The sequence below is a fragment of the Eleutherodactylus coqui genome, chromosome 12 (assembly GCF_035609145.1).
Source record: "Eleutherodactylus coqui strain aEleCoq1 chromosome 12, aEleCoq1.hap1, whole genome shotgun sequence".
NCBI classification, from domain to species: Eukaryota; Metazoa; Chordata; class Amphibia; order Anura; family Eleutherodactylidae; genus Eleutherodactylus; species Eleutherodactylus coqui.
This window is the reverse complement of record NC_089848.1, coordinates 25,380,452-25,452,540: the sequence shown is the minus strand read 5'-3', so window position 1 is coordinate 25,452,540 and position 72,089 is coordinate 25,380,452.

Below are 72,089 nucleotides of genomic sequence, written 5' to 3'. Positions count from 1 at the left end.
TGCATTCTTCTTTCTGCATGTCAGTGGAGGTCTCGTCCCTGTGACGTAGCATTCACTGGCTAGGAAAGAATGCTGATCCATTGTGGAGACAGTAACATGCTCAGCCTCTGCAATAGCTCGGCACTCCGTGCTAGGCTGCGAACTAGTGATGTAGCGTACATTTCCAGGCAGGAAGAAGAATGCCTGTGAATGTACGTAATGTCACGGGAAGCAAAAGAAACAGTCAGCTGGAGGTGAAGTGACCTCATGGGACTGCAGGAAAGAAGAGAAGATCAGCAAGAAGAAGATCTGGTAAGAAGACTGCCTGGGAAGAAATAGGTAAGTATAGAATTCTTTTTTAAATGACAGAACCTCTTTAAAGGCTCATGGGCCCGGATGCAAAAGCTTAGAATGGGACACTTCCACAATTGCTCTCTGCATTGCTGGGTCTCTTAAGAAGGCCATCAATACAGCACTAGCAAGTAGGGCATTGCTAGGATCTTAAAATATTAGGCAAAGGCTAAATGTATGGGGCCCCAGTGCAAAATCTGTAGCATGGCCCCTCAACCATCCATGTGCCATTTATAATACAGTTTTTTTTTATATGATAGAAGGGCCTTTGGGCTCCCTAAGGCTCCAGGCCCTAGTAGCAAATACTACCTCTCACCCCCTATAGCTACGCCCCTGCTTGTCTACTTTTGAGAAGGGACATGAAGGTAAGTTTAAGAAGTGATATCTATGTATTAACTGGTAGATGAAGTTTGGCATACAATTTTTTGTTTATATATGTCATGCCCATTTTATAGAGAAAGTCCATTTCAATCACAAATTGTACATATGGCTTCCTTAGTCAGAGCCCAAAATTAATATAAACACCAGACAACCTAAACAAATACAGACCTCAGATCAAACTCCCTAAGCAAATACAGCCCCCAAACAAGTCCCCTTAACCCTTAAGAACCAAAGCGCTGCGGTCCTAAAGGATCAGACAGTTTTTAGCATTTTTACACATGTGGGAGTTTTATGGCCTATGTTTTTGTTGTTCAACTGACAATATTATTTTTGTTTTTGTTTTTTTTTGTCATATAAAGCTATTTTTCAACATCTTTTTTACTAAAAATGTTAATGTTTTTTTTTTTGCTTCATTAGGAGTAGAGATGAGCGAACGTGCTCGGTCCCGCCCCTTTTTCGCCCGAATACCGCGATTTTCGAGTACTTCCGTACTCGGGCGAAAAAATTCGGGGGGCGCCGTGGCGGCGCGGGGGGTTGCAGCGGGTAGTGGGGGGGAGAGAGAGAGAGAGAGGGCTCCCCCCTGTTCCCCGCTGCTACCCCCCGCACCGCCGCGCCTCTCCCTGCCCCCCGGCGCCCCCCGAATCTATACGCGCGAGTACTGAAGTACTCGAAAATGGCGGTACTCGGGTGCGTAAGTACTCATTACGAGTACGTTCGCTCATCTCTAATTAGGAGTAATGTGTATAATGTGTATAAAAAGTTAGGAAAATAAGAATTTTTTAAAAAATTGATAGTTCTTTATTTTTGCAATTAATATATTTACACTAAAATAAAGTACAGGACTGGGTTCCCCATTTTTTTGTTTTGGACATTTTGATATACAATTTGTATAGTCTCAGATTACAGGGTTGCTACAGTGTCATTTTCTTTTTCTCATATAATTGTATTTTATTTTGTATTTTTTTAAACATGTATGTCCCCCATCACTTTGTATAAGACCTCTAAGGAACATTCACAATGTCTTTTTTTCTATTTAACAGCTTTCCACTGTAATTTGGGGAATCCATAGGAGCCCTAGTTACAGGAGAAAATACCAGCACACCCCAACTGCTCATATTTTCAGGATATCCCACAGTAAGAACATCTATGGCAATGTCTGAGGCACTGACAATAATTGCATCACTTGAGTAATACTGATGATATCCTGAAAACATGACCTGTTAGGGATCTCTGAGGGCTAGAGTTAGGAAATACTGCCCCAAAATGACAGTAATCAGTGGTAGTGCTGATCTGGGTCTGGTAAGACCCAGCTGCTCTGCCAAGCTAGGTGATACCCAGTGATCACGTTATCGCTAGATTCAATGGAGGAAATGTCACTGATTCTTCATAGTGATCATTGGGCACTGTGCAGTCTGCAAAAGAGAATGTAGAAGCGGTTATAAAATGCTTCTGTCTCCTCCTCCGGGTCCTCTGCTATCTGTGACAGCCGAGCACCCAACCTGCTCCTACTAGATTGCAAGAGCAGGAGCTCTAAACCTGTGCCGTATTTTTACTATTGGACAGGATTAAAGCCCAAACACTTTGTTCTAAAAAAGTAAAACTAATTCGGACCCTAGACCAAACTGCACCTCCGCAACCACGGCATCAGGATGCTGTCCTTGGTGATGCCTGGTAGTGAAGAAGACTTTATAAAAGAAAAGAGGCAAGTATCTATTACTTTAGTAATTACAAGCAGGAGACGCCTCTTTTTTACTCTTCCAGAACCTCTCCCAGATAATTTAGTAGAGTAGGCATATATGTTGATTAGTGCTGCAAATAAAATAATACTGTATGAAGTACATATCCATGTGCATTATAATTGCTGAAATGCATATTAGCTAAACCTGAGAGTAATTACAGTCAAAACGGCACTTGCTACAAAGAGCCAGGAGATTTCAGCATCTGTAGGACAGTAAATCACTCACTATTATCAGCAACATGTCTGTGTGAGTCTCTCTCCCTCTTCCTTCTCCCCCTCTCCTCCCCATAGCCTTATACAGGCAGCATACGTTATCTTCTTCATTTCCTGGTCTCCATCTCGTTATCTCAGGCACTGGACAGCAAATTAGAAGAAAGGGATTCCCCCACTTTAGAGTGATTTTTCAGCACAAAAACATAATTTTAGGGAAATAAAGTCAGCTGCACTTTTGCTAGTAATCACATTGGCTGTCATGTCTCAAAGTGCAGTGACCATTTAAGTGGAGTGTTTATGTGGCCTGTCTGATTATATGCAGGAAGACAAGGATGCACCCCACAAAAGCTCAAATGGAAATATGGCTTCTGTACTAAATGACTGTTGGTTTCATAGAAGGAGTCATTATGTTGGGATAGTACAGGTAATATAATTTAAGATGAGACTTCTTTCTTATGTATGACTTGAGAGCAAGCATCAGAGAAGGGGGCCAGGCTGCAAAACCAGCTATATAAGACTCTCCGGGTCCAGGTGGGAGGTCAACATTTAAGATGCAGAGTAGACACCACTCTTCTTCCTTGGACTCCAATGATATACAGATCTACTCTATGAAGTTATAAGAACTAGTAGAGGATTAAGCTTCATCCTCCAAGGAGGAATGTAAGAGATATTTCTTCCCTTAAGAGAATGTGGATACAATTTTGAAAGCCATCAAAAGTACAGTGAAACTGGAAGAACTCAAGGAACCTTGTACTTTTCAGAATAAAATGTTTGAAGACCTAAGGACAAGGCAAAAGAAAGGATTCCCATTTCATGAAAATGTTATTAAAATGATCGACAAGTAATGGGCGGCACCAGAAGAAATAGTCCTAAGGCATCTAAAAAGACAGTTTCATTTGATGAGGAAAATACTGAAAATTGAGAAACTATCCTGAAGATTGATACAGCTGTTACTAAGGTGGCCAAAAAGATGGCGATAGTTTTTTAGGCTGCTTCTCAGTCAAATGGATAGAAAAGTAGAAGAGATTCTGAAGAGAACTCTGCAATCTGCAGCCAGTATGATGAGACGGAATGCAGCATCCACACTGTGTAGCCAGATCCAGTCATTCCTGTCATGTATGGTTAAACCAGCTGGAAAATATGGGCAGATAAAAGCTTTCCTGGCCTGAAAATGTTTAGTAAGAGAAAGAAAATAATTGTGTAGATATGATATCCTTTAATGGCTATCAAAAAGAATTTTTGTTAATAGCGCAAGCTTTCGAGACTACTTAGGTCTCTTCATCAGGCATGTCATAACAAAATATATAATACTAGCTGATTACCCGGCATTGCCCATGTATTTTATTTTTAGACACGAAAAGAATTTAAATATGTGTGTGTGTGTATATATATATATATATATATATATATATATATTTATTTATGTGTGTACTGATTTAATATGAGTATATTAGTATATGAGGAGGAAGAGGTCATCTGTGTAATATATTGGTATATGAGGAGGAGGTCGTCTGTGTAATATCTATATATATAAAGGTGAAAGCGCTCACTCACTGACTGACTCGGCACTAATTCTCTAACTTCCCGATGTCATACAAACATGAAATTTGGCAGGAAAAGGTGCTAAACAGGAAAAGTAAAGGTGTCACAACTCGAAAATTCAATGCTAAGTGCAAAAGTATTGGCACCCCTGTGTAATATACCTAATCCAATTCTCTAACTTCCCGCTGTCGTGCAAACATGAACTTTGGAACAACCATTCTTTAGGTCCTAAATAGGAAAAGAAAGGGGGTCACAACTCAATTTTTCAATGCTAAGGGTAAAGGTAAGTGCAGCCCTATGTTATGTAACTTTTAGGTGTCGTACAAGCGTGAAATTTGGCGTGAGCATTCTTTAGATCATAAATGAGGAGAGTGGAAGGGGTGGCACACTCTGCAGAGGGACATCTGTACATGCAGCTTGAGGAGAATCTAACGTTCCTCTATGTGTATACATATTTTATTCCTCGGTTACTCTAAAGTAACCTTGACTTCATAAAATTTTCTGTGCAAACAACATGTAAACACCTGTATCAAATTAACTCATTTTTTATAGTATATCAGCTAGTATTGGTATATGAGGAGGAGGTCATCTGTGTAATATTAGTATTCGAGGAGGAGGAAGTTGTCTGTATAAGGTATTATTATCTAAGGAGCAGGAGGTCTGTGTAATACTGGCATAATTAAAAATCAAAAACTCACCAACTTCCCCTGTAATTTTTGTTGCCAATAGCAACCAATCACAGCTTAGCTTTCACTTGTTATACTGCTGAGGTAAAATGAAAGCTGCGCTGTGATTGGTTGATAAGGGCAATTCTCCGCTCGCGGGTGGCAAATCGCAGCATGCTGCGATTTGTCACGATTCTCCACTGTGAGCCTATCTGTCAGATAGGTTCAGTGCGGAGAACCGTCAGCTCTCTCCTGCTCCCGCGGCGGAGATCCGCCGTGGGATATCGCTATGCTCGTGGACAGGCAGTTTAATATGAAGAGAGATCCTTGTGTCTACAAAATCTGGTGCTTAAATCAATTATACAGTAAAGCTTTTTTTATCCCTAGCTACTCCCACCAGCTCAGAGGCATCACTAACCTCAGTAGATGGCTAATTTTTGACAGGCTACTGACTCTGAGGAACTCCCACCCTGTCAGGGCCACAAAAGCATCAGACCCAACTACGATTACATAGGATCAAAGTAGTGAAGAGGAGGCCATACCCGCTTGACTCATTTTAAACAATTTTGAACCAACTCCAAAGAACCTGCACCAGCCAACAGCAGCCATGATAACATAAAACCCCACCACAAACCAACATTTGATTCAATGTTCTTTGAAAAACTCCTCTGCTCTATCCTTTCCAAAATGGCATTCTCCGTAGTCTAGCCCCGACCCTAACCACCCTCTTCTTATCTTTAATTCCTTAGCTCCCTCACTCCCTGCTAACTATGTCAAGTGGGCCTTCTCCCATGGCCCCATAGTCCTCATTTCAGCCTCTTCTGTCCACTGATTCTCTTACCAGAGAGCTCCAGGAAATTGAGTTACCATTAGGGCTCAGTCGCACGGGTGCATGGGCATCCGTACACTGGCGCCGATGTGCCCGTGTGACTGCAGGAAGGAGACGGACGGACGTACCTGCAGACAGCCGTCTCTCTGCAGCGCCGGAGGAAAGAACATGTGGCCGTCTTCAGGTACGTCCGTCTCCTTCCTGCAGTCACACGGGCGCATTGGCGCCGGTGTACGGATGCCGATGCGCCCGTGTGACTGAGCCCTTAAGTAGTATTTCTTTATTTTTTGTTGTAGTGTGAAGATGGCAATGACTAATAAAACAGCATTTCAAAAATGTCCACAATTCTAGCACATTCCTGTAAGGGCTATATAGTTTTTTAGAATAGTCTGAAAAGTCAGAACATTTATGTTAAGGCTACACAGCAACTTTGGCTGCGACTGATGAAAGATCACTGTGTAGCCCTGTGACCTCACACTCTCATTGAAGTTAAATGGGTCACAGTGTAACTTGCAAGCTGCCTTGACCCAGAGATCACAGAAAGTTTTACAAGGTTGTAACATAGTAAAATAGTATGTAAGGCTGAAAAAAGTCATATGCCCATCCAGTTCAGCTTATTATCTTGCAATGTTGAACTCAGAGGAAGAAAATAAACCCATTACGTACAAAACAGTCTTTCTCATTTTAGAGAGAATAAATCCTTCCCAACTCCAAATGTGGCAATTAGTCAATAATCTGGCAATAATCCCTGGAATAGCGACCCTTCTACAGTAATCACTGACTACAACATGTAATATTGCTGCTCTCAAGAAAGACGTCCATGCCACTCTTGCACTCTTTTATTGAGTTTACCATCACCACATCCTCAGGCAGAGAGCTCAATAGTCTCACTGCTCTTACAGTAAAGAACCCCCTTCTATGTCGGTACAGAAACCTTCTTTCCTTTGGATGAAGAGGAGGCCCCCTTGTTACAGTCACAGTCCTGTGTATAAACAGATAATGGGAGAGATCTCTGTATTGTCCCCTGATATGTTTATACATAGTTATTAGAGAGCCCCTTGTTACAGTCCTGTGTATATATAGATGATAGGAGAGATCTCTGTATTATCCCCTGATATATTTATACATAGTTATTAGGTTACAGCAGCTGCCTGACACTGGTTGCTTCAGTTAAGCCTACAGTTAACTAAAATCCCCAAGTCCTAGTCAATGTTAGTGTTAATCAGCGGTTTCCTGTTTAGTATGTCATTGTTACGATCGTGTGGGCAAACCAAGCATGGGGCCCACACGATTGTGACCAAGAGGATGGATACACACGAATATTCTGACAGCTGGCCCTGTGCTACAGGCGGGGATGATGACATGGCCCTACCTAAGCAGGGACGTCGCCCCAATAAAGGGCAGCCCAGCAGTCTCCGGAACTGGGCCCTAGCTGATCTTAGGAACCATGCACCAGAACAGGATACACACACATGCCACATGACAGGGACAGAACAACGGAACACACAGAGCCAGAAAACACAGCATACAGCAGGCAAATGCAACCACTAGTAACAGATGATAAGCTGAATATAAATACCAGCTATTAGTTGACATTTTGTACAAAACATGGAAGCTAGCGGGCCACTTTACGGCTCCTGGCTATACCGCTAGTCCCTACACTAACCAGGAGTCCAGTGGCACCGGACACAGGTTACACAGCAAGCTGCAGCAGGACAGGAACAGAACACAGGTTACACAAATCACACAGCAAGCTGCAACAGGACAGAACAGAGCACAGATCACAAATGAAACTCCACAGCAAGTCTTTGTGACCTCATACGGGGGGGGGGGGGATAGACAGTCAGCCACCGAGCTGACATAGGGAACTGTGTCAGGGATCCACCAACTGACACACAGAGAGAGATGTAAGACATTTGGAGGCCACACCTATAAAGGGGAAGGGAAAAGGGGCACTGTATGTGCTACAGACAAGGACTACAGGTGTCTAAACTGTCATGGGGAAGCAGAGAGACACAACAGACCTATATGCAACATAGTTCTGAGTGGGAACAAGCTGCACAGAACAGATAACAAGTTGCACAGAAGTAACATGACTGTTCACCCTGGAACCCAGACAGACACTGCCAGGAGCTGGGTTTATATGTGAGCTCAGAACCAGGGGATTGGCTAGCAGGAGAACACCACACCCAGCTAGCTCAATCATTCAGCCACCTGTGAGATGTGCTTCTAGGAACATTATAGTACAACAGATCCCAGCAGCACATCCTAACAGTACCTTCCCTTAAAAAAAAGGCCACCAGACCCTTTAAGCACAACAACAAAAATTATGCAACTCCTCCAAAAGACACAGATATAGTAAAGGACTTATTCATACGTGCCTAGTACTGCCGAACATGTCACCCAGGATAGGCGTAGCACAGGACTTATCCATATGAGCCTGATGCAGACACACAAATACCTGTGAAGGAGGGGGCAAACGTAACACATAGCGTGCACGTAGTCAGAGGGGAAAACATGGCACCCCTTCCTACTGACATAGCGTGCACAGGACTTATCCATACGGGCCTAATGCGGATGCCAGCCAGTCAGCAGGAGAAAAGAAAAAGCTCAGGTACATACCATACAGGGGTCTACAAGAAATTATGTCTGCAGGGCGCACCTCGCTGCAAGACGGACACCGGTACAGGAAATACTGACTGCATAATGCAGGACAGGTAACCGACAGAGCTGGAACTCAGACACAGACAGGGAAACAGACCAAACAAAGACCTAACATCCGCCTACCAATGGACTAGGGGTCAGGATACAGATCAGGCGTCCGCCCAACAACGGACGGGTAGACATACAGGAACAGGAATCAGGCGTCCACAACCAATGGACGGGTGGCTCAGACAAACAGGGCCCTAAAATCCGCCTACCAATGGACAAGGAGGACAGAATTCAGATCAGGCGTCCGCCCACCAATGGACGGATAGACATAAAGAAACAGGAATCAGGCATCCACAACCAATGGACGGGTGGATCAGACAGACAGGGAACAAAAACTATCAGAAACAGACATATCAAACAAAACGGAGCATACATGCATGCCAACATACTAACATAGTATTACGGCACTCTGCCCCCTGAGCGCCAAGTGGGGTGCCCTGATCTTCCCGCACCCCACTGTCTCTGCCTACTTGCCTCGGCCCTGGCTAACCCCAGGCGGACAACTGGACGGCGGTCCCTGCCCTGGCTAGGGACCTGGCGGCTGACAAGAAGAAAGCTACCTAATGGGGGGAACAGAGTGCCGACAGGGGAGGCAGATGGATCAGATCAACAAAACTGACAAGGCTGGAGATGGAGCTCACAGGCAAACTGGAAGAATGCTGGATAGCAACTAGTGCTGACTGGGCCAGACTAGACTAGAGGCTAAACGAACTAACAAGAACAAACAGAGCTATAGGGAACCAGAAGGAGCTGACCGGCAACTAGGGACTGGCTGAGGATAACCGCAGCCAGACTGGCTAGGTGCATGCAGAACCAATAACTGGCAGTGAGCTTAATTCACTGCCAGTCTTTTAACCACAAGGTTCCGCCCAGGGGCGGAGAGTGGGAGGAGACAACTCCACCCACTGCTGTATAAGAAGAACGGAGGAGTACGGGCGGGCACGCCCACGCCGCCGCCCACTGGCCACCCCAAGCTGCTGGGATGACCTCGACACAGGGCTCCAGGCCGCCGGAGCGACGTGCGCCGACCGCGGGACCCCGTGCCGCGCTGTATGGTAACACATAGATAACATACATGTGTAACATAACAAACACATACTAACATATGCCTACCAACATAACATGCAACAACATATTATGTAATGCATACCAACATACTAACATAGCAGGATAACATATTCCATACCAACATAATGCATCCCCTTTTGTAAGTGAGCGGGCATTATGTTACAATCGTGTGGGCAAACTAAGCATAGCACATCCTAACAGTAATAGTGGCATGTATTTCCTCTGTCCATGAGCAGAACTTTACATTTATCAGTAACATAGTATGTTAGGCTAAAAGAAAACAATATCCATCTAGTTCAGCCTCTTTCCATCCCCCCTGGTTGGTCCAGAGGAAGGCAGAAAACCCCTCAATGAAGCAAAAGCCAACTAAGCCTATTTGGGGGAAAAATTCCTTCCCAACTCCATAATGGCAATCAGAATAATCCCTGGATCAACGTTTGAAAGTTCCTACCTGACTCCAAGTCCCAGATCAACAACCCTCTTGGTTATTGAAGGTCTATATTCTGTAATATCATAGCACTCTAGAAAGACATCTAGTCCCCTCTTAAACTCCTCTATTGATTTTGCCATCACCACGTCCTCAGGCAAAGGGTTTCACAGTCTCACTGCTCTTACAGTAAAGAACCCCCTTCTGTGTTGGTGATGAAACCTTCTATCCTCTTACCGTAGCCGATGCCCTCTTGTTACTGTTGCAGTCCTGGGTATAAACAAATCATGGGAGAGATCCTTGTATTGTCCCCTAATGTAGTTATACATAGTTATTTGGTCGCCCCTTAACTGTCTTTTTTCCAGGGTGAATAATCACAATTTTGATTACCTCTCCGGGTATTCCAGTCCTCCCATTCTGTTTATTAATTTAGTTGCCCTTCATTGAACCCCCTCAAACACTGCTACATCTTTCCTGAGCACTGGTGTCCAGAACGGTACACAGTATTCCATGTGAGGCCTGACAAGTGCCTTATATACTGGAAGAATAATGTTCTTGTCCTACACCCCTATACTTCTTTTAAGAGACTCCAAGACTTTATTTGCTTTATTTGCTTTTGCAGCAGCTGACTGGCATTGGTTGCTCCAGTTACATCTACAGTCCACTAGTACCCCAGGTCTTTTTCCATATCACTTTTCCCTAGCAGTACCCCATTTAATGTATATTGGTGACATCCGTTTCTTCTGTCCATATGCATAACCTTACATTTATTGATGTTGAACTTCATTTGCCATTTTTCTACCCAAGCCCCCAACTCTAGATCCATTTGCAGCCATACATTATCCTCCGTTGTACTAATTATCTTGTATAATTTTGTATCGTCTACAAATATCAATATTTTACTGTGCAGTCCTTCTATGAGGTCATTCATAAATATATTGAACAGAATGGGACCTATGTAGCACCTCATTAGCAACAGTGGCCCAATCAGAGTACAAACCATTTATTACCACCTCTGCTTTCTATCTCCGAGCCAGTTCTTTACCCAGATACACACGTTTTTGCCCGGTCCGAGCTGTCTCATTTTATATATTACCCTATTATGCAGTACGGTGTCAAATGCTTTAGAAAAATCCGGATATACAAGATCAATAGACTCCCCCAGGTCCAGCCTAGAACTTACTTAGTTGTAGAAGCTGATCAGATTGGTCTGACATGATCGACCCTTCATGAACCAATGTTGATCAGAAGTTATACTGTTGTTTTCCTTGAGGTATTCCAGGATGGGATCTCTCAGAAACCCCTCGAATATTTTTCCAATTATTGAAGTGAGACTTACCGGCCCGTAGTTACCAGGCTCTCTTTTAGACCCCTTTTTGTATATTGGAACCACATTGGCAATGCGCCAATCCAGTAGTACAATCCCACTCTCAATAAAGTCCTTAAATATAAAAAATAGTGGGCTATCTATCACGTCACTTAGTTCCCGTAGAACCTTTGGGTGTATTCCATTTAGGCCTGGTGATTTGTCAATTTTAATCTTTTTTAGCCAGCTCTGTACTTCTTCCTTTGTTAGGCAGGTGGGGGTGGGGGGCGGTGTTCGTCTTACTCTCCTTCATCTCATGTAACATTTATTCTTCCTTCATGAATACACTTGAGAGAAAACTATTTGCCTTCGCCCCATCATCTTCTATGGTTTCTTCTGCATTATTTGTTAAAGGGCCAGTGCTTTCATTGCAAATCCTTATACCGTTTATATAATTGAAAAATAGTTTAGGGTTATTTTTGCTCTCTTTGGCGATCAGTCTCTCAGCCTCCTTCTTGGCAGGTTTTATCTGCTCCTTACATACTTTGTTTTTCTCCTTGTATGTTTTTAGCGCTTCTTCACTGCCTTCTTGTTTTAATAATTGAAAAGCTTTCTTTTTTCACTTATTGCCCCCCTTACAGTCTTAAACCTCATTCAGTGTTAAACCTCATTTGCCACTTTTCTGCCCAAGCCTTCAGGTTATCCAGATCCATTTGCAACCATGTATTGTCCTCTCTTGCGTTAATTACTTTACATAGTTTTGTATCATCTGCAAATATTGATATTTTACTGTACAACCCTTCTAATAGATCATTAATAAATATATTTTTTTTTAAAAAAAGGCCCTAATAATGCCCTTGTGGTACCCCATTAGTAACAATGACCCCTCCAATACTGCCCCCTGTAGTACCCCACTAGTAACGGTGACCCAATAAGAGTATGTACCATTAATAACCACCTTCTGCTTTCTATCACTGAGCCAGTTACTTACCCACTTACACACATTACCGCCCAGATCAAGCATTCTCATATTATATACCAACTGTTTATGTGGCACAGTATCAAACACTTTGGAAAAGCCCAGATATACACGATCCAAAAAAGGATAAAATAGGTCTGCACTTCCCAATAGAAATCTATAGGTGCACATTAAACCATGGCTGCAACATACTGTAGACGCAGAAACCAAAAAGTGGCAACAGCACTCAAAATATAAGCAATATACATACCTATAATAAATAATGCAAGGTTCTTGGTGTATAATTTGATCAAATGATATTGGCCCATCCACCAATGTCTAGGTGACCAAGCTTTCAGATGGGCCTAATGCTAATACCAGGTAGTTTAACCTTAACCTGGGAATGATGGGTACATACCTCCCAGAATGCTCCTCTCTTGGGACTAAGCCTACAAATAAAACCAGGGAAGGTAGGATACTATTTATATGCTCCAATAGGAGGGACAGAAGGTAAATGGGCGGTGGGCATGCGGAATTGAAAGAAGCCGTGAAAGACAGAAATGCGTGGAGAACATTGATCCATGGAGTGACTGTGGGTCGGATGTGACTGAACGGATAATCATCAATCAATCCAGTGGAACAGACCCCGTCACTATAGAGCTTACTTTCTTTTTTAGTTCTAAGGGTTGCGGATGTCTTGCGATCAGCTAGCGAATTTCACCCCGACCCCATTGAGAGTGCGAGGTTGCAGTGATACACAGCGATCTTTAGTGGTGCTAGCCATGTCACAGCCATAGTCACTGCGTAGCCAGCCCTAGCCTCCTTAAGATGTACAGTATTACAATTTCTCCGTATTCAGCATAGAACTTACAGTAGTTTATATTTGTACAGCTCTGGTGCCATGTCTCATTAGTATATAGAGTATGAAAATAATTTAGGTGTTGAATATAATAATAGTGGGTCACAAGTTTATTGCCTCAATGAGAATGCCAATTTAACATTACTATTTCATTATTTTCTTGAAGGCAAAAGGATAAACACCAGTATATTTTTTGTCCATTTTTTGTACACTTCCACTTCTGCTGATACCATTAAAGTATGAAACACAAAGCTTGATATTTATGCCCTATATTCCAGTTGACACAAGCTACAATGCGATTTTAATACATCTATTTTTATGCATTTTGTTATAATGATGCATGTCTGTTTGTCATTCTATCCACTGTTTAGCTAGCTGTACCTATTATTTTGGAAGCTTTGTAGTTAACAATAACTCAAGTGGTATGAAGTTGAGTCATTGAAACATAAACTCTGGTTATAACTAAGGTTCAGCGTTTTTGTGTAATATTTATCTACTTTAAACGTTTTTTCTTTGTTTCCAGTGACACATATTTCCAGTTTTCTTTAGAATTACTGAAAGCAGCTAAATCCACAACACTTGAAATATTCAGTTCCGGAGAAAAAAAAGAAAATTGTTTACTATAACATATCCAAAGTGACAATTATGACACAGCCTTGGGATATGTTTTTGTTAAGGTTAGCTTGGCTAAAATCAGTCAGTAGCATTCAAAAAGCATAAAGATACAAGATTTTCCTGACTATAGTTTTTTTTCTGATTACTTAATCTCTTGACTGACAACTTTATCCCAAGTTCTTTAAAAATTACCTGGTCCTTTTAAATTCAAATGTATCAGGAAATCCAGTTATCACGCAGTTTGACAGAATTGAATGTAACCTACAAGTAATTTTAATAGAAAAGGCAACATTATTGAATTGGTTATAGTGAAAAAAGTTTGGCACCGTGTTAGCCAGTACAGCAAAATGTGATTGTTCTCAGTGAGAGAAACCAAGTAATCTTGTAGATATGATACCCTTTAATGGCTAACAAAAATACATAATGTTATAGCTAGCTTTTGAACCTACTCAGGATTTTTCCTTAGATTTAAATGAAATAGATCCAAAGATTATATACCCGGCTTCGCCTGAGTTAGTTTGATACAGGTGTTTACGTGTTGTTCGCACAGTAAATTTTATTAAGTCAAGGTCACTTTACAGTAACCAAGGAATAAAATATGTATACAAAAAGAGGAGCATTAGATTCTCCTCAGGCTGCATGTACTGATGTCCCTCTGCAGAATGTGCCACCCTTACCACTCTCCTCATTTGGGACCTAAAGAATGCTTGCGCCAAATTTCACACATTTACAACCTCAGGAAGTTACATTACATAGGGGTGCACTTACTTTTGGACTTAGCATTGCATAATCAAGTTGTGACCCCTTTTCTTTTCCTATTTAGGACCTAAAGAATGGTTGTGCCAAATTTCATGTTTGTACGACACCAAGAAGTTGCATTACATAGGGGTGCCAATATTTTTGCACTTAGCATTGAATATTCGAGTTGTGACCCCTTTACTTTTCCTACTTAGGACCTAAAGATTGGGCGTGCCAAATTTCATGGTTGTGCGGCACTGGAAGGTTAGAGAATTAGATTAGGTACATTACATAGGGGTGCCAATACTTTTGCAATTAGCATTGAATAATTGAGTTGTGACCCCTTTACTTTTTCTATTTATCCCCTAAATAGGAAAAGTAAAGAGGTCACAACTCAATTATTTGGAGTGCCAAATTTCATGTGTGTACGACACCAGGAAGTTAGAGGTCAGTCAGTGAGTCAGTCAGTGGGGGCTTTCATACACACACACACACACACACACATATATATATCCACTGATGCAAAATGCCCCCTCTGAAGTTCACTCCACTCTTGAGAGTATCAAGGATGGTTATAAACTTGTACTCCCAAATTCTTCTGTGACGTTGATATTTGAAATTGCCTTTTATTATAGTAGCTTTCATATGTTCTATGTTGTGTCCATGTCTAGAAAAATGCTCCGCCACAGGTAATTCTGTCATTCTTTCTTTTATTATGCGATGACCTCATTTATGCATCTGTGCTGTGAGCCCTGACTGTAGCCTGTCTATTTACTATGTGTCAGTTCCTACCTTCAGCTATTACACCTTGGCCCAATTCAGCAACAGCTGCCACATAACTGGGACTATCTGTGTACGTAATAGCCTAGAGACCCTGCAAGCACAGCTGGCATCCCACTTGAAGGGGTTAAGCATTCAAACAGGGGTTCCCTAGGTGCTGCCACTTCAGTTAGCCCACAGGCAAACTGGTGTATGGCAAGGCAGATCCACATCTGTCTATTTGATACAGCGTTATTCTGTTCTGATCTTCTGAATATGGGGGGCAATAATTGTATTCCTCCCCTTTGAAGTAAGTTTTCCTTTGGGACTTCATGCATGAGCATTAAATCATTGGTCCATTACCTTGAGCACTACTCTTTTGTTTTTTGTTGGCTTTTCTGATTATGATCAAGTAGATGGCACACATAGTGAGAAGTCAGAAAAATATTGATAGTTTTAAGATAATAAAGACAATGCCTACTTTATACGTGGCCCATAGAACAAAACAGTGATATAGCTAGGATAGCTGGCAAAGCAGTGAGGCAGTCCGGGCCCACTTACATGGTGAAGCCCACCCACTGTGTGCAGTTATAACTTATGGTACAGTTGTAATATAGGTAGAGTAGGAAGAGGAAGCCATAGGCTCCCTTCCCTATCGTTCTCCCATGTGATTGCAACCTACATGAATCTGGGACCACTGACAGAATATCAGCATCCCAAAGCAGGCAGCACAACCACTGGATTAGGGGTTTTTAACATATAGTTTAAAAAGCAAAAGTTACAAACAAAAGTAAAGATTTCTGCAGACTGTAGCGCCTTTGTCAAGCAGACAACACATACAATTGTAACAGAATATATAGCTTACTTACTGCATTTCAGAGCAGCTGTAGGGCGTTTGTGTGGGGACTGTGGCGGGCACGGTGCCCCGTGACGTCATGGCGACTAGCATGGTCACATGACTAAAGGTTTTGATGGATATGGCTCCCAAGTGGAACGCAATGTGCGCTCCACCAGGAGTAGGATAGTCACATGGCAGGAAGTTACAATAAACTTGGCTCCCAGATGGATTGCACCAAATGTTCCACCGAGAGCCGATTGGTGCAAATCTATTGAATTGAAAAAACTGCAATTAATAATAAAATCAGGCTCAAATAGGGGGGCTCAAAGTACTTGATGACGCAGCCAATACTTAAAATGCAAGTAAAAACTGTATTAACGACCGCTCATCCATTGGTCATGTGATCAAGAATTAAAGCCTGGCTGCTGTTTGGAGCGCAAAATGCGTTCCACTACAAAAAGGAGGAATACCGGGGGGCAGGTGTTCATTCTAAATACATTTTCATGATAATAAGCACATATAGACATATATAAGCAATAGAGATGAGCGAGCACCAAAATGCTCGGGTGCTCGTTACTCGGGACGAAAATTTCGCGATGCTCGAGGGTTCGTTTCGAGTAACGAACCCCATTGAAGTCAATGGGCGACCCGAGCATTTTTGTATATCGCCGATGCTCGCTAAGGTTTCCATTTGTGAAAATCTGGGCAATTCAAGAAAGTGATGGGAACGACACAGCAACGGATAGGGCAGGCGAGGGGCTACATGTTGGGCTGCACCTCAAGTTCCCAGGTCCCACTATTAAGCCACAATAGCGGCAAGAGTGGGCCCCCCCCCTCCCAACAATTTTTACTTCTGAAAACCCCTCATTAGCAAGGCATACCTTAGCTAAGCACCACACTACCTCCAACAAAGCACAATCACTGCCTGCATGACACTCCGCTGCCACTTCTCCTGGGTTACATGCTGCCCAGCCCCCCCCCCTTCCCCGCACGACCCAGTGTCCACAGCACACACCAAAGTGTCCCTGCGCAGCCTTCAGCTGCCCTCATGCCACACCACCCTCATGTCTATTTATAAGTGCGTCTGCCCACACCTTGACTTGGGCCTCCGCGTCCTCGCCCGCGTCCATGTCCTCTAGGCCTACCCCTACCCCTCAGCATGCTGTATTACCAGTAGTGCAGAAACAGAATGCTGTAATTAAATGTGCCGCTTATTGGCCTGTGGTTGGAGGCTGACTACGCTTACGGAACGCACAGCAGAGCCAGGAAAGAATTTTGCGCAAGCCTGCTGTAACAGTTAGCTGGCTGCGTATTAATTAGGACTACTACCCCCAGCAGAGACGCAGTACACTCAGGACGGTCACAGGCAGCCCAAATATATTTTTTTGTCCCAAATTTTTTTGGAAAAGCCCACTGCCTATATAGACAGTATATCTCTTTCACTGTCCCTGCCTCACCACTACTGGCCCTGGACTATGTAAAATTACTGCAGACTGTTTCCCTCTGGACAGGATAACAGCGGTGATGTAACGGCCAACGCAGAGCCAGGAAAGAATTTTGCGCAAGCCTGCTGTAACACTTAGCTGCGTATTAATTAGGACTACTACCCCCAGCAGAGAGGCAGTACAGTCAGGACGGTCACAGGCAGCCCAAATAGAATGTTTTTTCCCAAATTTTTTTGTAAAAGCCCACTGCCTATATAGACAGTATATGTCTTTCACCTTTTTCACTGTCCCTGCCTCAGCACTACTGGCCCTATACTATGTAAAATTACTGCAGGCTGAGGACGCAATGCTCTGCACAGCCGATATACAAAAAAAAAAAGAAAATGTGCAACACTGCAAAAAGCAGCCTCAACAGTACTGCACACAGTCAGATGTGGCCCTAAGAAGGACCGTTGGGGTTCTTGAAGCCTAAAATAACTCCTATAGCAGCTCCACCATCAGCAGCAATTTCCCTGATCTCTGTCAGAATGCATCTGAGGCGAGCCGCGGGCGGGCAGATTTTTATACTAGGGTGACATCTGATACCCCAGCCACTCACAGCAGGGGGGTGGTATAGGGCTTGAACGTCGCAGGGGGAAGTTGTAATGCCTTCCCTGTCTTTCTATCGGCCAGAAAAGCGCGCTAACGTCTCAGAGATGAAAGTGAAAGTAACTCGAACATTGCGTGGTGCTCGCCTCTAGTAACGAGCATCTCGAACATGCTAATACTCGAACGAGCATCAAGCTCGGACGAGTACGTTCGCTCATCTCTAATAAGAAACAAATAATGTTAGTGTTTTAGAATGCAGCAGTGAATGCATAAACATTCAATAGTATTCAAGCTCTCACTATATAAAGAAGAGCAATATAATAAATAGTACTTCATTGTATAGGAAACCTCAATAAATGTTTAAGATACGTATTATAATCAGAAATAATAAAATAAATAAAATGTAAAAAACAATTACAATAATATAATGATTAGCAATTTCATGAGAGATAGATAAGCCACATAAAAAACACTACATTTTCCCCCTTTTTCTTTTTTATCATGATAAAATTAAAAAATCTCTCCTTAAAAAAATCATTTCTGTAGTTCTCAGACCATCAGAATCTTTTCAACACTTCGTTGAGGCCTCCAGGAACAAGGGTATTTAATCTGAATATCCAGAACATTTCTTTTGACCTAAACTGTATAAAGGAGTTATTGCTTATACGTTCCAAAGGAGTTATGGGTCATAGTGAAGGGTCTTTAGTGAGAAAATTCGTAAAATGTCGAGAAATGCTATGCTTAGCCTATCCATTCAGGATATTGAATCTGTGCTTATTCATACATGTGTGAAGAATATTAGTGCTTTGCCCTATGTATGTTAGCCCACACGGGCATTCTAAAAGGTATATTACATAGCTTGACTCACAATTCATATATTGTCTCAATTTGATGGCTTTCTGTTCGGTTCGTGATTAATGAAAACGTCATTTCTCCCATGCTGTATGTGGGGACAGCACTTACAATGGGCTGAGCAACAGCTAAATACGCCCATAAGTGGGAGTTTTCGTTTGGTATTTGGACGACTCTTTCGCAAACAAGAGAGGGCTAGAATGTTTTTTAGAGTCCAGCTTTTTTCGGAAGATGATTTTTGGGTTTTCTGGAATAGTATTCCTTAAATACAGATCTCCCTTTAAAATATCCCAATGTTTGAGGAAAATTTTCTTAATCAGACTGTTGAGCACTATATTTCCTAATAATATTTCATTTTGTGGTTTGAATCATTATTAGAGATGAGCGAGCGTACTCGTCCGAGCTTGATGCTCGTTCGAGTATTAGCGTGTTCGAGATGCTCGTTACTAGAGGCGAGCACCACGCGATGTTCGAGTTACTTTCACTTTCATCTCTGAGATGTTAGTGCACTTTTCTGGCCAATAGAAAGACAGGGAAGGCATTACAACTTCCCCCTGCGACGTTCAAGCCCTATACCACCCCCTGCAGTGAGTGGCTGGCGAGATCAGGTGTCACCCGAGTATATAAATTGGCCCCTCCCGCGGCTCGCCACAGATGCGTTCTCACAGAGATCAGGGAAAGTGCTGTCTTGCTGGAGTTGCTATAGGGAGAGTGTTAGGAGTATTTTAGGCTTCAAGAACCCCAACGGTCCTTCTTAGGGCCAAATCTAACCGTGTGCAGTAGTGTGGAGGCTGCTTTTTGCAGTGTTGCACTTTTTTTTTTTTTTTGTATATCGGCCGTGCAGAGCATTGCGTCCTGCAGTAATTTTACATTGTCCAGGGCCAGTAGTGGTGAGGCAGGGACAGAAGACATATTTAGTGTATATAGGCAGTGGGCCTTTCCAAAAACATTTGGGAAAAAATCTATTTGGGCTGCCTGTGACCGTCCTCAGTGTACTGGGTCTCTGCTGGGGGTAGTTGTCCTAATTCATACGCAGCCAGCTAAGTGTTACAGCAGGCTTGCGCAAAATTCTTTCCTGCCTCTGTGTTGCCTCTTACATCACCGCTGTATTCCTGTCCACAAGTGTACTGGGTCTCTGCTGGGGGTAGTTGTCCTAATTCATACGCAGCCAGCTAAGTGTTACAGCAGGCTTGCACAAAATTCTTTCCTGCCTCTGTGTTGCCTCTTACATCACCGCTGTATTCCTGTCCACAAGTGTACTGGGTCTCTGCTGGGGGTAGTTGTCCTAATTCATACGCAGCCAGCTAAGTGTTACAGCAGGCTTGCGCAAAATTCTTTCCTGCCTCTGCTGTGCGTTCCGTAAGCGAAGTCCGCCTCCAACCACAGGCCAATAAGCGGCACATTTAATTACAGCGTTCTGTTTCTGCACTACTGGTAATACACCATGCTGAGGGGTAGGGGTAGGCCTAGAGGACGTGGACGCGGGCGAGGACGCGGAGGCCCAAGTCAGGGTGTGGGCACAGGCCGAGCTCCTGATCCAGATGTGTCGCAGCCGACTGCTGCGGGATTAGGAGAGAGGCACGTTTCTGGCGTCCCCACATTCATCTCACAATTAATGGGTCCACGCGGTAGACCTTTATTAGGAAATGAGCAGTGTGAGCAGGTCCTGTCATGGATGGCAGAAAGTGCATCCAGCTATCTATCGACCACCCAGAGTTCTGCGCTGTCCACTGCTGCAACTCTGAATCCTCTGGCTGCTGCTCCTCCTTCCTCCCAGCCTCCTCACTCCATTACAATGACACATTCTGAGGAGCAGGCAGACTCCCAGGAACTGTTCCCGGGACCCTGCCCAGAATGGCCAGCAATGGTTCCTCTCCCACCGGAGGAGTTTGTCGTGACCGATGCCCAACCTTTGGAAAGTTCCCGGGGTCCGGGGGATGAGGCTGGGGACTTCCGGCAACTGTCTCAAGAGCTTTCAGTGGGTGAGAAGGACGATGACGATGAGACACAGTTGTCTGTCACTCAGGTAGTAGTAATTGGAGTAAGTCCGAGGGAGGAGCGCACAGAGGATTCGGAGGAAGAGCAGCAGGACGATGAGGTGACTGACCCCACCTGGTTTGCTACGCCTACTGAGGACAGGTCTTCAGAGGGGGAGGCAAGTGCAGCAGCAGGGCAGGTTGGAAGAGGCAGTGCGGTGGCCAGGGGTAGAGGCAGGGCCAGACCGAATAATCCACCAACTGTTTCCCAAAGCGCCCCCTCGCGCCATGCCACCCTGCAGAGGCCGAGGTGCTCAAAGGTCTGGCAGTTTTTCACTGAGAGTGCAGACGACCGACGAACAGTGGTGTGCAACCTTTGTCGCACCAAGATCAGTCGGGGAGCCACCACCACCAGCCTCACTACCACCAGCATGCGCAGACATATGATGGCCAAGCACCCCACAAGGTGGGACGAAGGCCGTTCACCGCCTCCGGTTTGCACTGCTGCCTCTCCCCCTGTGCCCCAACCTGCCACTGAGATCCAACCCCCCTCTCAGGACACAGGCACTACCATTTCCTGGCCTGCACCCACACCCTCACCTCCGCTGTCCTCGCCCCCATCCACCAATATCTGTCAGCGCACCGTCCAGCCGTCGCTAGCGCAAGTGTTGGAGCGCAAGCGCAAGTACGCCGCCACGCACCCGCACGCTAAAGCGTTAAACGTGCACATAGCCAAATTTATCAGCCTGGAGATGCTGCCGTATAGGATTGTGGAAACGGAGGCTTTCAAAGGTATGATGGCGGCGGCGGCCCTGCGCTACTTAGTTCCCAGTCGCCACTACTTTTCCCGATGTGCCGTCCCAGCGCTGCACGACCACGTCTCCCGCAACATTGTACGCGCCCTCACCAACGCGGTTACTGCCAAGGTCCACTTAACAACGGACACGTGGACAAGCACAGGCGGGCAGGGCCACTATATCTCCCTGACGGCACATTGGGTGAATTTAGTGGAGGCTGGGACAGAGTCAGAGCCTGGGACCGCTCACGTCCTACCCACCCCCAGAATTGCGGGCCCCAGCTCGGTGGTGGTATCTGCGGCGGTGTATGCTTCCTCCACTAAACCACCCTCCTCCTCCTCCTCCTACGCAACCTCTGTCTCGCAATCAAGATGTATCAGCAGCACGTCGCCAGCAGTCGGAGTCGCGCAACGTGGTAGCACAGCGGTGGGCAAGCGTCAGCAGGCCGTGCTGAAACTACTCAGCTTAGGAGAGAAGAGGCACACGGCCCACGAACTGCTGCAGGGTCTGACAGAGCAGACCGACCACTGGCTTGCGCCGCTGAGCCTCCAACCGGGCATGGTCGTGTGTGACAACGGCCGTAGCCTGGTGGCGGCTCTGCAGCTCGGCAGCCTCACGTACGTGCCATGCCTGGCCCACGTCTTTAATTTGGTGGTTCAGCGCTTTCTGAAAAGCTACCCACGCTTGTCAGACCTGCTCGGAAAGGTGCGCCGGCTCTGCGCACATTTCCGCAAGTCCCACACGGACGCTGCCACCCTGCGCACCCTGCAACATCAGTTTCATCTGCCAGTGCACCGACTGCTGTGCGACATGCCCACACGGTGGAACTCTACGCTCCACATGTTGGCCAGGCTCTATGAGCAGCGTAGAGCTATAGTGGAATACCAACTCCAACATGGGCGGCGTAGTGGGAGTCACCCTCCTCAATTCTTTACAGAAGAGTGGGCCTGGTTGACAGACATCTGCCAGGTCCTTGGAAACTTTGAGGAGTCTACCCTGATGGTGAGCAGAGATGCTGCAATCATTAGCGTCACCATTCCTCTGCTATGCCTCTTGAGAAGTTCCCTGCAAAGCATAAAGGCAGACGCTTTGCGCTCGGAAACAGAGGCGGGGGAAGACAGTATGTCGCTGGATAGTCAGAGCACCCTCCTGTCTATATCTCAGCGTGTTGAGGAAGAGGAGGAGGAGCATGAGGAGGATGAGGAGGAGGGGGAAGAGACAGCGTGGCCCAATGCTGAGGGTACCCATGCTGCTTGCCTGTCATCCTTTCAGCATGTATGGCCTGAGGAGGAGGAGGAGGAGGAGGAGGATCCTGAAAGTGATCTTCCTAGTGCGGACAGCCATGTGTTGCGTATAGGTACCCTGGCACACATGGCTGACTTCATGTTAGGATGCCTTTCTCGTGACCCTCGCGTTACACGCATTCTGGCCACTATGGATTACTGGGTATACACACTGCTCGACCCACGGTATAAGGAGAACCTTTCCACTCTCATACCCGGAGAGGAAAGGGGTTCGAGAGTGATGCTATACCACAGGACCCTGGCGGACAAGCTGATGGTAAAATTCCCATCCGACAGCGCTAGTGGCCGAAGGCGCAGTTCCGAGGGCCAGGTAGCAGGGGAGGCCCAGAGATCAGGCAGCACGTACAGCACAGGCAGGGGAACACTCTCTAAGGCCTTTGATAGCTTTCTGGCTCCCCAACAAGACTGTGTCACCGCTCCCCAGTCAAGGCTGAGTCGGCGGGAGCACTGTAAAAGGATGGTTAGGGAGTACGTAGCCGATCGCACGACCGTCCTCCGTGATGCCTCTGCCCCCTACAACTACTGGGTGTCGAAGCTGGACACGTGGCCTGAACTCGCGCTCTATGCCCTGGAGGTGCTTGCTTGTCCTGCGGCTAGCGTCTTGTCAGAGAGGGTGTTTAGTGCGGCTGGGGGAATCATCACGGATAAGCGTACCCGCCTGTCAACCGACAGTGCCGACAGGCTTACACTCATCAAGATGAACAAAGCCTGGATTTCCCCAGACTTCTCTTCTCCACCAGCGGACAGCAGCGATACCTAAACAATACGTAGGCTGCACCCGTGGATGGAAGCATTGTTCTCTATCACCATCAAAAACGTGGACCTTTTAGCTTCATCAATCTGTGTATAATATTCATCCTCCTCCTCCTGCTCCTCCTCCTGAAACCTCACATAATCACGCCGAACGGGCAATTTTTCTTAGGCCCACAAGGCTCAGTCATATAATTTTTGTAAACAATTTTTATACGTTTCAATGCGCTTAAAAGCGTTGAAACTTTCTCCTGAACCAATTTTTATTTTAACTGGGCTGCCTCCAGGCCTAGTTACAAATTAAGCCAAATTAACCGAAGCGATTATTGGGTTTCACCTGCCCTCTTGGTTGGGCATGGGCAATTTTTCTGACGTACATTAGTACTGTTGGTACACCAATTTTTTGGGGCCCTCGCCTACAGTGTAATCCAATTAATTTTTTGCCCACCTGCATTAAAGCTGACGTTACATCAGCTGTGCTGGGCACTGCAATGGGATATATTTATGTACCGCCGGTGGGTTCCAGGGAGCCACCCATGCTGTGGGTCCACAGGGAGTTGTAACTGCATGTGTCTACTTATAAAGAACCCCAGTCTGACTGGGGCATGCAGTGTGGGCCGAAGCCCACCTGCATTAAACATGACATTACCTCAGCTGTGATGGGCAATGCAATGGGATACATTTATGTACCGCCGGTGGCTTCCTGGCACCCACCCATGCTGTGGGTCCACAGGGAGTTGTACCTGCCTGTGTCTATGAATTAAAAACCCCGGTCAGGTTGGGGCATGCAGTGTGGGCCGAAACCCACCTGCATTTAATCTGACGTTAGCTCTGCTGTCCAGGGCACTGCAATGGGATACATTTATGTACAGCCGGTGGGTTCCAGGGAGCCACCCATGCTGTGGGTGCACACGGAATTCCCATTGTGGAGTTGTACCTGCCTGTGACTATTAATAAAAAACCGCGGTCTGACTGGGGCATGCAGACACCTTGACAGAGTGAATAGTGTGTGGCACATAGGTTCCCCATTGCTATGCCCACGTGTGCAGCTCCTGATGGCGGTGGCACAGGATTATATTTCTCATTGCTTCTGTACAGCATTGTGGGCTATCGCCTCGCCCCTTTTAAAGTGGGTCGCTGCCTAGCCGTGCCAACCCTCTGCAGTGTGTGCCTCCGGCTCCTCCTCATGGCAGACGCACTTATAAATAGACATGAGGGTGGTGTGGCATGAGTGCAGCTGAAGGCTGCGCAGGGACAGTTTGGTGTGCGCTGTGGACACTGGGTCGTGCGGGGGGGTTGGGCAGCATGTAACCCAGGAGAAGTGGCAGCAGAGTGTCATGCAGGCAGTGATTGTGCTTTGTTGGAGGTAGTGTGGTGCTTAGCTAAGGTATGCATTGCTAATGAGGGCTTTTCAGAAGTAAAAGTTGTTGGGAGGGGGGGGGCCACTCTTGCCCCTATTGTGGCTTAATAGTGGGACCTGGGAACTTGAGATGCAGCCCAACATGTAGCCCTTCGCCCGCCCTATCCGTTGCTGTGTTGTTCCTATCACTTTCTTGAATTGCCTCGATTTTCACAAATGGAAACCTTAGCGAGCATCCGCGATATACAAAAATGCTCGGGTCGCCCATTGACTTCAATGGGGTTCGTTACTCGAAACGAACCCTCGAGCATCGCGATAATTTCGTCCCGAGTAACGAGCACCCGAGCATTTTGGTGCTTGCTCATCTCTAGTTACAAACTTTGCAGAGACAAGTCATGGCTGAACAAAGACATCATGGCGATCTGGTTCAGATGAAGAAGTCAGGAAAGTGAACAACTCCAATCAGAGAAGACGTCATCTGTGAATCTCTGCTGCTGTATATACATGTTACCTGGTTTGGACCTGGATTCATATTTTTCACCACCTCCCCTCGGGCTGAACAGCAAACTGCAACTCTGGGACAAATTATTGTTATATAAAATGTAAAAGGTGGCTGTATTTGCCCATCTAGTTATTGAGAAGGGTTCATACATATTGATGAGCAGAAATGTGCAGCACAGGGAGGACCTGCCTATCAGCAACTGGAAGGAAAAGCAGGGTGGGGAGCAGGGGCGTAGCTAGAGGCTCATGGGCCCGGGTGCAAAAGTTTAGCTTGGGGCCTCCCTACAGACCCCTCCAACCCCCACTCCTTTTCACAGCTACTCCTTCTACACCACTTTTAGCTACATTACTGTTTTTTTTAAATGACCCATCAATAGATAATTAGTAACGAGGGGTTTTAGCAGAGTTTTAAAACATCCAGAACACAAGCCTCAAGGCACGCTTCGCTTCCTCAGGAAAGAAAATTTATTTATATATATATATACACACACATATACATTGGAGACAGCATAATAACAATACATACAACAGAGACGACATAAGCTAACTTTATATAACATGTTAGGGCTCATGTCCACGGCCGGGTTTTCACTACGTATCATGCGTGGGTTGGGCACACACACGTGGTGCGCAGTGAACTGAGTTAATGGACTGCGTGTAGATATGCAAGAGAAATAAATCCCAGCATGCTCTCTTTCTTTGTGTACCATGCAACGTGAGCCCTGTACACTTGTATGGGCTGCATGTGATACACCGCCCATACGCAATACATTGTTTCCATACGCATTAACACTCTAAACACTCCCCATCACATGGAACACCCCTTGTAGTCGTCGCCCCCCCCACTCCCCATCACACAGAATGCCCCTTATACCCCCCCCCCCACTCCCCATTACACGGAGCGCCCCTTGTTTTCCCCCCACACACTCCCCATCACACAGAACGCCTCTCGTTCCCCACCCCCCACTCCCCATCACACAGGATCCCCCTCATTCTCCCCCCCCCCGATCACACAGGATCCCTCTCGTTCTCTCCCCCCATCACACAGTATCCCCCTCGTTTTCCCCCCATCACACAGGGTCCCCCTCGTGCTCCCCCCATCACACAGGGTCCCCCTCGTGCTCCCCCCCATCAAACAGGGTCCCCCTCGTGCTCCCCCCATCACACAGGGTCCCCCTCGTGCTCCCCACCCCATCACACAGGGTCCCGCACACTGACTGCAGTTTCAGCCCCACTTCTGTAGCCTTGAGTACTTCCAGCAACCTCATTGGTTGTTGGGGACACACCTTCCTTTCAGATGTGCCCGAGGATACAGTTACACAGAGCTGTGCACGAGAAGCAGGTGCTGACAGGAGTACAGTTACACAGATCTGCCGTGTATTCACAGAGCTGTGGAAGCACGAGAAACACTGAATACACCGCAGATCTGTGTAAGTGTACTCCTGTCAGCACCTGCTTCTCGTGCACAGCTCTGTGCACATGTATCCTCGGGCACATCTGAAAGGAAGGTGTGTCCCCAACAACCAATGAGGTTGCTGGAAGTACTCAAGGCTACAGAAGTGGGGCTGAAAAGAAACATATGCGCGGGGGCCGGCAGCTTCTCCTGCAGAGGGGAGGAGTCTGAGCGGAGGTCCGGGAGGAAGCACCGGTGTGCAGGAGATGCTGCCGGCCGGCGCAGAGACCTTAATGAAAGTAACTGCGGTCATTCCGTGTGAAAGAGGGCCCCCGGGGGCTCAGGGGCCGGGTCGCAACCGCGACCCCAGCACCTCCTATATGTACGCCTATGGTGGGGAGAGTGTACATATATGTATTGGACTCATCTCCAGTCCATCCCAGCAAATTTCAAAAGGAAGATTGGAGGAAACAGTAATACATGACAGCCCGTCTGTGACTACACCCTGCAGCCTGGGCAGCTTAGGGCACCAGGCAGGTTCCCGGAAACAGAAGGGCAATACAAAAGTTCGAGCTGACGAAGGGGTTATCACCAAAACTTGTTTTCTTATGCTGGCCAAGTACCTTATTCAATAAAAGGAGATGTTTTTGCACCACATACTGTGTTTCCCCAAAAATAAGACATTGACTTATATTGATATTTGCCCCAAAAAGGGCACAGTGTCTTATTTTTGGGGGGGGGGGGGGGGGCTTATACTCACCTGGTACGCGGCATCCCGATGCGTCCTAATGGTGTCCGCTGCGGCGCTGCATCCTCCTTGTCTTACAGCTGATCTTCTGTGATTGGCTGCCGGCACTCGATTAGCCAATCACAGCGCTAGGTTTGCTGGAGGCGGGGTATTCAAAGCCCCGTCACCAGCAGAAGATCAGCTGTAAGACGAGGAGGACGCAGCGCCACCGGAGACAATCGGGACGCCGCGGACCAGGTGAGTATTGATTTTTTTTTACTGGGCACTTTAGCTAGGTCCTATTTTCGGGGGAGGCCTTATATCTCAAGCCTCCCCCGAAAACCCAATAAGTCTTACTATCAGGATAGGACCTATTTTTGGGAAAACACGGTGGTTTCTATCAATAATTTCAATCGTGTTGCGCCATCACCGCCAGTCTTTTAGTCCTAATCTCCTGCTCATTTACGCCCACCTGGGTCATCTGGTCAGGCGGCACCTCTACCACTGCTACCTTCGTCCTATTCTTTATATATACAAATAATCTTTTTCTTCACCAACACGACCGTACGGGTTTTGTGTTTATCAATAGAGCCCAATTTACTTATAAAGTCATGCATTTGTATTTGGCCCAATGGTAATCAACTGCATTATAGAAAACTGAGCAACGACTGAAAGGTATTTCAAAACTGAATCTGCGATGTCCTTACGTTTGACAGCAGTTCCCAAACTAAAGTTAATATTTTCAATGTGGATTTAATACAGAAAACAATTACGGACGGACATCGGGAATGTGTGAAGCAACAAAACAAGTGTATTTCCAAAATTTATATTGCTAATTGTATTTCCAGATTTTCAATGACCTTTGATTCCATTCACCACCTCGACTTAATTGAATTTATTCACTTTTCACTCCTTATGTTTTGCCCTAAGTAATTGAGATAAGTAAGTCAGCCCGTTAAGAGAACAGTGCTAGTTTTGATAGCATTCATTTGAATGTTCTGTAAGGTTGTATATGGGAAATTGTATATGCAGAAATATCATCCAAGATCATTCGGGGGCTGCATTCCCACGAACGTATATCGGCTCGGTTTTCACGCCGAGCCGATATACGTGGTCCTCATGTGCAGGGGGGGGGGGGGATGGAAGAGCCAGGAGCAGGAACTGAGCTCCCGCCCCCTCTCTGCCTCCTCTCCACCCCTCTGCACTATTTGCAATGGAAGGAGGCGTGGTGGGGCTAAGTTCTGCGACTTAGCCCCACCCCCGTTCCGCCTCTCCTTATTGCAAATAGAGCAGAGGGGTGAAGAGGAGGCAGAGAGGGGGCGGGAGCTCAGTTCCTGCTCCTGGCTCTTCCATCCCCCCCCCCCCCTGCAAATGAGGACGACGTATATCGGCTCGGCGTGAAAACCGAACCGATATACGTTCGTGGGAATGTAGCCTCAAGCTGTTTTTACTTGTTAAGACATCAAGTGAGTTAAATTGCTGAAGCAAAGTCTCTTGTAGGGTAAAATGATTATTTGCTGTTTTCATGAAATGAGTCGCTGTTACATTGACCGGGGGTTTGACTGGCTGTTGCTTCACTATATGCTTATGATGCTACATAGACTGTATATTTGCAACAATTGGCATGTGATCCATTCTCAGCGTGTCTATACAATATAAAATTCTGAACCACAGAAGAGACTTTTGGTTGCCATTTCTTCACCCCCCTCCCCCCTTCACACGGGAGTATTAGAACTCATTAATTTAATGGGTTCGCTCAGATGCACGTTTTTTTCCCGCCATGCCATGCTCTATTTTCCTGCGCATTTGCTCACCCAAAGTCCCTGTAGCAGTTAATAGGGATGTGCAAATACTTGCCCTATACGCTAGAAGATGAAACACTATGCAATGTGCAGGAAAAATAACACATGGTTCAGGTAGCCGGCTCAACCTTCAAGTCGTGAGTCTTCCATCCTTCCGAGGTTGGTAAGAGGAGTACCAAGCTTGCTGGGGGGCAATAAGTTTGAAAAGCTTATTACCTGAAAGCACTGTGGAATAAGTTAGTGCTATACAAATAACACGATTTATTTATTTATTATTATACCGATGTGCACGCAAATACACATAAGCTCGTGTGAAGGGGGCCTGAAGGCTGCCTGTCCACGCGCGAGGCGGAATATTGCTAGCGATATTCCACCACGGGGAAGCAGGAGGGAGAAATGACAGGTCTCCGTGGTAAGCCTATTTGATAGATAGGCTTACCGCGGAGAATCACAGCAAATCGCAGCATGCCGGGATTTGAATCCCGCAATCAGAGAATCGCTATGATTCTCCACTCGTGGACGTTGGGCTGCGCTTTCCATAGTTAAGTCTATAGAAAGCTCTCACTGTTACCCGCGGCCGGATTATCGCTTTGGATAACTCAGTGACATATCGCCCGTGGAAAGGAGGCCTAAGAAGGAAAGGAAAGCAAGGAGAAAGCACAGACAGAATCCAGTATTAGGGCTCCTCCACATGGGTGTTTTTACGTGCAGAAAATTTGCATGCGCAATATGCAGGGTATAGAATGGGTTCGTACAAATATTTCGCTTTTTCATGCACATTTCTTGCATGCAGGATAATAATAATAATAATCTTTATTTGTATGGCGCCAACATATTGCGCAGCGCTTACAAAGACAGGGGGAATACAGAAAGAGAAAAGTACAAACATTACAGAACCACGGTTACATAGTAGTTGATGGGTCCTGCTCCAACGAGATTACATACTACAAGTAATGGGGTGATACAGAAGGTAAAGGGGCTGGAGATGTGCACGGTATGGGGGGGTGGAAAGTGAGGGGTGATATACATATAGACAATGGTCAGACATTTAGCCATGTGACGGCAGAATTGGTATGACTCCAGGAGCTAGCAGGGATTGCAGTCAATAGGTCAGGGAGCATGTTATCAGGCGGTGTACAGAGGGGTTTGTTTAGGGAATTCAGTATGCCTCCCTGAAGAGGTGCGTTTTTAGAGCACGCCTGAAGTTCTGCGAGTCCTGGATTGCTCGGGTAGCTTTTGGTAGTGCGTTCCAGAGGACCGGTGCTGCTCTGGAGACGTCTTGGAGGCGGGAATGAGAAGTTCGAATTAAAGGGGCGCACAGTCTGGTTTCGTTAGCTGAGCAGAGAGCCTGGGGTGGGTGATGGATTGAGATGAGGGAGGCAATATAGGGGGGCGCTGCGCTGTGGAGGGCTTTGTGGATGAAGGTAGCGAGTTTACATTGAATTCTGTATTTAACGGGCAGCCAGTGCAGTGACCGGCACAGGGCAGAGGCGTCCGATTAGCGGCTGGACAGGAAGATGAGCCTGGCTGCCGCATTCAGGATGGATTGGAGAGGGTAGAGTCTGCTGCAGGGGAGGCTGATCGGCAACGAGTTCCAATAATCGAGCCGAGAGTGGATGAGGGCAACAGTGAGCGTTTTTAGTGTGTCCACAGTGAGAAAAGAGCGAATTCTTGCGATGTTCTTGGGGTGCAGCTGACATGTTCGGGCCAGAGTTTGGATGTAGGGGGTAAAAGAGAGATCAGAATCAAATATGACCCCAAGGCAGCAGGCATGTGTCTAGGAGTTATGGTGGTGCCACACACTGAGATGGAGATGTCAGGATGAGGTTGGTTAGTGGAGGGTGGAAATACCAGTAAGTCAGTTTTAGAGAGGTTTAGTTTTAGGTAGAGAGAGGACATGGTGTTAGAGACAGCGGACAGGCAGTCGGTGATGTTTTGGAGGAAAGGTGCAGAGATGTCACGGGAAGAGGTGTATAGCTGGGTGTCGTCAGAATACAGGTGGTATTGGAGGCCAAATCTCCTAATGGTTTGTCCAATTGGGGCTGTGTAGATAGAGAAAAGGAGGGGGCCGAGGACCGAGCCCTGGGGGACCCCAACAGCAAGGGGAAGAGGAGGGGAGATAGAGCCAGCTAAGGAGACGCTGAAAGAGCGGTCAGGTAGGTAGGAGGAGAACCAGGAGAGAGCAGTGTCCTTTAGGCCGATGGAGCAAAGCATACTGAGGAAGAGTTTGTGGTCAACAGTGTCAAAGGCTGCAGAAAGGTCGAGGAGGATGAGTAGGGAGTAATCGACAATCGATTTGGCTGTCAGTAGGTCATTGGATACCCTTGTAAGGGCAGTTTCTGTTGAGTGTTGCGGTCGGAAGCCAGACTGTAGAGGCTCTAGGAGAGAGTTCTCTGATAGATAGCTTACAAGTCGGGAGTAAACCAGGCGTTCTAGTAGTTTGGAGATGAAGAGGAGGTTTGAGATGGGTCGGTAGTTGGCAGCATCAATCGTGTCCAGAGTCGGCTTCTGTAGCAGTGGGGATATGATGGTGTGTTTGAAAGAAGAGGGAAAGATGCCAGAGGTCAGAGAGAGGTTGAATATAGTGGTGAGATGGGAGATGACCACTGGGGAGAGGGACCAGAGGAGGTGTGAGGGGAGAGGGTTGCTAGCACAGGTGTTGGGGCGAGCAGAGCAAGCAGAGGGATGAGAACAGATTCAGATGAGCGTAGATACAACTAGTTGTGCCTGAATGAGGGGAATTTTCCCCCATTCGCTGGCTTTTCAAACTCCACGCCAGAATGCAGAAGTTTGAAAAAAGCAGCAGGAAGATAGGTGCCGCCTGATCTTTTACTATGTGCGGTAAAGATAGAACAGGAAACAATTAATGCTGAGAAATGAACAGTGAAATCCTATTGAAATTAAGGCTTTTGTTTTGTCCCATTATGTGGCCGTGATTATCACAGCTGCATAAGGGGACAAAACCCCGCTCTTCTGAATGTGCACTTAGGGCGGCTTCACACGGGTGTATTTCTGAGCACAAAATTTGCATAAGCAATACGCACAAATTCTTTGTTTTTGAGCGCACATTTCCTGGGTGTGGAATAAATTAGGACCTGCTTTATTTTGTGCGCCTTTTCTGCATCAAAGTTCCCCATCGACATCCATGAGAGGTGCACAAATACTAGCGCAATGCGTACAAAGATGCGCAAAACGCTGAAAAAAAAGAACACATCTCGAACTCATTAGGCTAAAGAGCCATTTAAAACAGGACGGGGGGAGTGTTCAACGCACATGTGAATATGCCATGCGTGCGCAAGAAAGTACTGTAAACTACACATATGAGTGTAAATACGTTGTGCTAAAGCATGTGTATTTGCGCATAAGCCCATTTGAAAGAATCCCAAAGGCTCCTGCACACGATATACGATTGCGAGAGGATGATGTGTTTGCACTTTATATGCAGTGCCTCATCTGGCGCAGAGTGTTACGGCAATAGAAATGCAATCCTAAGCTCTCGCTCATGACCTGAAGGTTGTAAGTTCAATCCCCGCAAGGTTCAGGTTACCGGCTCCAGGTTGACTCAGCCTTCCATCCTTCTGAAGATGGTAAAATGAGAACCCAGCTTGGTGGGGGGAAATAAATTACCTTAAAGTGCTACGGAATAAGTTGGCCCTATACAAAAAACTAGTGCCTTTCTATTTGCTTTTTGTGCGTTCCTGCGCATTTTACAGTAATTTTGTGTTCTACCGTGCCCATTCACATTGTTGCAGGACACTCCTGCGCCAGTTTTGAACTCGCTCAGCAGCCTAGTTAGTCCTTGGTGTTATCCATTGACACCGCAAAATCGCGCAGTTAGGCACGCAATGTTGTGTCGACAGGGTGTGCAAATGCACAGACTCCCATGGTGGTTCGGGTTCACAAACACACAAAAATAGAGTATGTTGCGTATTGTTTTGCTTGATGAAAATGCGGGTGAAAAAACACTTAATGTGAGTGAGCCCATCGAAGTCAATGGATTCTATTGCCAACAGTTTACGCTAGCGATTTTGCATGCTCAAAAACGCATGCAAAATCGTCTGTGTGCAGTCATTGCCTCATTCCTAATCTACTGTAATGTGTCCATGCACATTATGATGCGGCTACTGCTTCAGCCCTTGGCGACAGCCTCATCGATAGTTTTCTAGCTGTTCATACTGGCCGTAGTCATCAAGATAAATTACATATCAAATGTACAATGTGACTTTCCTTTGTTTTCACATCCACAGGCTAATGCCCACGGAGGGATTTCTGCTGCGTTTCCCACAGTGGAATTCCGCAGCTATTAGGTTCTATTGAGCCTAATAGCTTTCCTGCTGCCAATGCTCGCATGCGGAATTCTGCCGTGGATTTCTGCTGCGGGGAAAAAAATCACGGCATGTTCTATTTCACCGTGGATTCCGCAGCGGGAGGTCTCCATTAATATAGCATTAATGGAGATCATGGCGGAATTCTACAATCACTCGCGTTTTAAACGCAATACTCCCGCAACAGAATCCCATGATGCTCGTGGGCACGAGCCCTAAATGAATCCAGCGCAAAATAATTTTCTGTTAACTTCAGTCTGCAATCAGTTTCCACTACATAGTCCTGCTACAATATATGTAATAGATCAAGTGCCTATAATAACTATACCTATAATACACTCCCTCATTATGCATGTTTACATGTTTATTTGTGGTTTTGAGCTTTTATACCGAGTGGGTGTTTTGGGGAATTTTGACATATTTTTACTGAGATGATTTTTTAAGCTATGATTCCTACAGCAAAACTGCATTAACTATTACATTGGTGAAAAGTGAGATATGGTAATTAGTCTTCAGAGAGTTTTGTCTTCTGTTCCACCTTACATTGAAGGTGAGAATGTTATATTATTCTCACCCCTGATGAATAATCAACATGGAGATAAATATGTATAGAAAATTTCCATTTACTTTATTGATGTTCTCTTCTATTCATACTTTAGACACATAAATTACACATGGCAGGAAGCATTCATATAGGCTTGAAACAGTTCATGGTGCTGAGGAACATAACATGAGAAGAAATATTAACACATATAAGCCTGCATGAACCCTTAAAGGAGCAAAATAATTAATGGAACCAATTCTAAAAGATATCGTTACTGACAACACAGAAAGTTTACAAACATGGGGTGGTATCAGCTAATGCGAAAACTAAACTGTAATCTTAATCTGTTATCAGATCTCAATAGAGGATCCTCAACAAGAATCATAGAATGGTAGAGGGGGAAGAGACTTAAGGAACCTCCAGGGTCATCGGGTCCAACCCCCTGCTCAATGCAGGATGACTAAATCATCCCAGAAAGATGTCTGTCCAGCCTCTGTTTGAAGACTTCCACTAAAGGAGAACTTACCACCTCCCATGGTAACCTGTTCCATTCATTGATCACCCACTCTGTCAGAAAGTTTTTTCTAATATCTAATATCTTCTCCAGTCAGGACACTGAGGCACGGGTCCAGAGAACTGACCATATGGCCACATGTGGCCTGACAAATGAGTCGATCCCACTCCATAATGCGCAGCCAAATAAAAGTTTATTCTTAACTCATCCTGGTTCTACTCCTTGGACAGCAGTGCCATTACTCCTACTTCTGCATTTCTATCTGGTCATATATCCTTATGTCTTATATAGTACAAATTGCTAGTGTCCAGATCCCGTTAGTGAAAATGTAACCATTAGATGGTTATGTAAAATATATTCTAGGACTAGGTTGTACTCTTTTTGTTTTATTAAAATAAGATCGTATGCAAGTAGCCATTGTGTTTTTCTAGGTTGTGAATCTCTCACTAAATAGTGACATTTGGCCCTGTTTTTCCTTCAGAAGACAATAGGTGGCTAATGTCCAGTGTTGCTAAAGTTATGGGCAGCTGACCAAGATTGCTAAACCAGAGTCTTCCCCGGAAGGAGAAGATGACCATGTACAGATAGGTTGTGCACAGACAAGAGTCTTCCAGAGAAGAATGTTCTCATTCTTATGACAAGGCTGTTAGAAGGATTCACAGAGAGGTGCACTACCGTTTACATAAATATATACCATTTATTAATAATTATTTTTTAAAAAGCCTATTTGCACCCTGAGATGTCCCAAACATTAGTCTACAGATAGAATAACGGAGTAACCACCGCAAAAAGAGCAACTGCTCACAGGAACATAACCCTACCCCACCCTACCTTTTCCTTAATAAAAAAGGGAGGGGAAAAAAGGGGGAGATATCCAATGTTAAGGATCAGCAAAAAACTAAATCCAAGTAGTAGGAAATAGGCCAAAACTGAAAAATTATGATTTTTGGTCATTATACAACTATTATGTGCAATGAACAAGATGTCATTCAAAGATAGAAATTCTTTTTAAAGTGATACTCATGGCACCAATCTATATGGATGATAAACGTACTCTTTTTTTCCTACACGTTTCACCCCTAGATTTAAGGAGCTCATCAAGGACCAATCAATCAACGACCAGTGTCACAGTCGAGTTTCATAAATATTAATGCATGTAACCAAATCTCTCAGATATAAATGCTGTCAACAATGATCGAATCATTTCTATTCCCAAATATGGATTAGATCTCAAAGTCTAGAGGCTCACATTTTTAGATATAATACCTGCTTTACCACCTAAGGTACTAACAGATGACAAAAATATACATAAGTACCAAAAGAGTCATATGTTCCATATTGTAATGGCAAGCAGATATGTAAATGAAGTCTATTCGTACAGGCTGTGCCCTGCAGTATTTTAGATATCTCAGCTAAGGTGTAATATGTTCCAAACTGGGTCAAGAAGAATATCGTTTCCCCTTAAGGAGATCACCTAGATGGTGTGAAGAGACTTGTAAGGCCATTCATGCTTCTCTTGGAAATATGCAAATGGAAGATGGCACAATACCTCTTGTCAGAAAGTTTGATATTGACTTGCAGAAATGTTGCCTTCCAATTGGTGGTGCTGTAGAGGTATTGTTCCATCTTCATATTTGTATATTTCCCAGAGGAGCATGGATGGCCTTATAAGTCACCTAACACCTTCTAGGTGCTCTCCATACAGAGAAATAATACAGTTTCTGATCCACATCTATAGGCATGTCACTAGTCAAGCCAGAAACCTGCTGCACTCTAATGAGAGGTAATCACCCCAAAACACCTGCCTGTGCATGGTTATCTTCTTCTGGAGAAGATTCTGGTTTTGACTTATATTCACCGTGATTGTTATAAGGCTTGTTAAAAAGTCTGACATTGACTTGCAGGACTGCTGCCTTCCAATAGGTGGTGCTGTGGAGGCATTATTTCATCTTCCAATTTGCATGTTTCATATTGTAATGGAAGCAGATATGTAAATGAAGTATATTTATTCACGCTATACTCTGTAGTATCCCAATTAAAGGTAGATTACATATATCAGAAACACATATTGATTTCAGACATACCAAAAAGAACATGAGGATGCCATAAAATAGTACTTCAGCTGGTTTATATGGTACTAATATGGGACCACATACTTCAATGTCCCAATACTGAATCATACTATGAATGCCATATGTTCCATATTGTAATGGCAAGCAAAACCAGGATTAATCAACAATGAAGGCATAAGTAAACACTTGCAATTAAATCTATATATATAAAGACGAAAGCCCTCACTGACGGACTGACTGACTCACTCACTCACTCACTGACGGACTCACTGACTGACTGACTCACTGACTCACTGACTCACTAACTGACTCGCCAAAAGTTCTCCAACTTCCCAATGTCGTAGAAACATGAATTTTGGCACAAGCATAGATTATCTCCAAAATAGGAAAAGTAATTGGGTCCCAACTCGATTATTAAATTCTAGTGCAAAAGAATTAGCGTCGAAATTTAACGTACATAATCTAAATCTCTCACTTCCCAATGTCTTAGAAACTTTGGCACAGGCATTGAATATGTCATAAATAGGAAAAGCTAATGGGTCCCAACTCGATTATTCCATTCTATACGCAAAAGAATTAGCGTCCAAATTTTACGTATGGAATCTAATTCTCTCACTTCCCGGTGTCATAGAAACTCAAAATTTGGCAGGAGCATTGATTATGTCATAAATAGGAAAAGCTAATGGGTCCCAACTCGATTATTCAATTCTATGCGTAAAAGAATTAGCGTGGAAATTTTACGTACAGAATGTAATTTTCTCATTTATGATTATGTCATAAATAGGAAAAGCTAATGGGTCCCAACTCGATTATTCAATTCTATGTGTAAAAGAATTAGCGTCGAAATTTTACATACAGAATGTAATATTCTCATTTATGATTATGTCATAAATAGGAAAAGTTAATGGGTCCCAACTCGATTATTTAATTCTAGTGCAAAAGAATTAGCGTCGAAATTTTACGTACATAATCTAAATCTCTCACTTCCCAATGTCATAGAAACATGAAATTTGCCATAAGCATTAAATATGTCATAAATAGGAAAAGTTAATGGGTCCCAACTCGATTATTCAATTCTAGCGCAAAAGAACCAGCGTCCAAATTTTACGTACGGAATCTAATTCTTTCACTTCTTGGTGTCATAGAAACATGAAATTTGGAACGGGCATTGATTATGTCATAAATAGAAAAAGTTAATGGGTCCCACCTCGATTGTTTAATTCTAAGCGCAAAAGAATTAGCATTCACATTTTACATACGAAATCTAATTCTCTCACTTCCCGATGTCATAGAAACTTGAAATTTGGCACAGGCATTGATTATGTCATAAATAGGAAAAGTTAATGGGTCCCACCTCGATTATTCAATTCTAAGTGCAAAAGAATTAACGTCCAAATTTTATGTACGGAATCTAATTCTCTCACTTCCTGATGCCATTTTATATAAAGGAAACGTCGCATGGTTACCTCCCCGTGGTTTTTCCTGGGTAACGCAGAGAACTATGCAAAATGGTGAACATATGTTTTTCCGGTATCTCTAAAGTAACCACGACTTCATAAGATTTTCAGTGTGAACACCAGATAAACACCAGTACCAAACTAACTCGGGCGAAGATGGGTATATCAGCTAGTGATTTTATAAATGCAGAAAATCCACATATATCAGGATTAGAGATGAGCGAGCATACTTGTCCGAGCTTGATGCTCGTTCGAGTATTAGGGTGCTCGAGATGCTCGTTACTCGAGACGAGCACTATGCGGTACTCATCTCGATTAAACGAGCACTGACCATTGAATTCAATGGAGCCGGCAATACAGCCGGCTCCATTGAAAGCAATGGCCTGCCGGTGAGCGCGGGATGAATTGTCGGGAAGGGCTTAAATATATAAGCCCTTCCCTGCAATTCATCCAGAAATGTGTAAAAATAAAAAATATATATATACTCACCTGGTCCCGGCAGACGGAGTTCAGTGCGGCCAGCGGCAGTCCTCCTGAACTGCTCTGAACAGCTGTGAGTAGTATCCAGCAGCCGGGGATTTAAAATCCCCGCCTGCTGAATGAGCTGCCTCTAATTGGTCACAGCCTGACCAATCAGAGGCAGATTCCACTCACACACCCATTTATGAATTTATGAATGGGTGTGTGACTGCTGCCTCTGATTGGCTCAGCGGGACCAATCAAATGAGAGGCAGCAGTCACTCACCCATTCATAAATTCATGAATGGGTGTGTGAGTGGAATCTGCCTCTGATTGGTCAGGCTGTGACCAATTAGAGGCAGCTCATTCAGCAGGCGGGGATTTTAAATCCCCGGCTGCTGAATACTACTCACAGCTGTGCAGAGCAGTTCAGGAGGACTGCCGCTGGCCGCGCTGAACTCCGTCTGCCGGGACCAGGTGAGTATATATATATTTTTTATTTTTACACATTTCTGGATGAATTGCAGGGAAGGGCTTATATATTTAACCCCTTCCCGACAATTCATCCCGCGATCGCCGGCAGCCCATTGCTTTCAACGGGAGCCGGCTGTATTGCCGGCTCCATTGAATTCAATGGGCTAACATCGTTCTGCCGGGACAAGGTGAGTATATTTTTTTTTTATTTTTACACATTTCTGGATGAATTGCAGGGAAGGGCTTATATATTTAAGCCCTTCCCGACAATTCATCCCGCGATCGCTGGCAGCCCATTGCTTTCAATGGAGCCAGCTGTATTGCCGGCTCCATTGAATTCAATGGGCTAACATCGTTCTTCTCTGCCACAGCTGTTACAGCTGTGGCAGAGGAGAACGATCTTTATGCTGACAGTGCGCGCGCGGGGGGGGGGGGGGGTCTCACTCTTGCCACTATTGTGGCTTAATAGTGGGACCTGGGAACTTGAGATGCAGCCCAACATGTAGCCCCTCGCCTGCCCTATCCGTTTCTGTGTCGTTCCCATCACTTTCTTGAATTTCCCAGGTTTTCACAAATGAAAACCTTAGCGAGCATCGGCGATATACAAAAATGCTCGAGTCGCCCATTGACTTCAATGGGGTTCGTTACTCGAAACGAACTCTCGAGCATCACTGAAAGTTCGACTCGAGTAACGAGCACCCGAGCATTTTGGTGCTCGCTCATCTCTAATCAGGATGTATCCAAATCAAACGAAGACTTCTATTGATACAAGTATCCTATTACATCCCTCATAATCAAGTAGCCAAAATATCTCATTATGCCAAAAATCCCTTCTGTGCCATGTTATACTAGTCAGCAAAACCCTAAACTCTAATAATACATTTGAATCTTTAGATATTACACAGGGTCTTCTCCTGGTGAATAAATGGATTCATCCTAGGGTGCTGCTTGGTGATAAGTATGAGAGGAAGAAAGTGACCAAACAGCCCTCCTTAAATCTCCCCTTAAAGGGGTTTTGTCATTAAAAGAAAAATTATCTAAACTTCCCTATTACTTCCCTGTCAGTCTCCTTATCACATCTTCTCCTGGTTGAGCTTCTCCAGTGCCCCAGGTCAGCTCACTGCAGGCTGGGCCCAGCTTGTTATGAAGGCTGCTTTATCATAAACTCCTTCCTGCTGGGTCAGTGAAGGTCACATCCCTGTGCTGTAGTTTCACTGCCTAGGAAGGAATTGTAATCTATTTCAGAGACAGCTCATATGAGCAATCTCTGAAGAAGATAGGCAGTCCTCCTGCTGGCCTGTGAGCTGTGATGTAACCTAATGTACATAACCTCACAGGAAGGAGCAGAATCAGGCAAGTGAAACCTGGACTGCAGGAGACAGGAGAAGATAAGGGAGGTGAAGATCTGGTAAGTAGACTGATGGGGGAGGAATAGATAAGTCTAGCATTTTTCTTTTTTAGTGACAGAACCCCTTTAAGGTTACTTCATCCCCACGCACCCATACATTCCTGTCGCATATGTGACAAAGTGACCCTTAGATAACACCTCAGATACAGCGCTCAATAGAAGAAAAATACGTGAATGCAAACGGAATTGAAATGTGCTGAGATGTGCTTTTCGAGGGAGAATTGGACCAATGTTAAAACATTATCTAGCTTACTGATGGAAAATGAATGGCATCAAAGAAAGGGTCCTTTTAGTACTTGTCGCCAGAGAAACATACTACAAAGTATTGTAGTAAAATCTGCAGATAAAGCTGGGAATTTGGTGATATTGCACCAAGAACAATATTGGGATATGTGTTTTAAAATTTTTAGGGACAAGGAAAGCTACAAACCTTTGATGACTGATCCCACAGCAAAATTGAAGAAGGAGCTGACATTGATCCTACATGAAGCCCACACATTAGAGCCAATAGATAAGGATACATTTCTTTCTCATTTCCACTGTTTCCTCAAGTAGCCACATTTAACCCTTTCCAATCCAATGTCGGGCTTCCCCCGACATCATAATTTTCCTCCACAGCTCCGATGTCGGGGCAGGCCCGACACTGCAGTGCAGGAGTGCATCTGCACCCGATCGTCAGACACATCAGGTGCAGATACACTCCTGCACTGGTCCTCATTGAGGAGCCCCGAGGAGAAGGCAGAAAGGGTTTTTAACCCTTTCTGCCTTCTCCTTTACACATTACATAGCGCTCAATTAGCGCTATGTAATGCACGGAGATTCCGGCCGGCGATCATGTGACCGCCGGTGTCACCTGACCCCAAGCTGTCACATGAACGCCGAGTCGGGAGCCTGCACCGTGGGGGGGCCTGCTTACCTGTCCGGTGTCTTCTGCATTCTCCCTTCTGTCTCCCGGCTCGGCAATCATGTGACCGCTGGATGCCACCTGACCCCAGTGGTTACATGATCGCCAAGCCGGGAGGCAGAAGGGAGAATGCGGAAGACGCCGGACAGGTAAGCAGGCCCTCCCACGGTGCAGTGAGCATCTGCACCCTCCTGAACTCTGTCAGTTCAGGAGGTTGCAGGAAAATGTATTTTTTCTCATCCATTCTCACCAGCTCTAATTGGATTGGAAAGAGTTAAGGTCTCCTTAATGACCACAAGGTTCTGAATCCCCTTAAATATCACTCGACAGTGTCTGGAATAGATAGTCTGATGCAGAATTTGGGAATATATCTGGACCAAATTCTTCATTCCTTTGTCCCAACTAAATTGTTAGGGGGGTGATCGCCAGGCTCTTGCCCCCAATTTGGCTTAATAGTGGGACCGGGTGTCTCAGATGCAGTCATGCATGCTTCCCCTGCTCGATTCTCGATTCCCCCATTGACTTCAATGGGGTTCGTTACTTGAAATGAGCTCTCAAGCATTACGAAAAGTTCGACTTGAGCGACGAGCACCCGAGCATTTTGGTGCTGGCTCATCTCTAGTGGGAATCTTTTTAATGGGGATGAAGTTAGCCATCTTTGTGAGTTGGTCCACGACCACAAGGATGGTAGTCATTCCCCTCAAGGGGGGCAGATCCACTATAAAAGTCCATAGATATAGACCCCCCATGGCCTGGATGGGACTGGAAGAGCTATAGCAAACCAAGAGGGTGAGGGGTGAGCTCAGGGTATCTTGTTCCGAGCACATACTTTGCAAGAGGTAACGTATATCTTTACATCCTTCCTGCAGTCGTGCCACCAGAAAAAGCGAAGTAGAAGCTCCAAGGTCTTTGTGACCTCAAGGTGACCGGCAAATTTAGAGTCATGGACTAGTTTAAGGACCTTAATTCAACCAGGTTCAGGGACATATAATTGATGTCCCTGTCTCCTAAGTTCATTCTCAAAAGAGAGCTTCACGAGGACGATTTAGAAAAGAGTTGCTTTTGCAGCCTCCTTTACACTGTGTTATGAGGTCCTCTGAATGCAAGATAACTAAAAACCTATTTGAAGACAGAATTGTGTGATCTGTATTTAACTTCTCTTCAGGGTCTGAAAATATCCTGGACAATGCATCTGCCTTGCCATTTCTGGAACCTGGACGGAAGGAAAGAACTAAATTAAACCTGGAGAAGAACAAGGCCCGTCATGCCTGTCTTGCAGATAATCTCTTGGCAGAACAGAGGAATTCTATGTTTTTATGGTCAATAAGCACCATTACTAGATGATAGGCTGCTTCCAAGAGGTTTTCACCATTTGGTGAAAGCTACTTTGATAGCCAAAAGTTGCTTGTTCCCGACATCATAGTTTTTCTCTGCGGGTGACAGGGTGTAGGACAGAAATGCGCAAGGATGTGGTTGCATCTTATCTCTGACTTGCTGTGACAGGATGGCTCCCACAGCGGAGTTGGAGGTGTCCATCTCCACGTCTAAAGGCAATTCTGAGCTTGGGTGGATCAGTAACTAAACAGAGTCTTTAGTTTCTCAAAAGCACCTTGTGCCTCCCGGGACCAGAAAAACGTGAGTGCTTTCTTTGTAAGGGAGGTGATGGGAGAGATGACCTTTGAGAAGTCCTTGATAAATCTTCTGTAGAAATGTGTGAAACCAATCAAGCACTGTACTTCCTTCAAATTTCTTGAAATGGCCCAATCTAGGATGGTTTTTATCTTGCTGGGATCCATATTTAAGCCCTCTGGGGAGATAATGTATCCCAAGAACTATATTTGGGTTTGTTTGAACTCACATTTCTCTTACTTGATGTAGAGGTTATTTTTTTTGAGTCATTCTAAGATCACCCGCACATGTCCGCGATCTTCCTCCAAATTGTCAGAGAATATGAGGATGTCATCAAGATATGCCACTATGAATTGATCCAACAGGTCCCAAAACACATCACTGATAAAGTGTTGGAAGGTAGAGGGAGCATTGCAGAGACCGAACAGCATCAGTAGTGATTCAAAGTGTCAATATCTTGTTTTGAAGGCTGACTTCCACTCTTCTCCAGGACAGATCTGTACTAGGTTACATGTTCCTCTGAGGTCCAGTTTGGTAAAGACATTGGCTGCTCTGGAGTTAATGGGAGAGGATAGCGATTCCTGATGGCAATCTTGTTTAGTCCCCGGTTATTGATGCATGGACAAAGAGTAGAATCCTTTTTAACAAAGGAAATGGGTAGTCTTGCCAGAGAGGAAGAAGGCTGGATGAAGCCTTTTGTTAGATTTTCATCCAGATGTTCCCAAAGCTCCTAATTCAGATTCGACGAGGTTGAAGATACATCCAAATAAAATAGAAGATCCCATGAGCAGCTCAATACAACAGTCATATGGCCTGTGAGGTGGGAGCTGGTCAGCCTTCTTCTTACTGCAAACATCCTTGAAAATCCGGTAGTGAACTGGTAATTTCAGCATGGTCAAATGGAAGCCAGAGGTCAGCAGCAGGAGGTATCAGTATGCAGTACAATGGGAGGGGATGGAAGCATAGTCAAATGGAAGCCAGTTCTCAGCAGCAGGAGGTATCAGTACAAAAAGGGGAGGAGCAGTGGCGCTTGATCAAGGTGGGGGACCACAATAATCACACACTGGACCCAGAGGGGGTTGAATAAAACATGGTTGTATGTATGTTTTTTGTAGACCTTTTTGCCCTTATGTCCACTTTTGTACTTACAAAAGAAACTCACATATATATTTATTAAGTATCGTATACACTGTGCACCAATTGTTAATGCTTTCTATGGGAGAGGGACTTCCTAATGTTGCTTCAGGTACTTTTACGCTGCATACATGATATATCCATTATGTACAATTTATTGTGGAAGCACTTTCGGTTGCTGATACAAAGAAGCGCAAATGGTGTGATGAAGGGTCATTGATAACACATCTTCATACTTTCTTTGTTTTGATCTGGTATCTTCCCTCTATGTGGATGGTTAAAATAAAAAGGTATATATGCCTCTTGTGCTTTGGGATATAACTTTGGATGCGTGCGTATGATGATCTTAGGTGAATGCGGGGGAGATGAATGCATATGCAAACTTTTTGTCTATTATTGCCCATGCAATATAGATACTTGTTGCGTGTGTTTTTTCAAACAAAGGTTCATGCCCTAACATATGCATTCACAAAGGTGCAGAGCCCGTAATCGGGTGCCTAATCTGTCTATTTGGTAATCTGGAACTGGGTGGCACTGCAGAGGTATTGTATCAACTCCATTTGCATACTACATTTCCTAGAGGAGCATCGCATGACCTATAAGTCTTCTGGCCTTCTTAGCGCTCTCTACAATAAGAAACAGTATCCCTTCCATCTCTCTGTAACATTACATTGTCATGCAGGAACAGGTTAGATGAAAAGAGCACTCAATGCTCACAATAATTGAAAGCAACCTTTAGTAGCAGGAATGTAACTATGTGCAACTTTATCCCTAATGTTATTCCTACTTAGTAGAGAAAAATAAATTACATGCACTGTGGCATCAATGGGCGTGAAAAAATGATTTTCTAGAATCAGTGGTCTAAACCAATGGTTCTCAATAGAGATGAGCGAGCACCAAAATGCTCGGGTGCTCGTTACTCGAGACGAATTTTTCGCGATGCTCGAGGGTTCGTTTCGAGTAACGAACCCCATTGAAGTCAATGGGCGACCCGAGCATTTTTGTATATCGCCGATGCTCGCTAAGGTTTTCATTTGTGAAAATCTGGGCAATTCTACAAAGTGATGGGAACGACACAGCTACGGATAGGGCAGGCGAGAGGCTACATGTTGGGCTGCATCTCAAGTTCCCAGATCCCACTATTAAGCCACAATAGCGGCAAGAGTGCCCCCCCCCCTCCCAACAACTTTTACTTCTGAAAAGCCCTCATTAGCAATGGATACCTTAGCTAAGCACCACACTACCTCCAACAAAGCACAATCACTGCCTGCATGACACTCCGCTGCCACTTCTCCTGGGTTACATGCTGCCCACCCCCCCCCCCCCCCCGCACGACCCAGTGTCCACAGCACACACCAAATTGTCCCTGCGCAGCCTTCAGCTGCCCTCATGCCACGCCACACTCATGTCTATTTATAAGTGCGTCTGCCAGAGGAACCGCAGGCACACACTGCAGAGGGTTGGCACGGCTAGGCAGCGACATTCTTTAAAAGGGGCGGGGCGATAGCCCACAATGCTGTACAGAAGCAATGAGAAATCCAATCCTGTGCCACCTCCATCTGGAGCTGCACACGTGGGCATAGCAATGGGGAACCTATGTGCCACACACTATTCATTCTGTCAAGGTGTCTGCACGCCCCAGTCAGACTGCAGTTTTTTATAAATAGTCAAAGGCAGGTACAACTCCGCAATGGGAATTCCGTGTGCACCCACAGCATGGGTGGCTCCCTGGAACCCACCGGCGGTACATAAAAATATCCCATTGCATTGCCCAACACAGCTGAGGTAGTAATGTCGTGCTTAATGCAGGTGGGCTTCGGCCCACACTGCATGCCCCAGTCAGACTGGGGTTCTTTAGAAGTGGAAACAGATGCATTTACAACTCCCTGTGGACCCACAGCATGGGTGGGTGCTAGGAAGCCACCGGCGGTACATAAATATATCCCATTGCAGTGCCCATCACAGCTGAGGTAGTAATGTCATGTTTAATGCAGGTGGGCTTCGGCCCACACTGCATGCCCCAGTCAGACTGGGGTTCTTTAGAAGTGGAAACAGATGCATTTACAACTCCCTGTGGACCCACAGCATGGGTGGGTGCTAGGGAGCCACCGGCAGTACATAAATATATCCCATTGCAGTGCCCATCACAGCTGAGGTAGTAATGTCATGTTTAATGCAGGTGGGCTTCGGCCCACACTGCATGCCCCAGTCAGACTGGGGTTCTTTAGAAGTGGAAACAGATGCATTTACAACTCCCTGTGGACCCACAGCATGGGTGGCTCCCTGGAACCCACCGGCGGTACATAAAAATATCCCATTGCATTGCCCAACACAGCTGAGGTAGTAATGTCGTGCTTAATGCAGGTGGGCTTCGGCCCACACTGCATGCCCCAGTCAGACTGGGGTTCTTTAGAAGTGGAAACAGATGCATTTACAACTCCCTGTGGACCGACAGCATGGGTGGGTGCTAGGAAGCCACCAGAGGTACATAAAAATATCCCATTGCATTGCCCAACACAGCTGAGGTAGTAATGTCGTGCTTAATGCAGGTGGGCTTCGGCCCACACTGCATGCCCCAGTCAGACTGGGGTTCTTTAGAAGTGGACACAGATGCATTTACAACTCCCTGTGGACCCACAGCATGGGTGGCTCCCTGGAACCCACCGGCGGTACATAAAAATATCCCATTGCATTGCCCAACACAGCTGAGGTAGTAATGTCGTGCTTAATGCAGGTGGGCTTCGGCTCACACTGCATGCCCCAGTCAGACTGGGGTTCTTTAGAAGTGGAAACAGATGCATTTACAACTCCCTGTGGACCGACAGCATGGGTGGGTGCCAGGAAGCCAACGGCGGTACATAAAAATATCCCATTGCATTGCCCAACACAGCGGATGTAACGTCAGCTGTAATGCAGGTGGGCTAAAAATTCATTTGATTACACTGTAGGCGAGGGCCCACAAAAATTGCTGTATCAACAGTACTAATGTACATCAGCAAAATTGGCTATGGCCAACCAAGAGGGCAGGTGAAACCCATTAATCGCTTTGGTTAATGTGGCTTAATTGGTAACTAGGCCAGGAGGCAGCCCAGTTAAAATAAAAATTGTTGGAGGTGAAAGTTTCAACGCTTTAATGAGCATTGAAACGTATAAAAATTGTTTAGAAAAATTATATGACTGAGCCTTGTGGGCCTAAGAAAAATTGCCCGTTCGGCGTGATTATGTGAGGTTTCAGGAGGAGGAGCAGGAGGAGGAGGAGGAATATTATACACAGATTGATGAAGCGAAAAGGTCCCCGTTTTTGATGGGGATACAGAACGATGCTTCCATCCGCGGGTGCAGCCTACGTATTGCTTAGGTAGCGCTGCTGTCCGCTGGTGAAGAAGAGAAGTCTGGGGAAATCCAGGCTTTGTTCATCTTGATGAGTGTAAGCCTGTCGGCACTGTCGGTTAACAGGCGGGTACGCTTATCTGTGATGATTCCCCCAGCCGCACTAAACACCCTCTCTGACAAGACGCTAGCCGCAGGACAAACAAGCACCTCCAGGGCATACAGCGCGAGTTCAGGCCACGTGTCCAGCTTCGACACCCAGTAGTTGTAGGGGGCAGAGGCGTCACGGAGGACGGTCGTGCGATCGGCTACGTACTCCCTCACCATCCTTTTACAGTGCTCCCGCCAACTCAGCCGTGACTGGGGAGCAGTGACACAGTCTTGCTGGGGAGCCATAAAGCTGTCAAGGGCCTTAAAGAGTGTTGGCCTGCCTGTGCTGTACATGCTGCCTGATCTCCGCGCCTCCCCTGCTACCTGGCCCTCGGAACTGCGCCTTCGGCCACTACCGCTGTCGTATGGGAATTTTACCATCAGTTTGTCCGCCAGGGTCCTGTGGTATAGCATCACTCTCGAACCCCTTTCCTCTTCGGGTATGAGAGTGGAAAGGTTCTCCTTATACCGTGGGTCGAGCAGTGTGTACACCCAGTAATCCGTAGTGGCCAGAATGCGTGTAACGCGAGGGTCACGAGAAAGGCATCCTAACATGAAGTCAGCCATGTGTGCCAGGGTACCTGTACGCAACACATGGCTGTCCTCACTAGGAAGATCACTTTCAGGATCCTCCTCCTCCTCCTCCTCAGGCCATACACGCTGAAAGGATGACAGGCCACCAGCATGTCTACCCTCACCAGTGGGCCAAGCTGTGTCTTCCCCCTCCTCCTCATCTTCCTCCTCCTCCTCCTCCTCCTCACCGCGCTGAGATATAGACAGGAGGGTGCTCTGACTATCCAGCGACATACTGTCTTCCCCCGGCTCTGTTTCCGAGTGCAAAGCGTCTGCCTTTATGCTTTGCAGGGAACTTCTCAAGAGGCATAGCAGAGGAATGGTGACGCTAATGATTGCAGCATCGCCACTCACCACCTGGGTAGACTCCTCAAAGTTTCCAAGGACCTGGCAGATGTCTGCCAACCAGGCCCACTCTTCTGAAAATAATTAAGGAGGCTGACTCCCACTGCGCCGCCCATGTTGGAGTTGGTATTCCACTATAGCTCTACGCTGCTCATAGAGCCTGGCCAACATGTGGAGCGTAGAGTTCCACCGTGTGGGCACGTCGCACAGCAGTCGGTGCACTGGCAGATTAAACCGATGTTGCAGGGTGCGCAGGGTGGCAGCGTCCGTGTGGGACTTGCGGAAATGTGCGCAGAGCCGGCGCACCTTTACGAGCAGGTCTGACAAGCGTGGGTAGCTTTTCAGAAAGCGCTGAACCACCAAATTAAAGACGTGGGCCAGGCATGGCACGTGCGTGAGGCTGCCGAGCTGCAGAGCCGCCACCAGGTTACGGCCGTTGTCACACACGACCATGCCCGGTTGGAGGCTCAGCGGCGCAAGCCAGCGGTCGGTCTGCTCTGTCAGACCCTGCAGCAGTTCGTGGGCCGTGTGCCTCTTATCTCCTAAGCTGAGTAGTTTCAGCACGGCCTGCTGACGCTTGCCCACCGCTGTGCTGCCACGCCGCGCGACATCGACTGCTGGCGACGTGCTGCTGCTGACACATCTTGATTGCGAGACAGAGGTTGCGGAGGAGGAGGAGGAGGAGGGTGGTTTAGTGGAGGAAGCATACACCGCCACAAATACCAGCACCGAGCTGGGGCCCGCAATTCTGGGGGTGGGTAGGACGTGAGCGGTCCCAGGCTCTGACTCGGTCCCAGCCTCCACTAAATTCACCCAATGTGCCGTCAGGGAGATATAGTGGCCCTGCCCGCCTGTGCTTGTCCACGTGTCCGTTGTTAAGTGGACCTTGGCAGTAACCGCGTTGGTGAGGGCGCGTACAATGTTGCGGGAGACGTGGTCGTGCAGGGCTGGGACGGCACATCGGGAAAAGTAGTGGCGACTGGGAACTGAGTAGCGCGGGGCAGCCGCTGCCATCATACCTTTGAAAGCCTCCGTTACCACAACCCTATACGGCAGCATCTCCAGGCTGATAAATTTGGCTATGTGCACGTTTAACAGTTGAGCGTGGCGGCGTACTTGCGCTTGCGCTCCAACACTTGCGCTAGCGACGGCTGGACGGTGCACTGACAGACATTGGTGGATGGGGCCGAGGACAGCGGAGGTGAGGGTGTGGGTGCAGGCCAGGAAACGGTAGTGCCTGTGTCCTGAGAGGGGGGTTGGATCTCAGTGGCAGGTTGGGGCACAGGGGGAGAGGCAGCGGTGCAAACCGGAGGCGGTGAGTAGCGCGGGGCCGCCGCCGCCATCATACTTTTGAAGGACTCCGTTTCCACAACCCTATACGGCAGCATCTCCAGGCTGATAAATTTTGCTATGTGCACGTTTAACGCTTGAGCGTGCGGGTGCGTGGCGGCGTACTTGCGCTTGCGCTCAAACACTTGCGCTAGCTACGGCTGGACGGTGCGCTGAGAGACATTGGTGGATGGGGCCGAGGACAGCGGAGGTGAGGGTGTGGGTGCAGGCCATGAGACGGTTGTGCCTGTGTCCTGAGAGGGAGGTTGTATCTCAGTGGCAGGTTGGGGCACAGGGGGAGAGGCAGCGGTGCAAACCGGAGGCGGTGAACGGCCTTCGTCCCACCTTGTGGGGTGCTTGGCCATCATATGTCTGCGCATGCTGGTGGTGGTGAGGCTGCTGGTGGTGGCTCCCCGGCTGATCTTGGCGCGACAAAGGTTGCACACCACTGTTCGTCGGTCGTCTGCACTCTCAGTGAAAAACTGCCAGACCTTTGAGCACCTCGGCCTCTGCAGGGTGGCATGGCGCGAGGGGGCGCTTTGGGAAACAGTTGGTGGATTATTCGGTCTGGCCCTGCCTCTACCCCTGGCCACCGCACTGCCTCTTGCAACCTGCCCTGCTGCTGCCCTTGCCTCCCCCTCTGAAGACCTGTCCTCAGTAGGCGTAGCAAACCAGGTGGGGTCAGTCACCTCATCGTCCTGCTGCTCTTCCTCAGAATCCTCGGTGCGCTCCTCCCTCGGACTTAATGCGCTTACTACTACCTCACTGATAGACAACTGTGTCTCATCGTCATCGGCCTCCTCACCCACTGAAAGGTCTTGAGACAGTTGCCGGAAGTCCCCAGCCTCATCCCCCGGACCCCGGGAACTTTGCAATGGTTGGGCATCAGTCACGATAAACTCCTCTGGTGGGAGAGGAACCACTGCTGCCCAATCTGAGCAGGGGCCCGAGAACAGTTCCTGGGAGTCTGCCCGCTCCTCAGAATGTCTCATTTTCATGGAGTGAGGAGGCTGGGAGGAAGGAGGAGCAGCAACCAGAGGATTCTGAGTTGCAGCAGTGGACGGCGCAGAACTCTGGGTGGACGATAGGTTGCTCGAAGCACTTTCTGCCATCCACGACAGGACCTGCTCACACTGCTCATTTTCTAATAAGGGTCTACCGCGTGGACCCATTAAATGTGCTATGAATGTGGGGACGCCAGAAACGTGCCTCTCTCCTAATCCCGCAGAAGTCGGCTGCGCTACACCAGGATCAGGAGCTCGGCCTGTGCCCACACCCGGACTAGGGCCTCCGCGTCCTCGGCCGCGCCCACGTCCTCTAGGCCTACCCCTACCCCTCAGCATGCTGTATTACCAGGAATGCAGAAACACAACACTGTAATTAAATGTGCCGCTTATTGGCCTGTGGTTTGAGGCTGAGTTCGCTTAGGGAACGCCAGGAAATAATTTTGCGCAAGCCTGCTGTAACACTTAGCTGGCTGCGTGTTTATTTGGAGAAATTTTACCCCCAGCACACATGGACCCACAACACTGAGCAGAGTGACAGGCAGGCCAAATAGATTTTTTTCTAATCTTTTTTTGCACAAGGACCACTGCGTATATTCAATCTATAAGATGTCTTCTGGCCCTGCTTACGCAATTCTGTCCCTGATGTGTGTGACGGAACTGCAGTGTTGCACTGTCTGTTATTAAGTGCAACAGAGCGGTGATTTCAGAGCCAGGAAATAATTTTGCGCAAGCCTGCTGTAACACTTAGCTGGCTGCGTATTTATTTGGAGAACTACAACCCGCAGCAGACACAGACCCAGAACACTGAGCAGAGTGACAGGCAGGCCAAATATTTGTTTTTCAAAGATTTTTTTGCAAAAGGACCACTGCGTATATTCAATCTATAATATATGTCTTCTGGCCCTGCCTTGACAATTCTGTCCCTGTAGTATTACTGCAGGGCGCAATACTCTGCACGGCCGATATAGCAAAAAAAAAAAAAAGTGCAACACTGCTAAAAGCAGCCTCCACACTACTGCACACGGTTAGATGTGGCCCTAAGAAGGACCGTTGGGGTTCTTGAAGCCTACACTAACTCCTAACACTCTCCCTGCCTAACCACCACTTCTGTCCCTGTAGTATTACTGCAGGGCGCAATGCTCTGCACGGCCGATATAGCAAAAAAAAAAAAAAGTGCAACACTGCTAAAAGCAGCCTCCACAGTACTGCACACGGTTAGATGTGGCCCTAAGAAGGACCGTTGGGGTTCTTGAAGCCTACACTAACTCCTAACACTCTCCCTGCCTAACCACCACTTCTGTCCCTGTAGTATTACTGCAGGGCGCAATGCTCTGCACGGCCGATATAGCAAAAAAAAAAAAATGTGCAACACTGCTAAAAGCAGCCTCCACACTACGGCACACTGTTAGATGTGGCCCTAAGAAGGACCGTTGGGGTTCTTGAAGCCTACACTAACTCCTAACGCTCTCCCTACAGCAGCTCCAACACTATAGCACTGTCCCTCAGCTATCTCACAACGCATCTGAGGCGAGCCGCGGGAGGGGCCGATTTTTATACTCGGGTGACACCTGATCTCCCCAGCCACTCACAGCAGGGGGGTGGTATAGGGCTTGAACGACGCAGGGGGAAGTTGTAATGCCTTCCCTGTCTTTCAATTGGCCAGAAAAGCGCGCTAACGTCTCAGAGAGGAAACTGAAAGTAACTCGAACATCGCGTGGTACTCGTTACGAGTAACGAGCATCTCGAACACGCTAATACTCGAACAAGTATCAAGCTCGGACGAGTACGTTCGCTCATCTCTAGTTCTCAACCTTTTTCAGCCCAGTGCCCCCTTTAGGTATTGGGACAGTGGTCAGCACCCACCAAGCCTTACTAGTTTAATCCCAGTCAAAGTTTAACTTGTTTACAAAGTTAAAAGTACAAATTAAAATACTGAATACTTTTTTTGGAAAGTTTGATAGTGCTTACAGATTAGCATTAATTGTGAAAACGTCTCTAAAAATTACCAAAGAAGTATTTTAGTCAGCTAAATATTTAAAAACAGGTTAATTGTGGATCCAATAATAAATGGGTTTTATTGCAGAAGATATTTTTGGGGGGAAGGAAGCAATAATACCATCTTTAACTAGAAACGTACAACGCACAACGATACACCTTAATGCTTAATGGTCAGAAGACTAATTAAAATGCAAGCACAATGAAATTCAACTAATGATGAGCCTGATGAGCAGACGCCAATTTCGCGATATCTGGTTCTATCTTCATCAACCGCCGTCTCAAGTTGCCCCTTACACATTTCTGAAGTTTGTCTCTTGCTTTTCTAAGGAGCTGCTTTACCGCACTGAAGTCCATCTCCACTAAGTATGTAGATGGAAAAGCTAACACGAGCAACTTAACGTCCTGCCACAGGATAAGATAGGAATTCTTCGCTTTCACCCAAAAACATTCATAGCCATTCATAGCCACATTGATGGAAAAGTGCTTGGGCTTCGCTATCGTGTTTCAAGTCGATCAGCTGCTCTTGCAATCTGAGATGAAATTCTCCTGCATCTGCTAAAAATGGAATGAGTACCCACATTGGTCTTTCAAGAGTACACAGATCATGAAACCTAGTTTGCATGTCTTCTTTGGCATGTTTGAGGTGTGAGCAAAAAACGTCTAAGTCTGCATCTTGAAGTTTGTCTACATCTTGGCGTGCGATTTCTTGAAGACTCGGAAGCTGACAGAGCTCACGTTGACTCAGGTTATTGGTACGAAGGTCCAGTTTGACAATGAAGGAAGAGATTATACCTTTAGCCTTAATGAAATTCATTTTATATCCTTGTAGTTTTGTGTTGACCTTGTTGAGTTTGTCGAATATGTCTGTGAGATAGACAATGTCAAGATGTCGTAGTTCAATTGCATCACAAAGCCCTGGGTCAATCAGCCGAAGAAACTCGACTACTGTGCCAAAAAAATATTGTGTCAAGCATCAATTCTTTTAGATACACTTGTGCACGTTTTTAAGGAATTTAGTAAGGTGGCTGTTCCAAACATCTTGGAGAACTATATTTGGAAAATATATTTCTTAATGATGTTGGCTGAATGTTTGGGGTTGTTGTAATGTTGCAGAATTAATTTAGAGGCAATCACACGTCTCCCTGATGGTATTGCATGAGGGTATCTGCCTGTATTTCTCAGCATTCAGGACACAGTTAAAGAGGTTTTCCAAGATCTGTCTTCACATAAAATCCAGCTCCCCTTGCCATAAAATAGCAGATCGGCTTATACTCGCCTCTCCCATTCTCGCTGTGTCCCACACCGCCATTCTGGTCTCCCCTCTCACATCATGCTTCCAGGCTTCTGTAGCCTGGTTACAGGATGTCGCAGATGCTGCAGCTAAATGACAGAGCTCAGTGATTGTGACACTCTGTAAACCGGGTGCTACTGCAACTTGTACGCAAACACCGGGAGCAGGACTGAATGGAAGGGGGGAGTATAAGCCTATTTATTATTTTATGACAGGGTGGAGCTGGAGTTTATGTAAATCTGGCTAGTTTTTTACAGAGGCAGGCAGATTGTTATAGGGGCAGCCCTGGCGGCCCACTCTGTAGCACTCCTCCGGGAATCAGCCTGGTAGGGCACTCTGACAGTCCAGACCTGCTGTGCAATTTTGTTTGGCACCATGCATTAAATGCCATGTGAAATCTCAATACATATAAAGAGAGGTTATTTAAGAGCACTGTATGAATTATAGCTCCTATATAGGAGGAAGAGAGAGATTATGTTGAATGAATATGTGAACAGTTCTACTGTAGGTATTGTGAAGATGCCAGTAAAACATGTTGTCCTGATCATCTGGTTGAGATAAGTGCCATGTGTCCCATAAATGCTAAGAAGAGATATTACCCCTCCCGGCCCATGTCACAGGCCTCTCACTAACCAAACCAGAAACTTACTGCATGCTGGTGAGGGGCAAAAAACCCCGGCTGGTCTTCTGCATCCAACTGTTCCCCCTCCGAGCGCCCAGGTGTTATACAGCCGGGTGCTCTGAGCGGGGTATGTAGAATAGAGCTGGACCGCTCTGTTCTTAATACCCCGCCTGTCATCAGGGAGCAGGATACCGCTGAAACAATAGTATCAGCTGTATCCCGCTGTAAATCCCTGATAAGACTCATCATCAGCAAGCTGAAAGACAACGATGAGCGATGGCTTAATGAAAACTGCATGATGTCAGTGCAGCCAGACACAACGATTATCGCTGAAAAGACGGTTTTTCCTACATCCTACCCATTATTTTATATAAGATCAGGATGCTCCCTATCCACCTCCCCTCGAGTTTTTTCAAAGAGCTCCGAGCGGCCTTCTCGGGCTTCGTGTGGAGGTGGAGGAGACCGAGACTGGCACATAACCTGATGATAAGGGGCCGTAAAGAGGGCGGCATTGATCTCCCCAACCTTTGTGACTACTACAAGGCGTCCCAACTTCGCTACTGGTGGGACCTGACTCAGAGGGAGGGGGATAAGCTTCTGGTGAGCCTGGCAGATGGCTACAACAGGCATTCTCTAGATGACGACCTATGGTTTCCAGTGAGAGCACGCTATCAGTCCAGAACCTACAGTCCGCTACTCAGGGGCCCCTGCGAGGTCTGGGACAGACTTAGAGATATATTGGCCCCGGCCCCTTCACCAATGCTACCGATGTCCTCCATGCCGAACATACTGAACCCTCTGTCGAGAGGGGACATTGCGCCGGTGTGGGAGAAACTTAGGCCCCTTCACATCTCTAACTTGCAGGCCATGGCTCACTGCGATCCGAACAGCATTCTTCAGATGCTGCGCCCGGAAGAGAACTTCACATTCTTAGAGAGGGCCCAGGTAACGGGCACGATCAGAGTTTTCCTTAATAAATTCAAATCCACCAGACCCTGTACTCCCTTTGAGAGGGCCTGGCTGGGAAATAAAACATCCCAAAAAAGCATCTCCTATCTCAGGAAGAACTTTGTCTCCCCAGGACAGTCCTACAAACCAGCCTTCCTCTCCTCATGGGAGAAGGAACTGGGTATACACATTAATGCAGAAGAGTCTAGATCAATCTTGAACACGGCATTCGGCTTGTCCCCTTGCATTATAGCCCAAGAGGCACATTACAAGTTGCTCGTAAGATGGTATCGGACCCCCCAGTGGCTTTTTGACCGCAAGCTCGCCACCCAGAATCTCTGTTGGAGATGTGGGACCGGGGAGGGGACATACCTACACATATGGTGGTCATGCCCACTCCTGACTCCCTTCTGGAGGGGAGTGGACACAATTATTAGGAAGATTTCTCCAAAGACGATAATCTCACCAGACCTAGTCTTTCTATGGAGGCCACAGACACATTTCCATCCTAAAAGGAACAAACTGATAGCCCTACTTCTGGATGCAGCTAAATCACTGATTCCCTGTCTTTGGCTGCAAAACACCCCCCCTTCGATGGGTCATTGGAGGGAGAGAGTCGATAACCTATACTCTATGGAGGAACTGCACAGCTGGACAAACAACATGTATGACCAGTTTATCGTAACCTGGGCACCATGGCGCGAGGTTCGGCTCCTGGCGTTGTGGGATTAACGAGACGAGGTACACCTGCTATCTGACTGTTTTCTATTCACTAGGCAGAGATTCACCATACCCTAAGGCCCCCCCCCCCCCACCCCTCTTCCCCCCCCCCTCATTCCTCCCCCCCCCCCCCCCTTCCCTCCTTTGTGTGTATAACTCATCGTTATTGTTTACCGGGTTGTAGTGTTTTATCCCGAGTGATATTACCTGTTGGTCTGAACCGCTGATATTGCTAACATGGAGATATCTGTTTCTGCTTATCCAGAGACATCAGACAACTATGTTTGTATACATTTGTGTTTATTGAAAAAATTAATAAAAATTTGATTTGAAAAAAAAAAGAAAAGACGGTTTTTGAGCAAATTTTGAGCGATAATCGTTGTGTCTAAATGGGCATTTACTCAGTGCCTTAAACCTTGAGCTTCCACATAACATGGTTGGAATAGTTCCATTTTTAACTGCTGAAAGGACATTTGTTCCTTAGATTTCGGGATTGGTAGGAGTTTTGGATGTATTGAACAGCCCCACTGATTAGAATGTTAAGGTATATCTTAGTGAAATCCATTTAAAGGGAATATATCACCTATATTTGTTTTTACTAATTAAAGCTAGATAGTGATTTTTTAAACTTTTTTATTTCCTAATCGCAGTTTTTCAAATTCTATTTCCAGTACATGACCATGGGGCTGCCATCTTCCCAGAGTTGTATTTTACAGCATTTAAAGATGTGCTTTACAGCAGGCTCATGGGCCATAGATACAATGGACAGGTGGGAGCCCATTGGCTTCTATTGCTAAGTGTACTAGACATGCTCTGTGATACATGCAGAGGTTATTGTGCAGGAAGGGGGAAGAGGTAAGCTGTGCCCATCACGTATTGCGAATGGTGGATCCTCTGTTATCTGTATGTAGGTGTTCCTTTTTATTGTCATCTTGTCCGTGATGATAATGAAATGACTGCTAAAGTGTTTTTTTCTACAGATTAGGGATTGTTAAACTATTATTATGTTGAGGGGGGGGGTTAAAAATCTAGATTATAACATTGACAAAAAAAAACAACAAATACTGTTAAAAAGTATGTTGGTTCATACAATAATTCACTTCCTGATGACACATTATGGTTTGTAGTAAGAATACTGTCTGGAACAATCTGTACAAGGCTGGTTTCACATCTGCATTGGAACCTCCAACGAGGTTTCATCACAAATCCGTCTCAGACTACCAGAAGTAAAAGCGCTGCACGCAGCACTGTTTCTTCCATCCAATGGACGGGCAGCTGAGCAGAAAGTGGGCGGACCCCATTATAGTTAATGGGGTCCACCTGACGCTGTTCAGTCCCATCCAGAGACTACATAGTAACATACATAGTAACATAGTTTGTAAGGCCGAATGAAGAGAATGTCCATCTAGTCCAGCCTGTCTAGCCTCCTGTGTTGTTGATCCAGAGGAAGGCAAAAAACCCCAAGAGCAGAAGCCAATTAGCCCTTTTGGAGAAAAAATTCCTTCCCGACTCCCTAATGGCAATCAGACTAATCCCTGGATCAACCCCTAATAGATCCTACCTGCCTGTATACCCGGATTAACAATTAACCTAAGATTAATATCCTGTAATATCCTTCCTCTCCAGAAAGACATCAAGTCCCCTTTTAAACTCCTCTATGGATTTTGCCATCACTACTTCCTCAGGCAGAGAGTTCCACAGTCTAACTGCTCTTACCATAAAGAACCCTTTTCTATGTTGGTGATGAAACCTGCTTTCCTCTAAACGTAGCGGATGCCCTCTTGTTACCGTCGTAGTCCTGGGTATAAACAGATCATGGGAGAGATCCTTGTATTGTCCCCTCATGTATTTATACATAGTTATTTGGTCGCCCCTTAGCCTTCTTTATTCTAGAGTAAATAATCTCAGTTTTGATGCCTCTCTGGGTATTCCAGTCCCGTCATTCCATGTATTAGTTTAGTCGCTCTTCTTTGAACCCCCTCCAATACTGTAACATTTTTCCTGAGCACCGGTGACCAGAACTGTACACAGTATTCCATGTGGGGCCTGACTAGTGCCTTATATAATGGAAGGATAATGTTCCCGTCCTTCACCCCTATACCTCTTTTTATGCATCCCAAGACTTTATTTGCCTTTGCAGCAGCTGACTGACATTGGTTACTCCAGTTTAGTCTACAATCCACTAGTACCCCCAGGTCTTTTTCCATATCACTTTTCCCTAGCAGTACCCCATTAAGTGTATATACTGTAGGTAACATCCATTTTTGCTGCCCATATGCATAACCTTACATTTGTCAACATTGAACTTCATTTGCCATTTTCCTGCCCAAGCCCCCAGCTTATCTAGGTCTGTTTGTAACTGCACATTGTCCTCCGTTGCGTTAATTATATTGTATAATTTTGTGTCATCTGCAAATATTGATATTTTGCTGTGCAGCCCCTCTATCAGGTCGTTGATAAATATATTGAACAGAATGGGGCCTATTACTGAACCCTGTGGCCCCCCACTAGCGACGGTGGCCCAATCAGAGTATGAACCATTTATTACCACACTCTGCTTTCTATCATTGAGCCAATTCTTAACCCAATTGCACACGCTTTCACCCAATCCGAGCTGTCTCATTTTGTATATTAGCCTATTATGTGGCACGGTGTCAAATGCTTTAGAGAAGTCCAGATATACGAGATCAATAGATTCTCCCAGGTCCAGCCTAGAGCTTACTTCACCATAGAAACTGATCAGATTTGTCTGACATGAGCGACTCTTCATGAATCCATGCTGGTGAGGAGTTATTACCTTGTTCTCCTTGAGGTACTCATCAATGGTGTCTCTCAGAATCCCCTCGAAAATTTTTCCCATTACTGAAGTGAGACTTACTGGCCTGTAGTTACCAGGCTCACTTTTGGTCCCCTTTTTGTAAATTGGATCCACGTTGGCAATGCGCCAATCCAATGGTACAACACCGGTCTGGATAGTGTCTAAAAATATTAGATATAGCGGACTAGCTATCTCATCACTTAGTTCCCTTAGTATCCTTGGGTGTATTCCATCCGGGCCTGGCGATTTATCGATTTTAATCTTCTTTAATTGGTTCCGCACTTCCTCCTGCGTTAGGTATGACATATTTTGCGAGGGGTTTATTTTATTCCCCTGTATCTCGTGTGGCATTTCCTTTTCGTTTGTGAATACGCTTGAAAAGAAACTATTAAAGCCGTTCGGCCACGGAGATTTACCTTTCCTGCTCCCCGAAAGGAGCAGGAAGGCGGAATCCCCAACGCAGGTGTGAAACTGCCCCAAGTGTCATTTATAATGCAGACACATTTGCTGACTTTGGGGTTGAATTTTGCATTTATAAGTCCACTAAGACTATATTAGTTTTCTTTAATAACTGCACTGTACCATAAATATTAACACAAATACCTATGGCAGATGTTATTTGACCCTCTCCTCTACATATTCTCCTACAGACGCTTGCCTTTATACCTTTATCAATATTTCCTTCAAGTTTTTATTTTGTCTGTTCTGCAATTTTTTCGTTTTCTCTCTATTTCTGCTATTGATTTTCAATTTACTTAAAGTACTTTGCCAAAAGCCTGCTATAAAAAAATAGTAATCATAATGAATGATCAACTACCAAACAGAATGAATGCATGCATGTTTATTACTGCAAGAGGGAGATATGGATGTATCCGCATCTGCAGGCAAAAGGGGTTTATACACATTACCCACAGTACAAACGTAAGCCCTATGTGTACCGCCAATACAAAATGGAAAGGAATGAATGATGACAAAATAAGGCTGCGACTGAGAGGTACGGATATTATTTAATGCCTTTAATTCATTTAGTTTTAATATTTTTCATTAAATGTTGTCAATCCTTCAAATTAATTCAGATTAATAGATTTAAAAACACAATAATCAATCATGTACTGAAGGTCTAGAGGTCCAGCTCTGTAAAGCCTCTTTCACACCAGCACTTCCATTTCCATTGTTTGGCTGAGTTCAGAAGTCACTTGATCTGTCCGTTAGCTCCCCCCAATAATGCTCTACACCATATTAGAAAGTAGTCATCCAGTTGAGTCCACTGATGGATGGGTCCAGTCATGTACCCTTCTATAAGCAGCTATGTTACGAACAGGAGAATTGTGCTGAGATTGCTCAAAGAGGAGGTAAGCTCTATACCAAAAAAAAAATGGGAAGGTGGACAAATGCCGCTATAGTGCCACCTATGGGAAGGCAGCATTCCTGCATGTCAAGCATTCATCCATGTAAATGTTTGCAAGTTCTGTTCCTTTAAGGGGACTGTGTCATGTCCTATAAACTAGGTTATGGTGCTTATGGGACAGGTCCCGAGGAGTCTGGGGTGTAGTTTAAAGGCTTTCCAGGCTCCACCCATTCCTGCACTGTTACCCCTAGACGTCAGCACTCTGTCTATGAGCATGATGCTTTTCTTCAGTCGGTGTTTGCACACTCACTGTTCTCTATGGGAGTGTAAACATAATGAGTGAAAAAAAGATCACGCTCATAGATGGAGCACTGAGTTCCAGAAGTGGCAATACAGGAATGGGCATAAAAAGTACACCCCCAGACTCCATGGGACCTGTCCTATCGGAACCATAACTTAGTTTATCATGCTAAGAGGACATAACAGGTTCACCTTAAGTGTTTGTAAGGCTGGTTCCCGCGTTTCTGAGGAGAGGCCATGTGATAGAAGAAGAGTGAGTTTTGCAGCCTAAGGCAGAAGAAGAGTGAGTATGAGCAGGAAAGGTGCCTCTGGCATTCTGTGTAATGAGGGATAGTGGCGTATGAAGCGCCTACGGGGCAAGATTCACACTTTGCACAGTTGGATGAGAGACTTGTTAATCTCACATGAGTGTAAAGTTTTTCGTCAGTGAAAAGCCTACATGTGTTGCAGTTATCGTCATTAATGTTTGTGTGCCAGCATCAAATGTGGTCTGCTGATCTGTCTTGCAAGCTTTGCCATGGAGCGCCCACCTGCAATATCATTCTATGATTCCATTGCCCCACAGACCCAGCTTATTGGGGGAATTTGGTGGCACCCCCATGACCATTCCTCCTGCAGATGACCAGTCCACTGACCATGAAGGGAGCGGGGTATTTTACAAGTCTTTTACTTCTGTATCTATAAGCCAAAACCAGGAGTAGAATCTACAGGGACAAGAAGTGTAGTGGAACGATTTGTGTGTCTTTGCTTTCAACCTTCTTCGGATTTTGGCTTACAAATACTGGTACAAAATACTGGTACAGAATACGGTTGCCTGAATGAGGCCTTAGGGTGAATTCACAGACAAGGGTCATAGCGCAGCACGATGCACCACAAACCAGGCTGTCGTGAGGTTTCACTGCCAATTGGCAGAATTCTGAAACTGATTGGTAATCAGTGCTATGCTAATGCAAGGGCCTGATGGGCAGTTGCCGGGGCCCCTACAAGCATAGGGGCCGCATACTAGTCTTTGTATGTCAACATTTTAATGCACCTTGTATCATGTATGATAATGTTGTGTGGCGAGATGTGAACTTGGCTCCAATCTCTCTATGCCGGGTGTGAAGACTTTAATTTTGTCACTTTCTGTTTCACTTTCAAATTACCCAGAATTCCTTTGTAAATTCTATAATAAAAAGAGCGATTTCCCGCCAAAAGGATGTGTGGATCATTCTGTGAAGCGCAGTACATCGTCCCATTACTTTCTAGTGGAAAGTAGCCTGGCACTATAAACAAAGAGACGTCAACTGTGCAAGACGAAAATGGACCCCAGAGACTTAGACATCCGGTACACCGGTCTAGGTCGCTGATTACTAACTCGCTGGTCCTCCCTAGTTTTTTCTACGTCATCCCATGCCTGCCACATCCCGATATAATATATATTCCAGGTGAATAACCCTTTAATCATGTTGATTAGTTGTTACTGCACAGCATGTTTTTAATGTTTAATTTGAGTAGTTGTGGTAGGGGCCCCAGTACACTGCTTTGCCCAGGGGCCCATAATACTGTTAATACGACACCAATGTGAATATAAAAAACTGCATGTCAGTGCAGTTATTGGTTACTCTGCCACTCGGGTAGGTTTCTTTTACTTTATTACACTCCTCGCCCTTTTCAAACTTTTTTTTAATCCCTAAAACTTTTTTAAACTTTTGCAAGATGATCAAACATATTTCAGAAGCTTCCAAATGGTGACTCACGGTCAGAAACGGTTTACATGAGAGTTTTGTAAGAATCTAAGTATGTGCAGTACTTGCCGTATAAACATACATGCTGCGAGAGTCATTGGCTGATATATAGGTGTGTTATATACTTAGTTTTTGTCCAGATCACTTTGAACGGACCTTAAATGGAATCGTACATAACCCGAAGACAAGCACTAACTCACTGATCAACAGAATGCTAGAAGGTATATAAATGGATCGGTTTCCCCAAGTGCAGCACAATTTATTGCATTCAGAAACTAGTTCTTACTGAGCAGGAGAATTCCTGAGGGCATATTCATAATTCATTTATCATATCCATGTTATTTCCAATATCTTGATTTTTTTTAAGAGCACAAAGGAAGAAGGGAAAAAAATAAAGACAAAGAAACCAATTCTTTACCTAACACGTCTAATGAGAGAGGCTTTCCCCAGAGGACATGGCTTCTATCCAAAGGTTCCATATGTCTTGGAAGTTTCTTCCACTTCCTCTTTTAACATAAATACCAAATTCATAATTAATGGTTTTGTTAATTACCAATTTATACTCAAAAATCGAAGGTATGTCTTTAAACATCCATTTCCTAGCACATAAAAGTCAAGCCATAAAGCTATTTAATTAGTCATTTTCTCTTAATCTGAGATGTTTGTATCCGGTCCGCATCTCCTAACAACCAAACAGAGGGTTTATCTGATATTTTATCTGCATTCTCTTTTCTATTATTTTTAAATTCTCTCCAAAATCTTTGAATAGTGGCACGTAAATGAAATGTGTGATGAAGCCCTGCTTGAGGTCTATCACACTTCGGATATAAATTACTTTTATTACTGTTAAATTTGGCAAATCTAAGGGTGGTTTCACATTTGTGCTTGAGGTTCTGCTTTCCTGCTCTGAAAAAAGGGGAAATCCCCGCAGCCGAAACGTCTCAGTCTCTGGACAGAGCCAAACAGCGTTAGGTGGACCCCATTGACTTTCATGGGTTCCGCCTGATTTCCGCTCAGCTGCCTGGCTTTTGGGCGGAAGAAAAAGTGCTGCATGCAGTGCTTTTCCTTCTTTTATTTTAAGCCAGATCTGTGATGCAACCTACAACCAGAGGTTCCAATGCAGATGTGAAATTTAATTTAGGTATAATACTAATTGTACAGAAAATTATGTCACGCTATGTTCCCTATTGTAAAGAAATGCCAGCTTACTGCTGCAGGTACCCAGTATCCTCTTCCTGGCCTTCCAACCCCTCCTGTATTGCACCACTCTGCTGCTAAGTTATATGCATAAGCTGGCTCCTACCGTCTTGAAGGGCGTCTTACTCCAGTTAATACTCCAGTACACTGTGCTTTATTAAGGTGCTTTGCACACAGTTCTGAGTCTAAACAATAATGTCCGTTTGGTTCCAAACTCTACTAAAGTTTGTTTTTTCTGTTCCTTATGGGTTCTATCCAACTCATTTTCGTGACATTGTGTACTTCTCTGCTACTCATTTGACCTCTATCTGATCACTGCTAATGAGTGTACTCCACCTTCCTCGACCCTTTCCCCATCTGACAATGAATTCTGTGTATTGCCTTGGTCAGCCATTGCTAATAGAGAATACTCCAGAAGTGGTCATCTGACAATTCCCTGCGAGAAAGTTCATACTTTCTTAATCCCTTAATGATGCAACCTAGTTTGGTACTTAGCAACATGGCCTCTTCAGGGGGCGGACAACCGCAACTCTGCCATTGCTTCTTGGGTTTTGTTTTTATTGTAAAATATGTAACAAATTGGTGCCAACCCACAATCGCTGTCCAAGTGTTCATGCATGAGATGAACGGAGTCCATATGGATGTTGCACAGGTGCAATAAATCAGCTTGTCATCTGCCAACATATATACTGTAAAGGAAAACAACCGGCACAAATTCATAGGTAACATTTTCAAAGATTTATTCATATTTCAGATACAACATACCCACAGCAGTAGGCCACCCACGCGTTGTCTTTACAGTGGTATAAATGGCATAATAACTTTATTCTGTGGGACGTAAAGATCCCAGTTTTGCACAATAAAAACAGCTTTTAAGAAAATAGTTTGTTTCTGCAGAACTGCATTCAAAGACCCATAACACATTTATCTTTCTATTGTCAGAACTGTATGAAGGCTGTTTTATGGCAGGAGGACTTTTAATTATCATTGATGCCATTTTTGAGTACATAGGTTCCATTGATCCTGTCTGATACCAACTGCCAAAAGGTCTATAAAAACTTTTCAAAGATGAGGGGATAGAGAGGACATCCATATTCAGTTCACCTTAAGAGGCAAAGAACTCTGTCTAAGTTCTCCATATACAAGTATAGCTTCTTTAAGACAGTTGTGACAAGATGTAGACTTATTCACTATACACAAGAGAGAGAATAACTTTATGATCAGTAGGGTTCTGACCTACTTGGACCCCACTGATTTCCAGAGCAGTGGTCCCAAATTACTTTGCATGAATGGTACAGAATACACACAAGTTCGCCAGCACCCTATTTCAATGGGATTGCTGGGGATAGCCAAGTGCTTGTTCTCAGCAATTTCCAGCACTCCGATTAAAATTAATGGAGCAGCAACACACATGAACAACCTCTGCTCCATTCATGTGGGAACCTTTGGAACCCTCATTCTCATAGCCGTCAGAGGTCCCAGTTTACAGGAGATAACTCTACATCTTAGCACAACCTCTTTAAGTGCTTCATAGTAAACTTAGATCCAAACCTATATGTGTCATTTGTGTCAAGTGAACACCAATGGGAGGATCACTCCACGCTGTTGAATTCCTTTACGGCATTTGGTGACAGGATGGGTTGTTTTCCCATCAACCACCTCAAGGTTCCCAAATAATCTTTGAATATTATGGATAATAGATCTACCAGGCATAAACCCACAGTGACCCTTTGAGATCATTGCGGGAATAACATTGTCTAATCTGTTCACTAAAGCCTTAGCGCTAACCTTAACATCGACATTTAATAGTGAAATTGGTCAGAAGGATTCACCATGGATATTATTCTTGCCCGCTTACAACAGCAAAATTATCATAGCCTCATGCATGGATGGAATAAGTACCCCAGAGCTTTGGGCTTCATTAGATATGGCCACCAATTTTGGATTAGGAATTGTGCCATATTTCTGCTAAACATCTAAAGTTAAAGCATCTGATCCAGATGATTTTAAACTTAGGGGCCTTTTTGTCAAGTTCCTCAGGTCATCTGAGGTAAGATCTGCTTCTAAAATTTTTAACTGAAGGGATTAATATACTCCCTGGTCTTCCCCTAAGAATCCCCCAACTAAGATTTATTTATGTATATAAAATCTAAAAAAATTATCTGATCTCATCTTTCTTATTTATTTATTTTTCTAACTCATGTCCCAGGGGATAAACAACTGTTGGGCCTCACATTTCCGTAATTGACGCAAAAAATACCTGGTCTCCCTCCATCCATATATTATTATTGACTGATAAAGAACATTAATAGCAATTCTTCTGGTCAAGTAAATAATAATAATAATATTTCTACCAATTTTTTTTGATAACGAGACAAAGGGCTCATTCACACGAGCGTTTTTACAAGGCTATTTTGTCGTGTTAAAATGTTGTCTGAAAATCGCAACTATGTGAAGCATTGGATTCCAATACATTCATCCACATGGGCCATTTTCAGGAGCATGAAAATAATCATACCATTAAAACATCAAATTGACAACCATTTTTGGTCACCGATTTTTCACACTGCGTCAAAAGATACATCTTGACCTATCGTTTGACGAAAAATGCTGGATGTCCCCATAGACTCCTATGGGAGCTGAAAAAGAAAGGGAGGGGGAGTTTACCTGCATCCGGCACTCGGAAAAGAAGACAGCTGGCTCCATTTAAGCATTAGAAGTAATTGCGAGGATTTCTGCCGATCAATAGAATCCTGCGCTGCAGCATATTTTTCACGCGATATTCCCATGTGAATGGATGAGAAAACGCTAAATAATTTCTGGACTCGATCGTGGCTATCCTTCCATGATACGGTTTTTGGCAGCAATGCAGCCAGCGTAAAAGCGCATCGCCCGTGTAAATGAGGCCTTTATAAGACATTACATACAGTATTAAACCATAAGACAGTTAGAACAATAGGAGAGAAGGCTCTGCTTACAAAAGCTTATAAACTATGAGGAAGTAGGGGGTTACACAAAACGTACGAGTCCTTATTCTGTACAATGGTCCAGCCATCCTTTAGATAAATATGGCAATACACATAAAATATGTATGGGCCTGTCACAAGCTAATATTTATATACAGACAGATGTAAAGTGCATTAAGGTGTAAGACATGTAGGTGATACAGTGGAATAATGGGGTTAGGTTGCAAGGGGGAATGTGTAAGAGGGTAGATAGAGAAGAATTAGGTCATTATTCCCCTCTACTCTTCCTAAGTCAAACCTCATCTGGAATACTGTGTCCAGTTCTGGGCTCCCCACTTTAAAAAAGACAAAGACAAACTGGAGCAAGTTCAGAGAAGAGTTACCAAGATGGTGAGCGGTCTGCAAATCATGTCCTATGAGGAACGGTTAAAGGATCTGGGAATGTTTAGCTTGTAAAAAGGAAGGCTGAGAGGAGACTTAATAGCTGTCTACAAATTTCTGAAGGGCTGTCACAGTGCAGAGGGATCACACCTATTCTCATCTGCACAAGGAAAGACTAGAAGCAATGGGATGAAACTGAAAGGGAGGAGACACAGATTAGATATTAGACAGTGAGGGTGATCACTGAGTGGAACAGGTTGCCACGGGAGGTGGCAAGTTCTCCTTCAATAGAAATGTTCAAACAAAGGCTGGACAAATATCTGTCTAGGATGATTTAGTGATTCATGTCAATGGGTGGGCTGCCCGTGCATCGGACAACACACGGGCAGGTGTCTGTGTAGTGTCTGATGTGAGTTGTGCTCAAATCCTTGGGCAAAGCCCCCACACGCAAGTGTGCTCCCAGCATAAAAGGAATGCAGTGTGTATATAGTTACAGCATCACTATTTGGAAACTAATAAATGTTTTCTCCAGGATCTTTGAAGAGTTTGGGTCCAATAATAAATCTTTGGCAGACCCTCCTATTATAATATGACATTTATGGAACTGTGTTCACTAGCAGAGGGGTTGTTGGATTCATTGAAACACCAAGACCCTGGTGTATCTACTATCTTGGCAATCTGTCTACAGTTGTTAATGTATTTGATCTGCCTACCAAAGCCAATGCTAATCATCCACCATATTTGTATAATTTATGAAATTCTAGATACTCAAAATGGAAAATATATGGGCCAATTGGATAGATTCCTTGGAGATGCTCCAATGACACTGACCAGGAATAGAATAATTGGGGATATAAAGAGATGACCAACTTGTTCTATTACGATGCTACTAATTGGGAGTTTTTCTCATTTTTATGTTTTTGATGTGTTTACTCTGGAAATAGATGATTATAGTAATAGATTGCTTTAGAACACCGGATAACCCAATACACATGGGATGTGAAGAAGGGTGCTTTGTTAAATTGCTTGCATCTAAAAAGCTCGATAAAATTTACATGACTGACAAAAAAAGTTTGCTTTGCCTCTTTCCCTAGAATTGAGTAAAGATTCCTGAGACGTCAGCGGACAAAACAAGAACAGAAATACAATGGTTCCCTCGTACATTCTTCCCAGCTTTTGGTGCCAGCAAAATTTTGTGAACCATGTGCATAACACTGTTATTCCAGTTGATACCTCAGTGATCTCAAGAATGATAAGTTATAATTAGTAATTGGCGCACATTTTATCGCATCTCAATGCATACAGTATATTACAATATTTAGTCTGAAGTAATGTGAAGTGGAGAGCGGAGCGCGGAAATTGGCTTGATATTAAGACCTGTAAGCTGTTCTACTGCTGTATTATAAATAATTGTATACATTTACTATGCTTGTGTGAAGGCTGAATGAAATGTTAATTCTATACATATATCCTGTTTATTAACATTATCAGCTCAAAATGATGGGATTTATTCGACTTAATGGAAAATGTTACTTTTGCAGAAATTAAAATGTACTCGCTGGTTTCTTAGCAACGGACTACAAACTGCTGCTTTGGTAGTACAGGATATGTTAACAAAATGGCAGGGTCGCTAAAGGAGAACATTGGAGAATTTTAAAAATATGGAGGAAATTGTAGAGATAGTTGAGTTTTCCATCACAAAACTATAAATGCTGTTGTAGAGCTTTGGGGAATTACATTTCTGGGTGAAATACTCATCCATTCAAAATTCCGCTTGGTGAGATTACTGGTAATACAAAACACTTCCAAAAAACACCAATGTTGGCCAACAAAGGTCTTTATTGATAAGAAGTCCAAGAACTACGGGTAGAAGCCCTTCTTCAGATCAATAAGAACAGATAGAAACAGTGATATATAAGACCAGGTATAAACACGCAAATGTTCAGGCACAAAAATAACAAGCATAGGCAGAGTTAGGGCGACTACCCACTAGCGTTTTTTTTTCTGCTGCGAATTCGCTGCGTTTTTTTTTTCCGATTGCCAATGGGACTTTCTAATGTTAAAAACGCAAAGTTGCATTGCATCGCGTTGCATTTTTAATATTAGGAAGTCCCTTAGGCATCTGGAAAAAAAAACGCTGCGAATTTTGCAGCGGAAAAAAAATGCTAGTGGGTACTAGTCACCCTTAGGGCTCAGTCTCACAGGCGCATCGGCGCATGTCTTACTGCATGTAGCAGACAGCCGTACCTCAAGACGGACATCTCTCTGCAGCGCCGGGAGAAAGAACCAGCTTCATTGCCGGTCATGTGTTCTTTCATCAGCGCTGCGGGGAGTCGTCTGTCTTCAGGTACGGCCGTCTTCTTCCTGCAGTGAGGGCTCAGTCACACGGGCGCATCGGCGCCGGTGTACGGGTGCCGATGCGCCCGTGTGACTAAGCCCTTATGCTGCGTTTAGACTTATCGATTATAGTCTAAAAAAATCAATAAAACGAGTGAAAGCGAATAATAATACTTTGGTCTAAACACGAGCCAACAATCGAACGACAAACGATAATCGTGTACTTTTTGTTTTTGTCATTCAGTTTCCGCAGGACTAAAAATCATCATTAGATCTTCTACTTCTCGTTGAGTTTAAACACTCTCTGCTTCGCTAGGAATGTAGTACGGAGGTAGAAAACAAAAGGGGTAAATGGAGCAACCCCGGTGTGGAAAAAAGAGGGACCTGGAGCTTGGTAGCAGGGATAGAATGGAGACGACTTGTTTTCTTTTCTCAGAGAGGTGCAGCCCACCTACGAAACATTCTACCCATAAGGTCAACATATGGAATTGCAGACAAAAATAATTTTAAAAACCCAACTTTTTTTGATTGGTGACTGTGGTGCAACCTCCAAACAAAGATGGCTGTCATATACCGGTGTCATATACTGCAATGTGTTTTTAACATTAGAAAGTCCCATTGACAATCGTGTTAAAAAACCGCAAGTGGGTAGGAGCCCGTAGGGAGATATCACTCGATCGTTCACTCATTCAAACAAGAATCAGCTCATCTAAAAGGCTGGTATTGCAGGCTAAGTCCCCACTGAAATAAATGGGAACTAATGCAATACCAAGCCTGGTTACTGCAGTAAAAACAGAGCTGTCTGCTTCCTACAAAAGTCAGATGAGGGCACAAGTATGCCAACCTGGCAAACAACTGATTAGCAAATGTCCTGGGCGACAGACCTATGCCACTCTACTAGTGATGAGCTATCCGGAGGATAGGCTAATATAGTTCACAACTGAACAACCCCTTTCAATCAAAATATTCAATATTTTTTTCCAACAAAGAAATATGGAAGATAATGAATAAAATGATCTAAAGTTTCACAGGGGCTATCCCAAACGAGCAGAAGGTTGTCCATACAGCATTTGTACAAAAATGTAGGTGTGTCGATTATGCAAAACTGTTTTTTTTTCACCCTTGGATTCGAAGTCGTACAGTTTTTTATTTTTCTGCCGCCATTGCCATATAGCCAAATACGGGCGCGTCTTCAGCATCATAACTTACACTTTTATTGGTATCATTTAATGTGGCATTTAATGCATTGAAATACGTTTTACATTTTTTAAGCAAAGTACAATGGAAAAAAGGCAATTCCACTTTTTTATTGTTTTTTTTTTATGTGTTCACTGAGTAGTAAGATTCACATGTTAAGTTTATTCTACAGATCAGCATGATTACAGCATTGTGAATTTTATATATTTTTTGTTATGGCTTACTGGTTTCAAAAAAAAGGATTTTGTTTCATGAAATTTGGATCCCCATAACTGTTTTTTATATTTCCATTGATGGCAGTGTGTGAGGACTTGTTTTTCTGTGGGTTTACGTTTTTATGGGTACTATATTGGGGTACATTGAACAATAGGGAGCGCTCCAGACGGTGGATATCTCAATAGTTGGTAAATTGATGGAAAGAGAAAGAGACTCACCCGACGTTACCAGATAGCCCCTAAGGGTACTGGTACGTCAAAATCCAAAGAGGCGTATATTCCCAGTAGATCCCAGGGTAACTCCAGATGGTCAGAATCCGATACACCGGTCAATTATGGCATCCGACAGGGGAGCGTCATGGTATAGCTCTAGGCATGTGCAGAATACCAGGAAATGAAAATAAGTGGGTAATAAAAATTACCAGCGCTCCGGTGTATGTTTTGAAGATAAAATATACACTGGTAATTTTTATTACCGACTTATTTTGGGGTACATACAACTGTGCAATCACTTTTTTGCCATTTTTTTTAGGTGAAGTGACAAAAACATCGCCAAAATGGAATGAACAGATGGCAAACAATTATATCAAATTCTGTAGCAGTACTTTGTTCCATAACAAAAAGTGCAGGCTGTATTTAAGGGTAGTAACAGATAGAAGCTACTAATATACCAGAGTTTTGTTAAACCAAATACGAAAATCCAGCATCTAATATGAATAAAGGCAAACTGACTTTATTGTAGTACAATAATATACATCAATAGACTGCAAACATCGTAGTTATTGAATCACCACTTATCCATTTTGAGAATTGCTTCACTCTAAAGGCCCATTTAGATGCAACGATTATCACTCAAAATTTGTTTAAACAATGGCATATGAGCGATGATCGTTGTGT